Source organism: Solanum dulcamara, chromosome 2 (assembly GCF_947179165.1).
Source record: "Solanum dulcamara chromosome 2, daSolDulc1.2, whole genome shotgun sequence".
NCBI lineage: Eukaryota > Viridiplantae > Streptophyta > Magnoliopsida > Solanales > Solanaceae > Solanum > Solanum dulcamara.
This window is the reverse complement of record NC_077238.1, coordinates 76,296,598-76,357,545: the sequence shown is the minus strand read 5'-3', so window position 1 is coordinate 76,357,545 and position 60,948 is coordinate 76,296,598. Positions and strand designations below refer to the sequence as shown.

Sequence of the window (60,948 nt, the reverse complement as noted above, 5' to 3'; positions counted from 1 at the left end):
GCATTTTCGTTTGGGCCATTTACCTTGCCATGCTATGAAAAATATCAAGAAACTATCACTTAAGCCAAATGATAAACATGAATTTCCATGTGATGTCTGCCCTATGGCTAGACAAAGTAAGTTGTCTTTCCAAACAAATGCTATATCATCCAAGAAAATATTTGAACTAATTCACATAGATTCATGAGGACCTTATAATGTGCCTACCTACAAAGGAGAAAGATACTTTCTTACTATTGTAGATGATTTCTCTAGGGCCACATGGACTTATCTTTTATCCACAAAATCAAGTGCTTTTTCCACTTTGAAATCCTTTCTATCCCTTATTAAAAGACAATTTTCAGCTAAAGTCAAGATAATCAGATCTGACAATGCTTATGAACTAGGTGCGGGGATACACCTTTCAGAATTCTTTTCTTCTAGAGGTATTATACATCAAACTTCTTGTGTTGGGACCCCACAACAAAACGAGGTAGCAGAAAGAAAGCATACAGAGCCTTGTTATACCAATCGCACCTACCAAAGAAGTTCTGGGGGGATTGTCTCTTAACAGCTACGCACTTAATTAATAGATTCTCCTCTGAAGTTCTACATAATACATCTCCATATCAAGTGTTTTTTGGAAAAACACCAAATTATACTCTGCTTAAACCTTTCGGTTGCTTATGTTTTGCTTCCACGTTAACAAGAAATAGGGACAAATTAATGCCTAGAGCCTTCCCAGGAGTATTCTTAGGCTACCCTTTTCTCAGAAAGGATACAACTTCCTTAATCTTCAAACAGGTGAAGTAATAGTATCTAGAGATGTCAAATTTTCTGAACGATTTTTCCATTTTCTCACTCTGCTCCTATGTCCAGATTGTTTCCAGCTATATTCACTTCTACCCAAAGTTCACACATTTTTCCTTTACAACAGGATGTCACTAACAATTCTAAAACACTAACAAATGATACAGAAGTACACTCACCTGATTCTCATTTTTCAGATAACAGTGAACTGCCCAGGATGGAACCAAGTCCAGTACAAGTCCCACGCAGGTCTACCAGAAAACACATTGCTCCTTCTTATCTTTCTGACTATATTTGTGATGCAGCATACTCAGTTATATCCCCTAATCCACCACTAATTCCATTTCATTCTTATTCTTTTAATGCTCTTTCACCACAAAGCCAACAAGTTGTTAGTTTCATATGCAATATTTCTGAACCAAATTCTTACCAAGAGGCAGCACTGCACCCAGGTTGGAAACTTGCAATGGACAAAGAACTTGAGGCCCTAAAGTCTAACCGAACATGGGGTACTCCAATTACCTCTTGGGAAGAAAGCATTTCCCTGTAAATGGGTATATAAAGTTAAAGTTAGGTCGGATGGGACACTAGAATGACTAAAAGCGAGGTTGGTAATCAGAGGTGACATACAAAGAGAAGGTATTGATTATACCGAGACATTTTCACCAGTCGTGAAAATGACAACTATCATATGTTTATTAAGTATTGCAACAAAGAAAGGATGGAATTTGTATCAGCTTGACGTCAACAACGCCTTCCTTCACGGTGATTTGGATGAGGAGGTTTTCCTGAAATTTCCTCCAGGTGTTGTTGCCCCATCTCCGTCTCATGTTTGTAAACTTCATAAGTCCCTTTACGGGCTGAAACAAGCATCTCTCAATGGTATGCGCGACTTTCTTCTGCCTTGGGTTCTAGGGGATTCACCTCATCATTGAATGATTATTCCTTGTTTTTTATATCTACTGGAGCTTTAATCACTGTGATTGCAGTTTATGTTGATGATATCCTGATTACAGGGAACCATGAGGAAGATATTGCTGAAATTAAATCATTTCTTGATTTAGAACTTCGTATTAAGGATTTGGGTATAGTAAGTTATTTCCTGGGAATGGAAATTCTGCATGAACCTGATTGTCTTGTTGTGACCCAACAAAGTTTGCAATTGATCTTCTAGATGAATGTGACTCTACTGAACATCGATGTGTCTCCACTCTGCTCGATCCCACATTAAAGCTTTCTTCTGATTGTGGGGAACCCTAGCAGAATCCAACCATCTATCGGCGACTGTTAGGAAAATTGAATTTCCTAACCCGTACACAGCCTGATTTATCTTATGCAGTACAAACTCTGAGTCAATACATGCAAAGTCCTAAGCAAGGTCATCTGCGAGCTGCGCTCCATACCCTTCGCTATATAAGAAATGATCCCGGACTGGGGATTTTTTTATCATCACCACCTTCCTTTCAACTTTTGGGATTTTGCGATGCTGATTGGGCTTCGTGCTCAGACTCTCGATGATCAGTGAGCGGGTTCTTTCTAACTATGGAAGATTGCCCCATTTCTTGGAAATCAAAGAAACAACAAGTGATCTCATTATCATCAGCGGAGGTCGAATATCGCTTTATTCGCCGTCTGGTTGCAGAAATTTCATGGGTGATCCGTCTTCTCAATGATCTTTCTATTTCACTATCTCTTCCCATTGATGTCCACTGTGACATTCAAGCAGCAATTCACATTGCTAAGAACCCAGTATTTCATGAACAAACTAAACATATCTAATTGGATTGCCATTTTGTTAGAGAAAAAATACTCGACAGGACTGATTTCCTTATCATTTGTGCCCTCCTTTTCACAGATTGTTGATATTTTCACCAAGGCATTGGCCTGACCACTTCATCGTCATTTTCTAGTCAAGTTAGGAGTCCGAACCTCGGGCTCCCACTTGAGGGGGGGGGGGGGTGGACATTGATGAGAAATTGAGGTTGAGCTCTTTGGAGAAGAAGGCGATGTAGAGATTAAGGAAATGAATTTAGCTCATACTTAGAGCTGCATTTTTTGTCTGATCCGTCTCTTATGTTTAGTAGGAGTTGTGTTTGCATTATAATTGTATTAGAAGTTGTATTTGCACTATACTAGGTCATATGTAGTGTATTCTTTTATATTTTTGTATTAGAACTCAGTTAATAGTTGTAGAGGTCTATTTATATCTGGACTCAAGATATATATATACACGACGATTGTACAACTCACAAACACACGATTATAAAATAAGCAGTACAGAAAAATTTTCTCGGTAAAAATCCTTCTCTTCTTTCAGAACTTAAATCCTGAATCCCATAAAATTACTTCATTATTAATGGAAACAAGATCCAGTTTCACACATCTGATATTTTTAGCATTTCTTTTATTATCTTGTTTTCACAGTTACTTTTTTTACAAACTTAAATTCATTGGCAATATGCTGTCAGAGACTAAACAATATATCATTCAGGTATTTAAATTCAAAACTGATAACAATCATAATGGAATTAATTATAAATAGTTTAACATTCATATAAACTGATCAACAAGAATATATATTACCCTTCAAACTCTCAAAGGGTGCCCATATTGATTGGTGGCCTTTTTGCAGTCACTAGTTTTTTGTTTTTTTTTTGGCATTTGATATTCGTTTTGATCGCATGACTAATTTGTATTCCTAGGGTAAAATTCAAGTATAGCCGATTTCCGTACTTATAATTGAAAACATGATTACAGGTTCAAAAATCATTGAAAAATATTTTTTTTCGTTTATTTTTATTTGTCAAATATTTTCTAATTTAATTTCTATTTTTACTTGTAATTTTTGAGAAATTAAAAAAGCACAATTGTTTTCTTTCTATTATACCCTATTTATATTGAGTTAATGTCTTTGAAAAATATAGTGAGTAATTATATTTGGGACCCTATCAATTAATAGGAGTAAAATGATAAACTCACTATACTAATAATTATTTTTTAAACAGGTGTGACAAATTAAAATTTGACGAGTAAATTCAAAAGAAGAAAGTAGTTAATTTAGGAATTAATGACACTTGTCTTGAATTTTAAACTTTGAATATGAAACTTCATCAAAATATCATGGACGAAATTTAAGACACTATCACGAAATTTCACTTTTTTCAACTATGAAAATCATGACAATATATCTTTAATTTTTCACTTGCTTAGGTTTGAAAGCCATGACATTTATCATGATCAATGTTCTTTCATCAAAGTGGTTACGTTTCAATGAATTTTGCAAATGCTAACTATTTTTCAAAAACTGGTTCGATAAGTAGCTAGTCTGTACAATATTTATGATGTCGCTCTGTGTAAAGCCCATTCAAAAGGAAAAGTATTGCCTATCAAGATCTTTTCATGTCTAGAGTTTGAACATAAAATTTTATTCATCTCATCATCACCTTTGACGATGAAATTATAATATTTCCGGGTTAAATATTTGTATAGGTTTATGCATAGATAGCAACAGTGGCTGATCTAGGATTTTAAATAAGGGGGTTCAAAATCTAAATAAGTACACATACGAACTAGTCGAAGGGGGTTCGACATCTACTTTACATACATAAAAAAATATTTTAACTATATATAAATAGTATAATTTTCCGCCGATGGGGGGTTCGAAACCCCCTCGGCATAAGGTGGGTCCGCCACTGGATAGCATGTATAAATCATAAATTATAGTTAAAACTATGGAGATCGGCAAATATTACTATTATAATTATGCAATAAAAATATAGTTTCAATTAATTACACGAATTGGCTATAATTTAATGAAATTCGCTATTATACAAATCTGGGGCTCATATACAAATATGAAAGCAAATATTCAAATCTCTAAAGCAAATCTGGAAGTGAATATATAGTGAATATACAAATCTCTAAAGCAAATGTAAAAGCGAATATACAAATCTGAAAGTGAATATATACAATCTCTTTGAAAGCCCAATTTATATAATGTAGTGAGATACACAAACAGGAAAACCCAATTTATATAATGCACCGAGATATACAAACATTAATAACCATAGCAAACATAACTATAGTTAGAGAGAGTAATTAGGGAAACTATACTCATAGAAAATTATTAAACTAAATATATTGTCATTTTTTAAATTTACCCTAAATTATACTACCAGGTAAAATTGATTTATAATAACATATAATTTTTCATTGCAAACTTGATAAATAAACTGAAATATAAAGAACCAACGTGTTATAACTAATTAAATTACAAAAGGTAACATATGTTATAAATTAATTAACTTGACAATTTTATAAAGGAAGAAGAACAAGAGAATATGTATATAGAAAGTATTAATAGAGAGAGTAGTAATATAGAGAGAGTAATAGTAATTCTCTTTTTTTATGTGTTTTTTTGTGTGTATTTACATTGAAGTTTAAGGCTATATTTATAGCCATATTTACAAGTGGAGGAAAATATTAATGGGCAATTTACCCACTTAAAAAGTAAATGGACTATCCACCATTTTAAGTGGACAACCATTTTACTTGGTTGATAATACTCCCCCTCGGATGTCCACGAGAAATGTGTCTCGTTAAAACTTTTCAAAAAATAAAATAATATACATTGTTATTTTGAACATCCATAGATGTTGTACCTCGTTAAAACCTTATTAGGAAAAACCCAGTGGGAAAAAGCCTAATGAAGGAAAAAGAGTACACACATCTGATAATACGCCTTGAGTGCTGCCTCATTAAAAACCTTATTAGGAAAATCCAGTGGGACAAAACCTTGACTAAGGGAAAAAGAGTACAGCGCGTATTTTGCTCCCCCTGATGAAAATATCACTTAATATCTCGAAGACGACGCATTCCAATTTTGTATCTCATTTTTTCAAAGGTTGAAGTTGGCAATGCTTTGGTGAACATATCCGCCAAATTGTCACTTGAACGAATTTGTTGGACATCTATTTCACCCTTCTTTTGAAGATCATGAGTGAAAAAGAATTTTGGTGAAATATGTTTTGTTCTGTCTCCTTTGATGTATCCTCCCTTCAGTTGAGCTATACATGCAGCATTGTCTTCATACAATATTGTTGGAGCGTCTTTTGTCAAAGAAAGACCACATGTTTCTTGAATGTGTTGAGTTATTGATCTTAACCAAACACATTCTCGACTTGCTTCATTAATGGCTATTATCTCTGCATGATTTGAGAAAGTGGCAACCATAGTTTGCTTTGTTGAACGCCATGATATAGCTGTACCACCACATGTAAATAAATAGTCTGTTTGCGATCGACCTTTATGGGGATCAGATAAATATCCCGCATCTGCATAACCGATCAATTGTGACGTGGAATCATTTGAGTAAAACAATCTCATATCAATGGTACCTCGAAGGTATCTGAATATATGCTTAATTCCATTCCAGTGTCTGCGTGTTGGTGAAGAACTAAATCTTGCTAACAAGTTTACTGAGAAAGCTATATCTGGTCTAGAATTGTTGGCAAGATACATTAATGCACCAATTGCACTAAGGTATGGTATTTCAGCACCAATAAGTTCTTCATCATTTTCATAAGGCCGAAACGAATCTGTATTAATATCAAGAGATCTCACAACCATTGGGGTACTCAATGGGTGTGCTTTATCCATATAAAATCTCTTTAAAATATTTTCAGTATATGTTGACTGATGGACAAATATCCCATTTGTAAAATGTTCAATTTGTAGACCAAGACAAAATTTTGTCTTTCCAAGGTCTTTCATTTCAAACTCCTTTTTCAGACATTTTACTGCCTTTGAAAGTTCTTCCGGAGTTCCAATAATATTCAAATCATCAACATATACTGCTATTATGACAAATTCAGATCCAGACCTTCTCATAAAGACACAAGGGCAAATTGGGTCAGTTTTATATCCTTCTTTTAGCAAATATTCGCTAAGACGATTGTACCACATTCGCCCTGATTGTTTCAACCCGTATAAAGATTTCTGAAGCTTTATTGAGCAATTTTCTCGAGAATCCTTGTATGTTTCAAGCACTTTGAACCCTTCGGAAATTTTCATAAAAATATCGTGGTCCAATGATCCATATAAATAAGCAGTGACCACGTCCATTAAGTGCATTTCAAGCTTTTCATGAACTGCCAAATTCATTAGATACCTGAAGGTAATTACATCCACCACAGGGGAATATGTTTCCATATAGTCAATGCCAGGTCTTTGCGAAAAACCTTGGGCTACTAGTCGTGCTTTATATCTTACGACTTCACCCTTTTTATTTCGTTTACGCACAAAAACCTATTTATGCCCTACTGGCTTGACACCTTCAGGTGTTCGGATTATTGATCTGAAAACTTCACGTTTTTCAAGTGAAGTTAACTCTGCTTGAATTGCATCCTTCCATTTTGGCCAATCATTTCTCCGTCTGCATTCATCGACAGATTTTGGCTCAAGATCCTTATCTTGTTGCATTATTTCAATGGCAACATTATAAGCAAAAATATTATCGACCACAATATCATTTCGATTCCACCGTTTTCCTGTCGAGACATAACTTATTGAGATTTCTTCATTCTCATTATTTTCAGGTACTTGGACCTCCTTGGTGGTATCACCATTTGTTGTGTCTCTGGGCTCTTCTTGAGCACTCGCCTCCAAATTATGATCATCTTGATCATTTATTCCTTTCCTTTTTCGAGGATTTTTATCTTTGGAACCAAATGGTCTTCCACGTTTTAAGTGTGGTCTAGACTTATTTGCCTGAACAAGTTGTCCTATCGGGACATCAACTCGAACTTGAGCATTAGCAGTTGGGATATGCGATTTAGTAACCCGTGAAAGGTTGATAAATGCATCCGGCAGTTGATTTGCAATATTCTGCAAATAAATCATCTTTTGAACTTCTTGCTCTTGATTTGTTCGAGGATCTAAATGAGATAGTGACAATGAATTCCAATCTATCTCATTTTTCAACTGCTTATGTTTTCCCCCTAATGTTGGGTATACTGATTCATCAAAATGACAATCAGCGAATCTTGCCGTAAATAAATCTCCAGTCATAGGTTCCAGATATTTTATAATAGAAGGATATTCATACCCAACATATATTCTCAATCTTCTTTGGGGACCCATCTTTGTGCGGTGCGGTGGAGCAATTGAGACATATACCGCGCACCCAAATATTCTAAGATAGGATATATTTGGCTCCCTTCCAAACGCCAACTGTAATGGAGAAAATTCATGATAATTTGTTGGCCTTATGCGCACAAGTGCTGCTGCATGCAAAATAGCATGCCCCCATACTGAAATAGGAAGTTTTGTCCTCATTAGCAATGGTCTAGCTATCAATTGGAGGCGTTTAATCAATGATTCTGCTAGACCATTTTGAGTATGTACATGAGCGACCGGATGCTCAACTTTTATTCCAACTGACATACAATAATCATTAAATGATTGAGATGTGAATTCACCAGCATTATCAAGTCGAATTGTTTTTATTGCATAATCTGGAAATTGTGCTCTTAACCTTATAATTTGAGCTAACAATCTCGCAAAAGTCATGTTGCGAGTTGATAATAAGCACACATGTGACCATCTTGTAGATGCATCTATCAAGATCATATAATATTTAAATGGTCCACATGAAGGGTGAATTGACCCACATATATCACCCTGTATACGTTCCAGAAACGTAGGGGATTCAATCCCAACCTTAGTTGCTGATGGTTTGATAATCAGTTTTTCTTGAGAACAAGCAACACAACAGAATTCCTTAGATTGAAGAATTTTCTGATTCTTCAAAGTGTGTCCATGTGAATTCTCAATAATTCTGCGCATCATATTATAACCGGGATGGCCCAACCGGTCATGCCAAATGATAAAATCATTAGAATCAGTAAACCTTTTGTTTATAATGGCATGTGATTCAACAGTACCAATATTTGTATGGTACAACCCAGAAGAAAGTGCAGGTAATTTTTCGTGCACAATTTTCTTCTCCATATTTATTGTAGTAATATAAAGGTATTCAACATTTTTTTCATTTGCGGTCTCAATATGATAGCCATTTTGGCGAATAACCTTGAAACTTAACAAGTTTCTTTGAGACTTACTACAATATAATGCATTATTAATTACCAATATCGTTCCTCCAGGTAGTAATAAGGCTGCTTTTCCAGAGCCTTCAATTAATTTTGTACTACCAGATATTGTATTGACATAGGCCTTTTTCATAATCAAATGACAGAAATATTTCTTTTCTTTTAATATCGTATGAGTTGTGGCACTATCCAAAATGCACATATCTCCATTATTCATCTTGAATCCAATTGAAGACTGATAAAATTATTTATCTTCATAAAATAAAAATGCATTGTAAGAAATAAAATAAGTAACAATTTTGCTAGAAAAACATAAGTCCCTTTTTTTTTAAAGTTAAATTATGGTTATTTAGAATTTAAAAAATTATATGATTCAATTATGATGAATGTTACAATAATTTAGTTTATCGAATTATATACTCATTAACCTTAAATAAATATTATACATAAATATTAAAAATAAATATAAAATATTATAAAATATTAATATAATATTATTCATCATGTATAGATAATTTGTTTATTGACAAAAATAATACAATCATTATAAATTATTAATGTCTAAAACATCAACAAGAATAAACAATTAGTATAATGACATTAAATAAGACGAATATTATTTTTAGTAACAATATGATATTAAGATTAAATAATAGCACACTAATAGTAATTAATTACAACATTGTAAAATAGCATAATGTAATAAATAATATACAATTATCATAAAAATGTGGCCTTGATTTTTTTTTCTTCAAATACATAAACGTAAAAACACAATAATTCGAAGTACATGACAACATAATGAAAAACATGAAATTAAACATCAATTAAGATCCTTAAAAAAATCTTCAACCTCCAAATGAGTAATATCATTGAGGTCATTAAAATCATCATCCCTTAAATCCAGATTTGCTTCAATATTATTATTATTCAAAGGTCTTGCCTCAATATTATTTTCGAACGCCAAGTGTGACTCTATCCGAGCATTAGAAGAAGAGGCACCACCTCTATTTGCCTTTCTTTTGAAAGAATTTTGATAAAGTCTTACAAAATACTCAGGCGTCCGACATTCATTTTTCCAGTGATCTTTCATACCACAACGATGACAGTTACTTCCTGAAGGGCCATTTTGAGAACTGATATTGTTCTCCCTTTTATGTTGACCACCACCTCGACGATTATTAAATCATTTTCTGTCATTGCCACGTCCACGCACATTATTGTGGCCATAATTTTTATTTTGTCTTCTTTCAGACTGGCCATGTGCCTTTACCATATTTACCTTCAGTAACGGAGCAGTTCCAGTGGGACGGGCTTCATGATTTTTCATTAAAAGGGCATTATATTGTTCAGCCAACAGAAGGCATGATATCAATTCAGAGTATTTTTTAAAACACTTTTCACGGTATTGCTGCTGTAATATTACATTAGAGGCATGAAAAGTAGTTAGTGTCTTTTCTAACATGTCCTCATCATTTATAGTTTCCCCACATAATTTTAATTGGGAAGTTATTCTAAATACAGCAGAATTATACTCAATTACGGTTTTAAAATCTTGAAACCGTAAATGCATCCACTCATAACGAGCCCTTGGAAATACCGTTGCCCTGAGGTGGTCATACCTCCCTTTTAAGTCTTTCCACAATTCAAGTGGATCTTTCACTGTCAAGTATTCCATTTTTAGGCTTTCATCTAGATGATGACGAAGGAAAATCATAGCCTTTGCTTTATCCTGACTTGATGCTGTATTTTCTTCAATTATAGCATCACCAAGACCCTTAGCGGTAAGGTGAATTCCAGCATCAAGTACCCATGATAAATAATTCTTGCCAGAGAAATATCAAGTGCCACAAATTTCGATTTTGACAAGTTTGACATGATGAAAATTAATTTGAAAGTAACAAAGACAACTTAAAAATTAAATTTCTTTAGTAGATATACCTGATATAGAAGTTAATTTTCTGAAAAATTAGAGCTTCGTGCTGATAACGTGTTATAAATTAATTAACTTGACAATTTTATAAAGGAAGAAGAACAAGAGAATATGTATATAGAAAGTATTAATAGAGAGAGTAGTAATATAGAGAGAGTAATAGTAATTCTCTTCTTTTATGTGTTTTTTTGTGTGTATTTACATTGAAGTTTAAGGCTATATTTATAGCCATATGTACAAGTGGAGAAAAATATTAATGGGCAATTTACCCACTTAAAAAGTAAATGGACTATCCACCATTTTAAGTGGACAACCATTTTACTTGGTTGATAATAACATAAGAATTATATTTATATTGATATGATGTATATCATTGAGATCCCACAAACCAAAACAGAACTGTTAAACTTGTGACGATAATGCAAAAACGAAAACATTTTATATTATTTCTTGACCCATATTGCTTAGCTGTTGTATCTGATAAATCGACCATTTAGCTATTGAACTCTTTTCTATGTTTGTCTATACTTTGTTTACTAAGAGAGAATTTAAAACCCCTTATTTAGGATTCCATAGGACATGCGTTATAGAATCGTAATTTAAAATTAAATTAATTTGAAGTTGAAATTAAAATTTTATTTAAATATATAATTTAGATTTTTTAAGGTGTATTTTCTCTCATAAATATGAAAATCTTACAAGGTGTGAAAACTATCAAAAAAAATTCTAATTCTTATACAATCTTAATAAATGAGCAGACCATAGTTTATAAACAAATTATTGAATATCATACGACACTGCATTTTAATCTCATTTTTATCAATTCAAATAGAATACCATCATATATAACTGATAATATATGTCACATATATAAGTTCATAATAGTTCTATCATTAATTTATAGATAACACTAAAAAATTTCTAATAAAATAAAAAATATTTTTTTCCTTAATCTTTTTCCAATTGAATTATGATAATATATTCAAAGTGTCAATGATGACTTCATCAACAGTATTTTAAAGATATTTTATATTTTAAAGCAATGTTATAAATTTCATGTTTTAGTCTGTGCTTTAAAAAGTGCTTCGGCACAAAATAAAAAATGATCTCTCCAATGGATAAATGATTTTGAGTTCATGTTTTCATCATCTTGGTAAAATCAAGTCTATTGTGAAGATATTCATAAACAGTTTCACCCTAGTTTTTAGTACATTCCAACAGGGGACGACCATAAGTTGTTCAATTTCGTATTTTATGACTTTATGATCATTGTATGTTAGCTTTAAAACAAGGATTATATTAGCAAATGTTTAACCTTTTTCAATTTAAAAAAGATCAAAAAATAAAATATTTCCTATTTTGTTAGAAAAATATTTAGCATTGCCGAAATAAAGATTAATGATGATTACTATAATCTTGTATATATGACCTCTATTATCAATTAAAAAGTATATAAGATTATTTTATTTGCATTGATAAAGTGAGATTAAGAAAAAAAAATTACTTTTCATTTTTGATTAGTTAAATGGATTTTAAAAGAAAAAAATAAGAAAAGGTTCCTTAGAAATATTATTTTTACTAGGAAATGAAAGTGTTCAAAAAGAAAAAAATATAATATATTTATTTTAAAAAATAGGCATTTCTTACCTAAATTATTAGAGGATGGCATTTTTATTCAAGTTCAAAAAATTTAAAGATATTTTTAACTTTTTTTTAATAAATAAAAGTATTAGTTCCTCACATATTAAAAAATTTAGATATTGTTCACACCATATGTCCAGTTGCAGCAACACAAGGATAACTCGATATACAAAGTATTTCGTGTTTATTCAAAATGTGGAGAAGGGGCCCACTTCAAAAGGATGTGAGGCGACTATAACAAGAACGGTGAATTGATGAAGAATTTTACTAAGGGTGTTAAGATTTACTCTTAAAATTTAATATACGTTTATAATAATTAATTTTTAACCTCTATATATAGTATTATTTTCTTTACATAATAAGTGTCTTTAATTGATCATTCTTCAGCTTATATAGCTATGCCACTGTTTATTAGACACCAACATCAATAATTAATTGAACGATTCAAATTTATAGACCATAAAAAGATAATTTTTACTGTTGCTGCGAAACTCAATTTTTTTAAGTTGGATTAATATGGGCTACATTAGTAAAATATTGAAAATGAGCACCACGTGTGATAAGTTCATTTGAGAAATCATTCACATAAGCAAACAATCAAAGCATATAATGCAACACTGACACTTGCCCATGACACCAATTTTCATTGCATTCCCAAGGTTTCTTTTTATGCTTCAAAAATGCCTTGTTTATAAACTAGTCAGAGTGTTAATGAGCAATTCCAAGATTTTGACCAGTCACACTTACACTCACACTCTTACATTTCCTGTTTTCCATAATATATTAATCTATATAATATTTAATAGTTGTAAATTCATTTTTTTATTTTAGCCTATTTTGCTAATGTATTATTGTATCAAAGATATATTGAAAAGAATCTATCTCATAAAGATAGAAATAAAATCTGCGTAAATTTTATTTTTCTCAAACTCTACTTATAAAATTACTCTGAACATGTTATTATAGTTATGCATTTTATTTCGATTCAAAATTCTCTTCATTTGAAACTATGTAATAATATACTCAAGTCTTTCCTATAGAAATGTCGCTAAGGAAGTATTTAACTAACCAAAGAATTTAAGAAAAACTTTTAAACACATAGCATAAATGTTCAACATTTCAAAATACAACTAAAACTTTGATGTTGAACATGTCATGTCATTTTTAATAGAGTGTCCTTAAGAAAGAGTACAATGAGAATATTAGAATCAAAGAATTTGCAAACATAGAAAGATGTGAATGTTTTTGAAATGAAGGAAATTATATATTTATATTTGGACAAGACTTTTTGTTTGGTACAACACATTAATACCGTTATAAGCATAACAATAATTCAAGTGCAAAATGCTTTCTTGAAATAGTATTAGGATTTTATTTTTTTTGGTCGAAATAATATTAGGATTTGTCTTCTCCTTAACACCTATTTTACTTAATTCCAAGAAAAATTGGACATATGGAGCACCATGTAAATACATTTCATTTCCACTATAAATAGAACTTAATATTACTATAATCCACTTAGCCACCAACTACCTTTTATTCTCTTTTATTCCGTAAAACTTTTTTTTTTCATTGTATATGTTCTTTATTTGAAATTACAATAGTAACCCAAAAAAGGAATAAGAGCAAAAGTATTTAATAGATAGCCCTTCTCAAAATTCCATCTTTGCCCCTCCACAATCTCCTATTACTACTATTGTTGTTGACATCTCAAAATTGTTATTAACAGCTGGTGACAATCCTTCATTGTTTTTTTGTCTTCAAGGGACCTTTTTTTTTGCTAAGCCACACATTCTCCCATTTAGCCAAAATTGTTTGGATATAGAGTTTGAAGGTTGGGGGGGGGGGGGGGGATGGAACTTCAAGATTCATACTTTTCTCAAGTCCCATCCTCTAGAGATGTGTCATGTTTCCTCCTTTTATTATCTGGACTTGTATGTGATCCAACTGTGGTCTCATCACTTTTGTAGCTAAAACATGCAGCTTCTAACACTCCATTGGGACTTTTAGGTACTGAGGCAGTAGCAGTAATAGTTGTAGCAGTGGTCATAGTCTCACTAACCAATGTCAAATCTTGAATCAGTTCAAGACACTTCAACACTCTGCCCTGCAAAATCCAAGAAACTTTGTAAAAAAAAAAAAAAAAAAAAAAAGGGAACCCCACAAAAGTAAAATAAATATACAAATAAACCAAGTTGTTGTAAATTATTGCCTCAAGAATCTAGTGCAAAAGAAATGCTTGCCCTGCCTCAAGTGTTTTTAGGGTCAATAACTCTCCATAGAATAAAATTTTCATGTTATGTTATATTATATATTCGGCCAAAAAGTATTTGAACAAATAACGTTGTTATAAAGAGGTTTGACGGTATTTAAGTGGGGCGTGCCCCCACAAAATTTACCTTTTGTACATGTATGAAGAAACAAGGCATTGCCTTGTCAATGTCTTTTGCTTGCATTTCCCTTGAAACAGATATTGCCACTGCTGCTGCAATTTCAGAAGACCTGAATTCCAAGAAATCAATGCCTGCATTCAAAGCAACACTAGTAATTTAGGATCATTTAGTACAATAGAAATCAATTCATCATATCCAAAGATTCATTCAATAGTGAGGTGAGAAGACCTCTTATGGAGCTTAAGATCAATTGCATTGATTTTGAGATCAAATGCTCTGATGGGATTTGATCACCATTCATCTTTCTTACAAAATAATCTATGAATGTGCAAGGTGTATAAGCTTGCATTCTCCACTTCAATGTGCTTAGTACCGAAAGTTCCATTCTTTGTATAGTTTTGCCTTCGAATACAAACTTAGGATTCCCAACCTGTTCCATAAACGCGAGATTTTACTACATAAAATAGTTCAAGAAAATATATAAATTGTTAACATGACAAACATGTAAAGGAAATGTTGTTCAAACACTCCAAAAATTGTTGCATAACCCGTGTTAAATCCTCAAAAAATGCACTACTTTTGGAGGATCCAACACGCACCAGACGACATTTTTGAAGGGTTTGAGCAACATAGGTAAAGATTGAACGAAATTTTTCGTTACCTGCAAATCAACAATCAAAGGAACATGAATCTCTTCCATTTTGGCTGCAATTGACAGGCAGGCCACAGCTAATAATTGGACTGCCCAAGTTTTACCTCTCTATATATATCCAAGAAATGCAAATCAGAAGAATGCAGACAATCAGTTAGCATTCAAACTTCAAACATTGTGAACAAAATGCTGTAACGAACTATGTTGCTCGGACCCTTTAAAAATACTGCAGGCACCAACCGTGTCGAATCCTCGTAAATGCATAGCTTTTGGAGGATCCGACACACATCGACAGTGTTCTAAGTCCGAGCAACAAAGATTGTGAACTTACAGGCAATTCATATAGAGACAGAAACCGATCCAAGTAATTAATCGACAAACAAAAACTCAGCTTCCCATATCCATAGTGCATACAAGCCTGCAAGGCAAAAACACACAAACTTCAAATCGGAAAATCACTATAGCAGAATTCTTCCTATTTAAAACAAATTAGGACATCATATAAATAGTGAACACATAAAAAGAAATCACATTTCAGTCGATTGATCGATCGATCACCACTGATGTTATCCAAACCAACACCAAGAAAAGTACATCAAACATGGTAATCTCCATTTCAAGAAAAAAATTTAGAACTCAATGAAAATTCCAGCATTTGCCAAAATAGCATAAGAATGATAACAAATTAATGCAAACAGGAGTTGTTAAATTGAGGTGGGGTTGATCCAAGATTCTTCCTACAACCTTAATAATCAATCATCATAAATAAATATAAGTAATCAACTTACTCAAAGCAATAAAGCAAATGCCACCATTCTTGAAAGGGGAAAAAATCCCAAAAACAACACAAATAGAAGATGAATAGTATTGAATTGATTAAAAGAGTTTATTAAGACCAATAAAAACACCTGCCAAATCCAATCAACAGCCTCTCTTCTCACACTCAAATCCAAGTCCCCACTTCTCAATCTCTTCAAATAATCATCTTTAGGCAAAAAACCAATTTCCCTTTGCACCATAAAACTAAAGCTTTCTTCAGTTATCTTTGGCAAATCAATCAAACCTTCTGATCTACTACCATTTTTGCCAAAGATCAAACCTTTAATGTTAATTTCATTCTTCTGTTGACCTATAGTCAAAGAATCAAGATCATCAGAACAAAAACTTTCTGTTTCTGTACATAGAAGGTCTGAGGCTACACAATCATAACCATTCTCAGCCATTAAATCAAAAGCAAAAAACCCCTCAATGTACCCTTTCAAGAACAACAAAAAGATTACTCTTTTAGAATTTTTGGGTGTTTAGCATTTTCATTGGATGAAGAAAGAACATGGGGTGGGGGATTGGGGGGGAGGGAGAAAAGTGATGTGGGGGCTGGAGACTACTCCAAGAAGATGAGGCTTATGTAGGAAAATGAAATGAAGATTTTTGTTTAGGGTAAAGGAGAGATTTGGGGGAGAGACGACAGTGGATTCTAAGTGGAATCCTAACTACACAAGGAGGAAAAAAGAGAGCCAAAAAAGCCCAAGAAATTAAAAAAAAAAAAAAAAAAAAAAAAAAAAAAAAAAAAAAACGCACAGAGAGCACGGTATGGCCAAGAGAATTATTCACTTTTTTAAAATTAAAAAAACAATTATTAAAAATTAATATTTGACGGTGAAAATTTTAAATATTTAAAATTTAAAATTCACTCAAACTATATTTTCATCGAAATGCCTTCATAAATATCTGTTACTCGTCTTACGTTTCACGTGTTTCCCCGTCATTCTACCGTGTGTATAAGCTATTCTTTTACCCAATACAATAATTACTAGGAAAGTATTTAGTCTATTTGAAATAAAGAGCAAACAACACAAATTTCACTAATTTATGGTCTAATTATGTACCTTCATTTTAGTTTTTGAAATCACCTTTCATACCACATTAATTTCGCCAAACACATGTATCTGGCGCATTCAGATACATGTATCTCGGGTACATGCAGGTCAAATTAGGTGTAATTTATCTTAGATACACTGTATCCAAGCGTGAGTGACATTTATCTAGGATATACTGAATCTCTCTCTCCTCTTTTCCTAGTATCAAAAAATACATTTTGACTCTCTCACTTGCCTCCCTTGCTCGCCTCTCTCCATATGTAACTGTATTTCAAAGTGTATCTGATATCTTTAATATATGTATTTGACTTGAAAAGTGGTATATCTGATTTGTAATCTCGTACGAAATTATTTATTATTGAGATAATATATAATTGTTTCAAACTATAAAGTGTATTCATATTTATAGTAGGAATAATTATATAATTAGATAAATTTTCCTTCATTTTATGTAAATCTATTTGATTGTCCATGAAAATTTTAGAATAACAGAAGAATTTTTGAAATTTATGATCCTAAGTTTTATATCACATTTATGTAACTATAAAGTTATAACATTAAAGATAAAATAGAGTTCTTATACAATTTAATTACTTTTAGTTATAAAAACATAAAGGTATAGAATGGAGTGCTAATCAATCAAGAACTCTTATGTGTAGAAGATGTATACCATGAAAATGAGGATGTTGAGGTGGATGTGTGGGCATACAGGGAGCGATAAGATTAAGAATAAGGATATTCAAAATAAGGTAAGACTGGTTTCCATGGTTGACAAGATGATGGAAGCGAGATTGAGATGGTTTGGACATGCGAAGAAGAGATATGCGCATGTGCCCTAATGAGGAGGTGCATGGTAATAGTAGATACTATGGTAGAGTTAGACCAAAAAGGTATTGGAGAAAGGTAATTAGACAAGTCATAGCGCAACTTCAGGTTACCGATCGAGGACATGACCTTAGATAGGAAGAGGTATAGGACCTATATTAGGGTAGAAGATTAGTAGATAGTGAAGTGTTGTGTTGCTTTTCGGGGGGTTGGCTTGTTGATGTTTGTCGTTGTACTAGTTGAGTTCTTCTTTTGATATCTATCATCGTTTGTTATTTATTGTGTTTCGATTATTTCACTATTTTATTGTTCTTGTTCCTTTCTGGTAGGTTTTGCACTGCTTTTCTTGTTAGTTACTATATTTTCTCCAATTTTTTCTTCTTCTTTGTACTTGAATTTACTACACTTGAGCCGATGGTCTTTTGAAAACAACATATCTACCTCCACGATGTAGTGATAAGGTATGTGTATAATCTATCATTCTCAAATCACACTTGTAGAATTTCACTAGATATGTCTTTGTTGTTGTTTTGTTATAAAAATATATCAATCATTTAACATTAATTTATCCTAAGTTTTTTCTTTTCCTTGAGGCTAACCACATCAATAAAATAGAAGTACCCCAATTTTTTTTCTAACTTCCTCTTTAATGAAACCTTGCTCCTAAAATTCTTTTAATCTTTGATTACCTAGATAGAGGTATTATCACTAAATAAAACTAATGGAAATCATTAAGAGGTAATTATGATTGTATCAAGTTATATATGGATAGTATTGATCCTAAAATATAGAAGGTTAAAGTGATATATACAAAATGTTATAATGATAAATTGGTCTTACAACTTATCAAAGAGGTTAGGATCATCTTAATCTTGATGAAAATTAGATAATTGTGAATTTCCTTGATAATTTTTTTTTGTTATTATCTTTTTCATATTTTGAAATATTCTTAAGAAAATTTTGTGTATTTATATATATATATATAATTTTTTTTAATCTTATTAATGAAATTTTTTGACTTCAGTCATTCCACCTAGAGTAAATACTTAGTAGTTAGCTACATAGTGTCTAACTGTCTATATACCAAATCAATTCAGCTTATATAATTAAGTGATTTAATTAAGTAAAAAATATGTCGTAATTATTATAATTACATAAAAAAAAATACATATCACACATTTATTGATTTAATATCAACGCTTGATATTTATAAGTTTTTAACCACCCCGCCCCCTCCCACTAAGCAAACATTAGGCGTAACTTTTGCTACACTACGATAAGCACTGATTATTTTTTTTGCTTTCTTTTGGGCTAAGTTTCTTTTTTGGTGTATATATATATACTGTATAATCTCTTTATAACGGCCCCCCTCATTATACTGTATTTTAAAATAACAGTTTAATTACCTTCAAAATTAATTTTTATGTCGTATTTTATTTTATTATGAAAATATTTTACCTATAATAGTAATGACATTTATCATGTGAGTATATTATCATACTCAAATATTGTACAATAATGTTTTGTATAAAATAAAATATTACAATATTTATAGAAATCATCATTAATGTTATGTACATAGTAAATTTTAAATAGAAATATTTTTTTTAAAAAAAAATGTATTTAAATGATATCCATGTAATCCTTGTTTTTTTTTATTTTACCTTCATCTTTCTATTATTTTGGTTGAATTAATTAACAAAAACATCCCTTCTTTTTAATTGATACATAAAATCAGTAATCTAAATTTTTGCGTACTTTTATTTATAACAACTAAATGAGGTTTAAACATTAACTGTGAGTATATCTATATAGTAATACCTCATTATATAACCAATGAAATGTTCAGACAAAAATTGTCACGATTGAGAGATTTAACCATATTATATTTATTAAATATAAACATGAACTGGCAAATTTATACCCATTGGTTTGCATTCACTCTTTTTTTCTCTCTAAAGATTTGATAAGACCAATACTCTGATCTTAAATTTCTTGAAATCATTAATTTAATTTAGGAGGAATTATTAGGGGGAAAAAAAAGAACCAACATTGTATCATTGTTTTATGTGCACGGTCACGTACATATGTTACTTTTCTATACTAAGTCCGTATGGTTCAGCCTAACGAATAGCCAATACATTAGTACAATTGTTTTTCTTTCGAGGGGAAGACACATTCATGAAAATCGAAAAGATTAATTATTTACGAATATAATTTATTTTAATTTGTATCGTAGGTCTATTTGTTATAAAAGACAAAATTTTAAATTCATGAAAAGTAATTTATGATATATAAATTTCATATAATTTTCTATATATACTATATAATTTTTTGAGAAAAAGTGTTCAACTTACCATCCTTCATTATATGTGGCTACGCCATTACAAATAGGGGTGAAAAAGATAGAGGGCGGGTGGAGGGTTATATGCCCTCTTCTTGTTATTATTCCTAGACCATCCATCTCTTCCTCTCTTTTTGTTTGATCCTATGAGATGGGATTTTTAGAACAAGTAATAAAAAGAATATTGCCAGCAAGAAATTCCTATTTCTGAAAGCCCTTTATTAAGAAAATGGAGAAAAAAAATGAAAGTTATATCTTCTAAGACAGGGTAAATATGTCGAAAAAGTAAATATTCTTTGATTCCGATTTTTCCATTTGATTTAGATTTTATTTTTTCTATATGTTCGATTCTTGATTTTGGGGTCCCTATTCTTCAATTGAGTTTAATTACTATAGTGGACTGTGGAGATTCATTCAACTGAGCTTATTGTTGTGAGACGTGAGCTACCTATAATAATTTACTCTTCTATGCTCTGGTTTTGTAATTGATTTCACTCTAGTTATATCTTTTAATTTTTTATGTATCATAATTTTCACTGTAAATTTGAACCAAATCGTCTAAACTGGAAAAAAGAAAAAAAATCGAATATAACTAATTCGATTCAGTGTTCGATGCACACTTTTTTATAATTAAAAAATTAATCTAAACTGAAGAATCAAACGCCTATTACTGGTATCTTTTATTTCAAATTATTTGGTACTTGGTTGAAACTAAATCGACTAAATAATTTCATTTTAGTTGAATTAAAATTTATTATCACAATTTATATGAAATGTCGAAATTATTTTAAGTCGTAATTGTTCGCGCACTAAGATGACAATTGAAAAAAGCATACATTTTGAAAGGTCAATCAAAATTTTGCCAAGTTCTAATTAATATTTTGGGTTATGACTCTTGATTTAAAGAGGAGCATAATTTTGAAAATAAACTGACCTTTAAATTTTTTATTATTAAATTCATTATACTTCCAAAATTATGGAATATATGCATATAATTTATTTATTTTTGCAGGTTTTTACATTAAAAAATCTATACTCCACATTAAAAATATCGAGCTCAAATGAACATTGTCCTGAAACATCAAATCCACCCTAATGACACTTTTCTAGTTTTCTTTTTTTCATTACTTAATCTAATATGTCTTAAGTCTTAACTATTTAGACCTTGTTTGGATGGTTGTTACCCATTGTATTGTATTGTTAGTTTAAATACAATGATTTGTTTTGATTGTTACTTAAATTCTATTGTATCGTATCGTTTAAATACATCGTTAGATAACGAAAAAAGACCCATTTTATGTAACGATCGATTTGGTATGTTCGTGTCGTTATCTTAATATTTTCTTCTCATTTTGTATTTATTTATTATTTAATAATTATATTTCATCTTTTACCCTATTTTTTCATACTAACTCTACCCCGTACCCCACTTTTTGGTAAATTTTATCATTCAAATCATAGATGTGTGACATTATGTAACGACGGAGAATACAATCTATCCAAATATTATATTTATTAAAACAATACAGTACGATATAATACAATACATTATGAAACAATACGTAACAACTATCCAAACAAAGTGTTAATGTAAGTACATATTGCTTATTTATTTAAAAAATCATTTACTAATATGTTTTGTCGATGGATCATCCTTCAGTATACTATATATCGTGAGGGCATTATGTTAACTCACGTCCTAGCCAACTATGGAATACCTTGTCTTGATTAGTTCCCCTTTATAATGAACCTCTTTAAATTATGTTTTAATTAAAGTTCCTTTCATTATCCAATTGTTATTTTCATGTATACCGTTATCAAACATCATGAAAGGACGAGTTATTCATGTGTTTAAAATTATATACATAAAATAGAAGAAATATTGGATTAATTAAATTTTGAGTTTTATAGATAATTGTATTTTCTCAAAAAGTTGTCTCTTCACAATTATTAGGGGTATGGATTAATTCCTCCCAAGATATAAAACAAAACATTATTCTGCAATATTGAGAAGAATTTTCATAACTTCATCAAATTCAACAAACAGAGGATATCATACGACACTTTATTTTCATAAACAATGCAGAAATAAGGAGGAAAAAAAGTATTATTTTTTTATCCTTTAGTGTCTAAAATGAGGCGAAATCTCTAAATATTTACAATCAAACAGTTGGAGTCATACATGCTTATAAATAAGGTGTCTATTTGGTCGCATATTTTAAATTAAATTTGTGCGAAAATAATATCAAAAAATAGAAAATAAATTTAGTCCAAAAATTTATTAAAATCACGATGACGACACAAGGAAAAACTCTCTACTCAACTCTTTAATAGCTAAAAGAAGTACTGATTTTGTATATAAACACATTAATCTTCTTTTTCCTATCCAATGAGGTACAAAATACCTATATATAAGGAACTTTATTCAAATTTCGTTTCCCTCTATTTTTCAATTTACATTACACCTCGTCTTTAACTCCCTACGGGACTTAAAGGCGGGGAAATTGTGTAGCTTAGCTAAGAACACAAAGTAAGGTTATAATGCTGGTAAATGTATAAAAATCAGATGACTTACCATGAGTAGATAGAAGACTATTTACAGTTAAACCCTAAGGAACACCATTTGAGAATGTCACCCCTATTAAGTGTATTATCTGCACATTACTTTAGTTACGTAATGGTTGGCGAAGATCTCAAACCCTTCCACAATGGTTGGATCTTGTGCTTATCTCGATCTCATCTTGTCCAATGATAACCTGATGCTCGTTCTCGTACTTCCGGAGCTAGGTGTGCTTTGCTAATGTGAACCCTAGTTCTCTTGATTCCAGATTTTTCATGGATAGGATTACATTTGCTAGTCATGTTCTATGAAGAAAAAATTTCATAAAAGGCTATAGTATATGTGTATATTATGTCGTTCAGGGAGACTTTTTTATTTTCATAAAATCACAATTTTTTTGTATCGGAGTTTTGGGCAATTGTATCGATCACAGATACAATTCAGGATGTTGCCATTAAATGCTCAAAGCTTTAATTGACGTGAGTAATTAGTACAACAATGTAATCATTACATTAATTTATGAGATTTATGTTATTAATTTTTTGTAGAATTGTAAACGAAATACTAGTAACAATTTATCCCAAAAAAATTCAGAAACAAAATCTGACGATTTTAATTTACCTCATTGACTTCGTATTTTTGTTTGTTTATTGGGGGTTGAGGATTAAATTATCAAAGGTAGTCTATTGTTGTGGTGTATCAAATATGTCAACCATTCTATCAAGTTCTTATATGACATTTTAAGATGTGGAAAACAGAGAACTTACATAGACTATGTAATTGATGGTATCATGATACCATTCTGAATTATGATGTATCATGATATATTTTCAATACATTACATCATGATATCTTTTCGATAGATGATGTATCATGATATATTTTAGATACATTACATAGTGATATCTTTTCGATATATGATGCATCATGATACATTTTCGATATATTACATAATGATACCTTTTAGATGCATAATGTATGATGATACCTTTTCGCTAGATAATGTATCATGATACCTTTTCTATACACGATATATCATGGTACAACTGATATCTTAATGTAATGACCCTGAAGGTCATTTTTGAATTTTTTGTAAAATGACAATTTTACCCCTCCTTTTAGTTGCCCCGAGTCGTTTTTGATTGGTATCGGGTGTTGGTTTTAGAAAATCTTATGAAAAGTTGAGTCTTTAAAAATTTTGAGCCTTCATAAGCTTTAAGTGTTCAAAAATGGTATTTGAGGTCAGCCGAAGCTATGGATCTCGAAATAGAATTCTGTCGATTTCAGCAACTCCGGAATGTGGAAATTGACCTAAAAGTGTTTACTGAATTAGTTTTGGAGTTTTAACGAATATTTGAGGTTTTGAGTTGGAAATTTGAGTAATTTTAGGTCAAGGTTTGACTTTGGTCAACTTTCGAAGTTTCAATGCTCGGAATGAAATTCCAATAGATCTATTTGATTCAGGGAATGATTTTTGGTTTAGAAGAAGTGTTTGTTGAATTTTTAGAGGTCCCGAGGTCATTTTGGTATTTTGAAGACCTAAGTTGGTTTAGTTACGACTTTTCGAGTTTTGTATCAAGGAGACCTCGAATTCAAATTTTGATGGTTCCACCAGCTCCGAAATGGAAAAATTAGATTAGAAGCATGGTCGGCATTAGTATTAAGGCAATAGATACGAGTTTGGGGCAATTTGGCTCTTTTGACTTTGAAAGTTAGCTTATAGTTGACTTTGGTCAATATTATTGGAAAACGCACTCGGATGAAAATTTTGACAACGTGGTTAGTTTTGAAATGTCGAGTTTGGTTTAAAACAATCCTTGATTCGCTTTTTGAGGTTTTTGATCTAATCTCGAGGTCCGTTGTAGATTTTGACTTAAAATGACACTTGAGTGTGAGACCTACTTTTCATTAAAAACACCTCGTATGATAATTTCGAATGTGTCATTGAGTCCTGAATGTCAAATTTAGTGAGGTACATATCTGATTTATTTTTATCGGATTCTGAACGAATTCCAAGCACCCCATCGGAGATTTTAGACTATGCCAAAAAACAGGTGCGCAGTGCACTTCTGGTGCAAATTAAATACTCATTTTGTGTATTTTCTCCAATTTTAAAACCTTATAACTTGAGTTCTAGAGCTCCAAATTGGGTGAATCAAAAGACAAACTTGTGAGATTTTTTGAAGAGAGCGCATTGGATAGCTTGAAAACTGATTTGGGGCATTTGAGGTAAAATCTTGATTCTACTTGCTGCGATGTCCATTTTCACAATGAATTTTTGAAGAACTTTGAGAATTTATTTCATGGTCTATATAAATTCGAATTTGGTGATCCAAATGTATTAACTCAAGGGAATTTCTTGGGGAATCAATTGATGAGCTCGAAAACTTGTTTAGGAGCTTCGAGTGAGGTAAATTTCTATTTTAGCTGCTGTTATTGTCATTTTTCGAGTTGAAAATTTGGAGGATTGTAACTTGATTATCTTAGGTCCTTTTTTAATAATTATTCAGGCTAACTTGAGAGTTTTTCCAAAAGAAACATCGAAATGTGCTTGGTTTGGATCGTGGGGATGTCATTTTTTAGAAAATTGTTGCTTATAGAAGCCGTCTTGTTAGGTCTTTTAGCTTGAAATGTGGGAAATTCGCTACATGATCAATTCATGTTATTTTTCGACCCCATACTGTTTATCAATTTGATTTATAAGCTTGGGATTCTATCCTAGACTAGTTTTTGGGGCCAATTTCAGAATTTCGAACACGGGTCCCACATTTTCCATTTTGGACCCCAAAATTGGTCCATCTCCAAAAATTATGAATTTAGTGTCAAAACGATCGTAACAACCTTTTGATTTTGTTTTGAAAGCGTGGCAGCATTCCGAGGCCGTTCGAAAAGGAAAAGCTCAAATTTTATGAGTTGGAGCATGTATGGTCGGCCTACAGGTAGCATTTTTAGGCATTTGTATATTGAATTGTATGAGTTTGGAGGGATTTGGATTTTTAGCATGCTAAATACCTGAATTTCATGCCCTAGGTGTTATTTTTAGGGTATCTTCCAACGGTTAAAGCGTGTCTCTAATTATTGTTAATCATCTATACCTTGTGGTGTGTGCTGTTTCCTTGGGTTATATGCATTGGAAAGCATGTTTAGTCTTAGTCTAGGCTTAGACTAGTGTTGTATTAGACTTGTGCGGTTTTGGTTCCATTGGGACTTAGAACTTCTCCGACGTCGTTTCGAATAGCTTAGCTCCCTGTAGACTGATATATAGCAGACTTGAGTCTGATAGTCTGAGCTTTAGCTAGGCAGTAACACAACTTTGGGAATCTTACCTCCATAACGCCCCAGTCTTCTATCGGTCCTGTATTGCTTGGCTACAGTTATCCGATTCAAGTCTGTGGTTTAGCTTACATATGGTTTGGCTCATTGGCTACACTTACCCGATTTAAGTCTTTGGTCTATCTTACATATGGTTTGGCTCATTGGCTACAGTTATCTGGTTCAAGTCTGTGGTTTAGCTTACACATGGTTTGACTCCTTGGCTACAGTTACCCGTTTCAAGTTTGTGGTCTAGCTCAAAACCACGATTATCTATCACCTGGTTCAAGTTCGTGGTTGCTTTCAAATCTTGGTTCAGGTTATTGATTCTCTGATGAATCTTTGTTCGAGTCCTTATCTATTCTCAGCTAGGGGTCAAAGTTTTAGGCTTTTGGGATGGTTCGATTTAAGTTCAGGAAATTGGCGGCATTATTGGAATTATATTGGCTCAGTTTGTTTTTACTTCAACTATCTTTTCTACTGTCGGGCTTATGGGGGTCCATTCAGGTTATTACCTTAGACTTGTGCACGAGCATACCCGTCGGATTTATGAAAGCCCGACGGATTTAGCTAGTTTCTTTCTCTTGTGTGTTGAGTATGCTCGTGTACATACCTACATATACTTTTGCCCTGTTTTTGGTTGTGGTGGCTTTCTCGCATTTCAGTTTACTTTTGTTTATCTTGCTTGGTCGGCCTATGATGCCTACTGAGTACCTGTTGTTTTGATACTCATACTATACTATGCATTTCTTTCGTGACGCAAGTCCGAGTACTAGCTATCGACGTTGATTCGAGCCAGTTGTTGTCTTGATCGAAGGCGAGGGTGAACACATAGCGTTCTGAATTTATCCATCTCCCTTTGTACTTATATTTTGCCTGTCTTTTACTTCTGAGACAGCTTTGTTTCTGCGGTCCACTTTTGTGACTTGTACTCTTTTGTAGTAGCTTTGTACTTGTGACTTTCAAATTCTAGAGGGATCTTTTGGTTTGTATATATTTCGTTGTGTTTTTGCCATTCATTTGTGTTCCTGTTATTTCATTATTGTTTTTAATTGTAATGTTGGTCTTCTCCCCTGACATCCCATTACTCACAGTTTCAGAATATGGGTCGGCTTGCCTACTGGTGAGTCATAATAGGCATCATCATGACTTGAGAAATTAGATCATGACACTTAAAGAAATTAGATATCTCTTTGATACTTTATATTTGGACGACTTTCCTTCGTCAACAATTTTGCAAATTCGTAGATACACTTATCGTTAATTAAATTATTTACCTGATATGAATAATCACAAAGGCATGAATTTAGAAAATCTTTGATTTGAACTTAAAAAAATTAAAAGCAAATCGCTCTAAATTGGTGGAGTCACAACTGAAAGAGAAATACAAATAGGTGAGGGGAAAAAAATTAGTTAGACACAATTTTTAATTATGCGTGAATTAAGGAATTGGATATAACCGTATAAATTTTCTATTAAAATAATACTATAAATTTGTCAGATAATTATTTTAAACTGGGATTTTAAGGAGTAAATATAAGATTTATATTTGTCTAATTACGTAGATATCTCTTCTAAAAATAGCATTTGGTGTTGTCCATGCTGAGTCATTTCCCATGAAAGGCCCTTGGGCTCCACCTTATAATTCAAGCTTATAGACCAAAAAAGGAACCAAATATCCTAATACCAAATGCAGTGCACGACAAAAACATCACAATAAACATGTAATTATGTTGCCCTTTGGTCTCTCAATTATTCAATAACAATAATAGAAGATTATTGGACATATAAATATCCCTACACTGTTTTATTTCATTTTGAGACGTCATTAGATCTATCGTATCATTCGATTAATAAAATAAAATTTATATTATATACTTTTCACAAATTTTTAACCCTTCACGTTTATTTACTTAATAATAAAATTTTTAGTTTTACTATGATATTTCTCTCTCTCAAACTAATATGTTTATATCACTTTAATTCGTCCACTATTAATCATTTAATAAAAAAAATGAATTTAGTATCTTAAATTTTATATCTAATATTTTCTTGTATAATGAAACAAAAAATAATTGGTACGTGTAAGTTTACTAAATGTATGTTAAAATCACATTAGAAATTAAGATCAGTACGAAAACAAATTCAATAAATGAAGTTCCACAAGTATCGCACTGGTTGTATCCATTTCCCCCATCCCTAACCATCTACCCTTATTTTATAGTAACACAAAAATAAGTAAAATACTAATTCTTATTTTTTCTAAAAAAAATATTTTTATGAAAGCATGTTCCAAGACAAGTATTTTCCTTCAAACCGAGCACACCCTAAATTAGCATCTATCTAATAGCAATTGGATTTAGCTAGAAAAATCAGCAATTGCTTCAATTTTGATCTGCATTTCTTGTACCAAATGGAACATCATTTTATATTGAAGTGATATTATAATCATAATATATAAAATAATAGAACACAAAATCTAACTTTGGTGCTACTCATTCCAAATTTTATGGAATTAACTAATACTCGAGTTTAATTAAACTTCAACTAAATAAAAATTCTTCGTCATCATCATATCATCAATTAATTAATTAAAAGTCCTTAAGCAATTTTCGGACCTGTTCCAATGTAACAAAGAGCACAATAGTAAAGGGTCCTTGCCTTGAAATTGTAGGAATAAATCCCTTATACAAGGCCATTGGCCCCTCAGCTTTGATTGTTTTCATTGCACAATCAAGTGCCCCGTTGTAAGGTGGAGCCGCTCCAGACTCCACCTTCATGTTCATAATCCGAGTCTTGATCACGTCCACCGGATTCGTCACCACCGACGCTACGAAACCAGCGGCAAAGCTAGCCGTCACATGGGTCCCGAGCCCGTCTTTCATCAAACCCTTCCCTAAAATCAATTCCTTGAACTCGTCATAAGATGCAAGCTGCGAGGCCGTCACCAGCATGGCTCGGTTCACCGTAAGGGAAGAACCGCGCCACAGGCTAGTAATGCCCTCGTTCTTGCTCATTTGCGTTATAGCATCCACCACACTCTTGTAATTCCGCCGTTGCGCAGCTGGTAACCGACCATCGGCCTGCATCCGTACCATTGCCACGTCAGCAGGGTTACCGACGGCCGCCCCAATTCCGCCGGCGATAAGTCCGGAGACAATTTTTTTCCCCAGTGGCATATTCTTCGTATTCGGATCGGTCCATTTTTTCTTCAACATGTCGTATAACCCCATCCGGGTCGTCGAATAAAGGGTCTGACGGAGCATGGTGGCGGATATGCCGGAAAAAAGGGCGGCAGCACCCTCTTGCTGCAGGATCCGTACACCGACGGAAATGGGGCCCACACGAGGAGCAACTGGCGCATGGGCAGTATTTGCGTGATTGGGAGGATGAAAAGCATGAACAGGGCGAAGCGTCTGACCAGTTGTACTTGAACCAGACGCTTCGCCGTGAAGCTGCATACGTACCTTGATGAGATCAAGTGGATGTGTACTACATCCAGCAATAATAGAAGCAATGCCTCCTTCAACAAAGCCTTTAACCCCCATAATTATCAAGATCTACTCCAAACAATTTTTTTTTACCTTTGATGAGAAATTAAAAAGGGAATCAAGATCTTGAATTACCTTCTTTTTTTTCCTGAGTTATAGGGAAAAATTAGGATCAGTTGTAATTAGAGGATATTTCACTTGAAACCAGGAGATGGAGTGAATGGAAAAGGCTATAGATGCAAAGTGTGGGATGTTAGATCTCTGAGACATATGCTGAGAGATATGAATTTGGTTGGGTGAGAGAACGAAGGGGAAAGGGGACTTTTATAGGGAAAAGTAATAGAGAGAGAAAGGAAATGAAAGTATGAAGTGATGAGATTACAAGTTTAAAATTTTAATAGAGATAAAAATATTTCGATGATTGTTTATTGAAAAATTTATATAAATAACTATAATTATATGATTATTGAATTTAAATAGCTATAAGTATATTATTTACACAAAATAATTATATTTTTTATTTATGATTAATTATATGTGTGTATGATTTTTTTATTTATATATTAATACAATTATAATGCACTAAATAAAATAAATTTATTAGTATAACTGACTGACCTACATTTACGTCCCTAAAACTCTCAACTTTCTATTAGCCATTTTTTTATTTTTTTTACGCAATTTAAAGATTAAGGAATCGATCACTTCTTTACTTCAGACTGATGAATTTGGTAAAGGGAGGTTGTCTCTCGGGGTGGAGGTCTAATAGTAGTCACATCAAGTCCTCCCTCTCTTACTCAGAATAGCTAGCGAGAGGAATACTACTGATTATCTATGAAAGAGGGCTTTTAAGAATGAAAAAAAATATTATCTTCAGGATAGAGAGCGTCTTTCTTGCTCGGTGATCAATCAATAAAGTTATTCTGGATCCCTGACTCGTCTTATTCTGAGCCTTTGGCCAGTTGCAGTGCATAAATTGTGCATCAATATCTTTTTTAAGAAGGAAATTTAGCATAATATCTCAATCTTCCATAATCAATGAAATTATAAAATCTCACAATTTTTTTTCCATAATAAACAAAGAAACTGCACTACAAAATCTTTTTTTCTTCATTGATTTTGTTGCATCACCAATTATTACTTGTACAATATTGATACATAATTTTTTTTTGTTAGAATTTTTGTAGGTTGAATACATTGGTACGACATTAATATAATTTTGTTGATAAATACATTATAAAAATACTCAAAAATATTGATACAAATATATAATAGTGAACAAAAATACATGATACAAATATAAAACAAGGAACTAATAGACTTGAAAACATTGATACAATTGTATAACAAGTTACAATATACACAATACATTGACACAAAATGAATAACAAGGAATATATACATTTTGATACATTGATACGAATGTGTAATCAATATCAGATACAAACAAATACATTTGATATAGTAACAGTGAAATAAATACACCAAATAAATGAATACACTGCAAATACAAGTACATTGATACATGAATAGAATGCATATACGTGTGCATTTGATATCTTGAAAAGTCTTCAAATTTGCACCAAAAACTCCTCAAATTCGAGATATAAACTCCTCGTAATATATTCAATCTTTCAAAACATCACTCATTAATTTTAGTAACAATTTCATAAATTCATAATTTGAAATTAAGCTTCAAAACTCTCTCTCATGGCTGACAATAAAATTTCGTAAATCATCTCGAGCCAATAATGACGATGCTTTATTGGAGAAAGAGAGAGGAAGCGCAACGTTAAAACTATTTGAAAAAATCGTCCATGAAAGAAAAAAGAAGAAAAATAATCATTCATGAAAGAGGATGAAATGTGCTAATTTGGGATTATACACTAATTTAGAGAGAAAAGAAAAAAGATAAATAATTGAAGTAAATACATTAATTGCTAATCCTTAATTGATTAGAATTAGGAATGCATTAATTATCTTAAATTAAATAATTATTTAATTATGTATATAAAATAAGTTATTATTTATGTATAATTAACTTTGTTATTTAATATTTAATTATATTTATATAATATAACAAAAATAAACTATAGTTATTTATATTAAATATATACTGATGTTGTTATATTCAGCCGTTTTTTCTTCTTTTTATGAGGATCATTTTAGAAAAAAAGGACAGGAAATGGAAATTATACTTCCGAAGTAGGCGCAATTTCTCTTTCTAAAATAATGTAGAATGGCATGTGAAGTTGAGATTTACAGCTACGTTTAAATTTATTAATTTTATTTCGTTTCAACCAATATTTATGCGGATGTGGGTCCTTACTCATAAAACTGTTGGAACCAATGAAAAATGGACTCACGTACGTAAGAGAGAAGTATTGAAAATACTTGTAAACTTAACGTAAATTATAAGTTTAGTCTCTAAATTATTCACAAGCTTAAAAACATCTTTTTATGTGACTAATTAAACTTAGAAATAATTATGATCTGCCATATGCAGGGGCGGAGCCACAGGGGTGCGAGGGGTGGCGACCAAACCCCCTTCGTCGGAAAATTACACTATATATATACTGCGAATTTTTTTATTCATGTACAAATATTATTTTTGCATCCCCTTAACAAATGAAGATTGTGGATCAGTGGATAAGGTGCTTGTGAATGACCCCATGGTTGTGGGTTCGATTCTTAGTAATGACATGTTTTTTTCTTTTTTCATCAGTCCCTTAAAAAAAAGACACACTTTATTTATTATTATTATTATTATTATTTAAAAAAACGTGGGCCATTTGGCTTTGGGATATTTATTTTTTAAAAGTCAATTATACCCTTTGGGCTTTTTATTACTTTATAAAAAGGTAAATGTAGTAATGTAGTGTAAACAACTATACAAAAACCAAAGAAATTAATCTACTCTACACACTACTTTCCTAATTGAAGCCCTAATTACTTTGTGTCTTCTTCTTTGTTCATCTTCGTTTCTCTTGTTCAGTTGTTCTGTGAAGGTGATGAAGACTGAAGAGGCCAAATGATATTGCTTCTTGGCCCATCACCCATGGCTTCCAATTCCAAGGTATTTCTTTTTTTTTCCCTCTTTTTTTTTTAACCATACTCAAAATCACAATAAATCCATTATTGTTTCTTGTTAGTTGTTAATCAACCCATTTTGTGAAATGGGTAGCTGACGGCTGATCCATTTTCCATTCATGAACCCCAAGCCTTGATTGTTTTAATTTTTAAATGTTGTTTGTTTGCAAAATTGGTCTTCTAGATATTTATTTTTAGCTAGTAAAAAAACCAAAGTGTAGATTTTTATTTAGTAATCAATTCCCTATTTCCATTTTATGTGTGTTGGATTGTGGTTAAGTTATTTTCTTGCTTATTGAGACATTTGGTAGAGTTTTTGAAATGGGATATGCTTAAGGAGTTAAGGTTACTAATTGTTTTTTTGTTGTATTGCTATATACAAGATTGAGTTTTTATTCTCATAAGATTGAGTTTTTATTCTAACAGTTAGATGTTCTTAAATAGGCTTTATTTTATTGGCTTTTAAGATTGACATTGTGTCTTTAATTGTAACTAATTTTTTTTTTATAATTCAGTCTCAAAAGTCAGTGAAGAATTATTTTACCAAAGTTCCTAAATCAACTTTGGACTCTCATGATCAACCTAATCTAGAAGAAAATGTCAACCACTCAGAAGTACCATTGCTTTCTTCTCAGGAATTTGATTTGAATTCTTTAAAGCATGACCCGGGTGAAAGAACTCAAATCTTGGACTTTCATCCAAATCATCGTGATGTCATTCGAAGAGAATATCTTAGGAGAGGTCCTTGTCAACCTCGGCTTAAAGAGTATCCTAAAACAAAAATTTCTAGAGACATGCGTCGTTTTAATCCTCGTGGTTTAGTGAGTATTCTAATTGGTTAGAGTATAGTGAAAGTAAAGATGCAGTCTTTTGTTTGAATTGCTATCTATTTGCAAACGATAATATTCATCAAGGAGGGGGTGATGTATTTTCGACCATAGGGTTTAGGAGTTGGCAAAAAAAGAAGAGTCTTAAAAAACATGTTGGTGGCGGAAATAACATTCATAATCAGGCAAGAAAGAATTGTGAAGATCTAGTGCGACAAGAACAATCTATTCAATCTGCACTTGTGAGGCAAGATTCTCAATTTAAGCATGAGTATTGGCTCCGCTTAAATGCTTCAGTTGATGTTGTAAGGCTTCTTTTGAATCAAGAATTGACATTTCGGGGTCATGATGAATCTAAATCATCACTTAACAGAGGTAATTTTCTTGAAATTCTTTCATGGTATTTTGAAAGGTGTGATAACATTAAAGATTGTGTATTGAAACATGCTCCACAAAATGATCTGATGACTTCTCCAATGATTCAAAAAGAAATTGTGACTGCATGCAAAATTGAAACAATTAAGGCTATCATAGAAGAATTAAATGGTGATTACTTTGCCTTGTTGGTTGATGAATCTTTTGATGTATCGCGCAAGAAGCAAATAGCCGTTGTTTTACGATATGTTGATAGAATGGAATTTGTGATGGAGTGACTTATCGACATTATTCATGTTCAAGATACTTGTGCATTATCTCTAAAAGAAGCAATTGTTAATTTACTTGCTCAACATTCCTTGAGTCTTTCTTATGTACGTGGACAATGTTATGATGGGGCAAGTAATATGCAAGGTAGAATCAATGGCCTTAAAATATTGATTAAGCAAGAAAGTAGATCGGCTCATTCTGTTCATTGCTTTGCTCATCAACTTCAACTAAGTCTTGTTGCGGTTTCTAAAAAGTGTGTTGAAGTGGGGGAGCTTGTACTATTGGTTTCAAGTATTTTGAATATGTTGGGAGCTTCTTTTAAACGCATGGATGAATATCGAGAATCTCAAAAGAAAAGAGTTCAAGAGGCATTAGATATGGGTGAACTTGAAACTGGTAGAGGCTTGCATCAAGAATTTGGTCTTACTAGAGCTTGTGATACTCGTTGGGGATCCCACTACAAATCTTTTAGTAACTTTATTATTATGTTTGGTTCAATTGTTGATGTACTTAATGATATTGTTGTTGATTCACATTGTCCAGATGAAAGTGCCAAGGCAATGGGATTTCTCAGAGCATGTCAAACATTTGATGTTGCATTCATATTGCATTTGATGAGAGATATTTTAGCAATCACAGATGAGCTTAACAAATGCTTACAGAAAAAAGAGCAAGATATTGTAAATGCCATGCTACTTGTTCAAGTAGCAAAGAAAAGGTTGCAAAAGTTCAGAGAGGATGAATGGGGTTCGCTTATTGATAAAGTATCTAAATTTTGTATCAAGTATCAAATTTTGATACCTAAGTTAGATGAGCCGTACTTTACCTTTTTGAGATCACGACGTAAACTTGCTGGTTGTACTATCTCACACCATTATTACGTTGAAGTGTTTTGCAAAGTTATTGATTGGCAAATTTAAGAGCTTTCTTATCGTTTTGATGAAGTAACGACTGATTTGCTTCATGGAATTGCTTGTTTAAATCCAATTGACTCATTTTCTAGTTTTGATCTCAGGAAAATAATGAGAATGGCTGAACATTATCCTGATGACTTTGATGAATTTAGTATGGGGGTTCTTGAGAATCAACTTGCAAGTTACATTATTGATGTTCGTGATCTTGATGAAAGGTTCTCCGATCTAAAAGGACTTTGTGATCTTTCAAAAAGATTAGTTCAGACAAAGAAGCATTCAAACTACCCTCATGTATTCCTCTTAGTGAAACTTGCCTTGCTCTTGCCAGTTGCCACTGCATCCGTTGAAAGAACTTTTTCGGCAATGAAGTTTATCAAGAATGACTTGCGGAGTCGAATGAATGAGAGTTATTTTAGTGGTTGCTTGGTGCCTTATGTAGAAAAAGATGTGTTTAATAGGATCTCTAATGATGTTATTATAAAAATATTTCAAGGAATGAAACCTCGTCGTGTACAGTTGTAGTAATATACTTGCACTTTCAATAGAGAATTGTGTTTGTTTTGATTTCTTTGCGCATTTATTTTTTTAATTTTCTTGAACCCCCTTATCAAATATTCTGGTTCCGCCCCTGGCCATATGACATAACAAGTGATCTCAAACTCTTATAAGAGAATGAGACTCTTAATAAAAAGTCGAGAGAAGGGTTCAAAATACCCCTAAACTTAGGAGAATTTAGGAGAGTATATCACTCATGTTGCAAAATTGAGGATATATTTAAGTTCTGTTAGTCAGGTAAATGAGTGTTTTTAAGATTGTTAATAATACGGGGATGAAACTAATAATTTGTATCGAATTTAGGGGTGTTTTCAATACTTCTATCATTAATTAATTAAGCACGATTTAAATAAGTTATACTCGCTCGATTTTAATTTATTTATTTTATTTTGACCTGACATGAAATTTAAAAAGGTAAAAGACAAATGTTGAATCTTGTGTTTTTAAATAAATAATATGTCAAATATATACAAGTGTTCTTTAATTTTGTAAACATGTCATTTGAAAAATTGATATTAAAAAAATTGTTAAAAAGAGAGAAATATTTTGAAATGGATTAAAAAAATTATAAGACAAATAAATTAAAATAAAAAATATATTTTATTTATTTATTTTCAATTCAATCTATGTGATATTATTTTATTAGACCCTGTATCAAATAAAGATACTGAAAATTATGTTGGTTACACTTCAAAGAACATGAGACACTCATGTTTTTTTTGTCTCTCTTTGTTTACTTTAGTTGTTGGCTATATATAACATGCCATGCCAGATGTTTTGACGTTTTAGGAAGCTTCATTTTTTCCCCTCTCTTTTACTAAAATAAAAAGATAGAGTACGTTTTGTAAAATGTCTTGTAAGAAAAGCAATGGAATCAAACAAAGATGCTGACAATGAATGCCTCTTCCTCTGACTCACTTGACGATTTTTACGAAATAAAATATATATTTATAAAAAGGAACAGAAAGGTGAAAATTATAACAAAAGCATCATAAAATATTATTTACGAAAAGAGCACGTGCCTGCAATTTACTAATTAGAGACTTTGAAAAATAACAGACTCTGCTACTATTAATCTACATCTCCCATATAAAAAGCTAGAGCATTCGATTATTAACTAGTTTTCTATTCTAATTATCAAACTTCAAGCCTTTCTATTGGTAAGTGACTAAGTTTTGTTTCTGAAAAATAGTAATTAAAAAAGGAAAATAGCGATAAACAATGATATATATATTTCAATAATTTATGCGAAGGTTACAATCTTTATGAAATATAACGGAAAAAGACGTAATCCTCTGATTCTTCTCCTCACAATCTTCAACTCAAGAGCTTTACTTTGTTTTTGAATTGATGAAATACTTGTGGCTCAACACCTGGAGACAAAGACTTCTTTTCTATGCAGAAGACTTGCGGATCATCACTGAAGAGCGGAGTTTTTTCTATATATTTTTGTGTCTCTTTTTTTGGTCTTATGATCCTTTATATAGGTGTAGTTAGGGTTTAGGGGTATTTTGGTCTCTAAATAATTTTAGAGGACCTTGAGCATGAGTTGGACTCGTCTTGTCAACTTAATGGACTGACCCAAATGTAATTTAGACTTTATTTATGTCATATAATTTTAACTTAAATATTAATTTGACTTTATTAATTAATAATTTGATTTGGTCAACGTATCATGAGGTAATCCAAATTTAATAAGAATTTATTAATAAAACTTCATTGTTTTAAAATTTAATTACGTCGTGTTCTATCTAATCCCCACTAATCTTTTCGGCCTACTTATACCTCTCACACCTCTTTTGACTGACACATGCGCACATTTTCTATTCATGTACCCGAACCATCTCATTTAATACCTACCTATTGAAAATATATCTATTGATCACATAATATATGGGATTATGACCCAATTAATTGCTGAAAATTCCTGGCAGTAACTAGGCAAGTGTCTACTGCCTAGCTATCACCTAATTAAATTACCTCAACTTGCACTATATCTGAATTGACACATACATTTATATCAACTTGATTCCAATTTATGAAACAAATCTTAGGACATGTGCAAGGGAAAGATCAACTCAACTTGACTGGAATGGCACTTCATCTAAATTTGGGAAGACTTTACTTAATCGATTTCTGTAATGTTCAAACTTAACTAATAAAATATATTCCATCGATTTCAAAATAAGTGAATTGTTGGACCTCTTTTCATATTGCAAAATAAGTGAACTGTTCAAAGTTCAAGAGAGTTGTTGAATTTTTTTTTCTTTATTGCCCCTCATTTACATTTTCTATGTGATAATTTCAAGAGAGTTAATTATTCATATTTATGATTTTACTTAAAATTATTTTTATTTTCAAGAATAGTTTGAAAATAACTAAAAGGGCAAAAGTGAAAAGTGGTGTTCAATTTATGTCCTAATTTTTTTTTCTTAATGGGTATGTATTTTGTCTCAACAATTCACGTATTTTAAAATGAACGGAGTATATATGCGCCTTATCACATACTACTAATTATTATTAATACTAACAAACAATCCTATTTTTTATCAAGGATTTTATGAAATTCTTAAGTAATCAATGCACTTATAATATATGAATTCATCAAATTAAATTAGATTATACTCTAGTAATCCATAGTCGAGATCACTTTGACTCGATCAAAGTCAATTTAAGTGGTCCAATTGATACTCCATTTGAGAGATATCATTGAATGTTAAGAACTTAATAATTTTAGAAATGATCATTTTTAACTTTTATGGATAATTTTAACTGATATTTTCAAACTCAACTAAAAGTAAACAAAATATTGAGGTGAAAAGAACAATTTAAGTACTATGTTTCATATATTTTTTTATTACCCAAATATAACAGTTTAAACTTTAATGATTTTTATTAGTGGACATGATCTCATTACTACAATTAAAATAATAGGTTGAACAAGAAAATGTATTATTAGTTAATGAATATGAAAACAAGAAAAAAACTTGGGAGTCAAAAAGTACCACTTGAAAATAGTATAAGGGCAAGGTTGACAATTAGGAAGCTTAGTTAAGAGTTTGTTAAACGTCACCTTTATAAATTTATTGGGCCATTTATTAGGGGGCCAAATAATAAGATAATGCGATTGAATGCGTTATTTTGCTGGTTGACTAAGGAAAAGGCAAATGATGTTTCGGAAGAAAGACACAATTTTCATTTTTAATGAAATGTAGCTTGACTTGACTCATTCTTTCTGACCTTTCCTATGATACCAAAATAAATAAGAAATACTGTTTACTCGCTGTCTATTTTTACTTTGTCCATAATATTAATAATATAATATTTATTATTACTTATCCAATTTAAATAATTAAGTTATAATTTATTTTTATTATTATTAACTATAATTATTTTTTAAAATATTAAATTCAATATATTCAAAAGGTATCGTAACAATTTAATCATTTTCTTAATCAAGTGTAGAATTAACTATGAACAAATAAAAAATGAACAGGCGGAAATAAATGAAGAAAAGAAAGCAAAATGGAATTATAGATAACACGTGTCAATAAATAAATAATTGCCTAGAAGCTGAAAAAACCAGACCGAGTCCGCCTGAGAGAGTCGAACGCTCACGGGAAAACCCCATGTATTTACCATGGCACACGCCCTAACCACTCAGCCAAAGCGCCTTGTTGGTTATATAATGTAACAGCCAAAGTAATTTTGGTCCATAAAGTAAGAATACTCCAGTCAACTTTTCAAGTATTCAAGGGTGTGACCTAGTGATTGATAAATTAATTGAGAATCATAATGTTTCACGTTCAAATTCTAGCGATCTGAAGCAAAACATTAAATGTTTCACGTTCAAATTCTAGCGGAAGCAAAAACATTAATGTATCACGTTCAAATCCTAGTGGAAGTAAAAACATTGTGTGTTTGGTATGAAGAAAAATGATTTTCAAGGAAATATTTTATTGGAAAATAAGTGAGTCTCTTACGTATTTTCTAGTGTTTGGTAGGTAAGCGAGAAAATATTATCTCAAGAGAATTTATATATGTTATCTAGCAAAACGTTATGGAGACGGGTAAGAATGGAGAGTAGGGGGTCGGGGGTGGCAGGGGGTTGGATGGTCAAAGGGTGATGAGTGTTGGGAGGTTGGGTGGGTGGAGAGGAGATAATAAACTTGAAATGTCACTTATGCAACTTGTTTTCTCTACTTTCATCAAGGAAGTTATTTTCTTTATTTTTAAGAAATTTGTTTTCCTAGATAAAATGTTATCCAAATATTTTGATCAACCAAATATGAGAACATTGAAAGACATTTTTCGAAAAATATTTTTCTTCATACCAAACACACCCTAAAAGTAATTTCTTTTCATCTATCAAACCCTAACAGGTGGATAGTTAACTCCGATGTTTATGCTGGTGAGAAATAACTAATATCTCATAGACAATACGGAATCACAAAAGAAAATAATTCAATTTTCAATTTGTAGAAAAAAAATAGGGATCTTAATAGGAAAAGAGTAGATGTTTGTCTCTTAATTTGGTCCATTCTCCACCAACTAGCTAGATAGATGGGTGGTGATGATCGATTCTAGTCTTTGTCTTGCTTTTGACTGATTGTTCTCAGAATATAAAAGGTGTGATGATAATTCTAAGGCGATACTAGAATTTCAATTTTATGAATTTTGAATTTAAAAATGATAATAACTCGATTGAATTTATTAACAAAAATACATTATTTGAATAAAATCTATAAGGTTCGATCAAACTCGTGTACAACTATCAACTCCCCCTGGATGGCATCTAGGAAAGTTGCATTCTTAATTATTAAGACCAGAAATTAAGGGTGTCAAATGGACCGGGTGATCCGATTTTCGTCTCATTAAAGACCTCGCACGGTTGGGACCGGACCGGATACCGGCCCACCCCAAAAAAATTGAGTTGGTCCGATGTAATTTTTGGCGTGGGCCGGTTAGACCGATTTGTTAAGAAATCGGTAGCCAGCCCACCGGTCCATCGATCCGTACCGGCCCGGTATAATTAATTTTTTATTTTATTTTATTTTATTTTCTAAAATAGCCGTTGGGCCACTTTTCAGAAAATACTGTTGGGCCCAATGGCTACTTTCTGAAAATTGGCAAAAATGATATTTTATTTCTATAAATACCTACAATATTTAATCATTTTTTCCACCAACAATCATCTAATTCTCTCAATTTCTCAATTCTCTCTTAAAGTGATATCAATCTTTTATTTTTTTTGCAATTAACAACATCAAGTGGTAGTTTTCAACTTTCAATTGTTCAACATTTCATCAATTTAACAATTCTTTGTTTGATTTTGGAAATTTGGTATAATCGTTCCTTCTCTTGCTTTTATTTAGTAAATTAATTCTAATATATTTAAATATTTAATTTTTGTGTTTATAATTTTTATTAATTTAATTTGCATAATGAATAGATTAAAAAATGTAGGTAAAAATATTAAAAATTTGTGTCCCGGCGGAAGTAGTGGTAGTAAGAAAAAAAGTGCTTCTAATAGAGGTAATACAAGTAGAAATTATTTTCGTATGCCTGAAGCACCACCTAGTGAATTTGGAGAAATAGGTGTAGGTGCACATGATATGAATAAAAATGAATATCAAGAAACTTACGGTATAGAAGAACCAAATGAATTTGAAGTAGAAATAGAACAAGATAATAATGATGATGTGGATGTTACACTAACTAGTCCTGATGTAGATATAGGTAACGCTCAATCGAGAACTGTTAATCTTCCTCCACAACCTGTAAAAGAAAGAAAAAAACTAGTTTAGTATGACATTATTTTGAACGCATAGCCGAAACAACTAAAGTTCAATGTAAAGAATGTCAAAAAAAATTCGACCATAAGACCGGGAGTAATAAAGATGGAATGGGTCAATTAATTAGACATCTAGACAATGAACATCGTGATTGGTAAGAACGAATAGGGAGTGCTATTGGACTAGTTCAAGGTAGAATAAACCCACAGACCAAAAAATTAGCGGAGACGTATAATAAAATGAGTGACGGTGAAGAAATAGTGAAAATGATAGTTGTGGTTGTCTACCTTTTTCATTTGCTTCTTCTAATGCTTTTATTCGTTATATACAATCAATTTATAATTCAATGTTTAACGGTATTTCTAGAAATACATGTAGATCAGATATTTTGAGACTTTATAGACAATATGCATATTATTTACGTTGGTTATTAACAAATCTTCGATGTAGAATTTCACTTACTTCTGATTTTGGTCGTGCTATAAATAAAAATGATTATTTAACTGTTACTTGTCATTGGATATATAGTAATTTTATTATGCAAAAACGTATTTTAGTATTTCAATATGATGAAGACCGAAATCATAATGCACAGTTTATTTTTGATTCTATATCAATGGTTGCAAAATATTATGGTCTTCAACACAAAGTTTTATGTATTTCTTTTGATAATGCATCTAGCAACATTGCTGCTATTAATTTTTTGAAACTGAGCTCCCCCCTCCCTTTTAGAATATATTTTTCATATTAGATGTGGTTGTCATATATATAATTTAATTGTAAAAGATGAACTTTATTTTTTTGAGCCAACAATTGAAAAAATTAGGCATGCAGTTGGTTTTATTCAAGGAAATAATAAAAAAGGTAGACTTAAAGAATTTAAAAGAAAATGCGAGCAAAATAATCTTAGATCGAGATTAATGCCCGAAAAAATTGAGACTAGGTGGAATTCGACTTATGATTTTTTAAAAACTTGTAATATTTATAAAGCCCCTATAACTACAACTTTTAATCAATATGCATATAAATTTACCGAAATCATGTTGGAAGAATCTGATTGGACTAAAATTAATAGCAAACTCAAAAAAACACTAAAATTTAAAAGAGATAAAGGCGTAAAGAAGCCCGTGACTCACTGTATTTAAAATAGTGAAAAGAAGTCATTTTTTTGTATGGTGCGTTCATCGAAAAAAAGGTACCATAGAGATTAGAGAATAACCAATACACCGTCCGATAACCGTCCGATAATTGCTAATCAATTACCGAACCAACCGATATCTTATAAGTTAGCTAGCGAATTAGTAAATTTAAAAATCGATATCCAATAGACCAAACCGTTAAGTCAAATTATCCGTCCGATCCGTCCGATAAGCAGCTTTAGTGGGGCGCTGTTGGATGCTTCTGATCAATAGGACACGAGAGGATTGGTGAGCTAGGTGTTTCGGTAAGAGCATAGCGTGGGGTCTATATATGTTAGGCCCATGTCACGTGTTCGACCCCTTCACCGATAAAATTCTACTTTTAAGTGGAGAAAGGTAGATGAGTGACTCATTATTCCCTGAAACTCGAATCTAGCTGATTCTTGGGGATTTTTCACTTATACACAATCAAAAAATAGGGATATTGAGGATTACTATGGCTGACACCTACATGTTTGGGATAAAATCATAACAATGCTATTGTTGTTGTGCATTGTTTTTCTCTTTTTCCTGTTGCAAGTAACCATATAGCCATCTTTAGTGATGCTGTTGCTTTCAAGTTATGCTGTCTTTCCTTTCACCTTTTGGCTTCATTGAGGTCTGAATTAAAGAAAATGGTTCCTGGGGATGGGATGATAATGTGGAAAAGCATAGAAAATACCATCTTTGAAGTGAAAATTGTGAGAAAGAGTGATCCTATGGAGGATCAATTGAAGGGGTTGGATTATAATAAGCCTGGTTTGTCGTATTATCTTGAGGTGTAGAGTGGGAAGTGGAAGGAGGATTAGTGATGTTGAAACTAGAGAGTGCATGGTAGTCAATTTCTACGTTGCTCGAACTCTCCAAAAATGTTGCCGCACCTATATTGGATCCTCCAAAAATACACTATTTTTGGAGGCTCAGACTCGCACCCATTGATATTTCTGAAGAGTCCGAGCAACATATGTCAATTTTAGTAATTTTCTGGAAATGCACCATTCTAGCCAAGAGAAGAGAAAACTGTGTTTGTTATTCTTTCTACAGTTATTGACATGATTCACCAAACAAAAACTTCTTATCACTGTTCAAAGATTACTACCTTCATTCGTCTTTGTAACTATTGATGATGAAGCTAGATGATGCTATACATCAGTTGAAATATAAGTCACACGGTTTCCTTGACTGAACTCCTAATTTTCTGTAAACGATAAAGCAACTGAAAATCATAACTCCATAGAGCAAGAGACGATGTGGTTAAATTGGACTAAACAACCGATGTGAAAAGTAGATTCCCTTTTATCCTAATTCCTTATCTGCACTGAATGAACTTTAACAGAATACAGTCAATTTGTACATGCATATACAAACTTTTGGTTGTCACTTCACAATTCAGCTTGTAGCATAAATAGAAGTTTGATTCCCGAGTCATTCAATTTGCATCTGCAGGAATGGAATGGTCCAAAACCCGGACACTCACGTCTTTTAAGAAATGCTCTACAACGCCAAACTGTACGTAAGGATTCATGTGTTACTCCAAACTTTACTCATGTTTTCCAGAGACTGGTTTACTATCTTAGAATCTTATTCTTTTCTTTTCCATTTAGTCCTCTGAAAAAGAGTCTGACCTTTGGATGCCTTTGGCCTTCCAAGGATGGAAACCGTGTACTGAATCTGGCGCAACCTCTAGTGAGTGTCTATGATCCGTCTATGAATAGACGTCTACTTTTATCTGTTTCAAGTATCTATGTGCAGCAATCTTTCATTTCGTAGTACCAACATGATCTTTCGTGCACCCTATTTTCTAAGTTACTGTTACTTAAACACATGCAGCATTACCTGAAAAATCTGAGGGATACATTCAAGTGTTCCTTGATGGAGGGTTAAATCAACAAAGGATGGCGGTGCGTATCATAAATTTTCATAGTTTACGGGGACAACATATATGAATGTGTTTTATAGGAATGTTTTTACCATGGATGCCATTTCTCAAGTTACTTAACAAGCTGTTGTGAGATGATTACTGACATGTGTATTTCGTGAACAAGATCTGTGATGCAGTTGTTGTTGCCAAGATTCTGAATGCTACACTTGTGATCCCTTATTTGGAAGTGAATCCTGCTTGGCAAGATTCGAGGTCTCTGTAATATATTGCTACATTGATTATTGAGTTTCATTTTTCAGTTACATATTACAAGGTCTTTTTCAAATAACGGTGGCTTCGGGGTCAACTTGTGCATAATACAAGTTATCTGCCTCTTCTTACAGCACATTCATGGATATCTTTGATGTGGATAATTTCATCAATGCCTTGAAAGACGATATATCAATAGTTAAAGAGCTGCCAGATGAATTCTCTTGGAGCACACGAGAGTATTATGCAACTGCTATTCGACCAACCAGAATCAAGACAGCACCAGTTCATGCTTCTACAAACTGGTATTTGGACAATGTATTGTCTGTCCTGCAGAGGTAGCTCACTTTATTGATACTTCTATTAAAGTTGTTATGCTGAATTTGTTTGGTATTGGTAGCGACACTAGGATGACAGATCAAAAGGATGATATCTGATTCCTGTGAGTATTAAAGAGCTTTTAAATTTTTAGAAAAAGTTCTAAAATTCTACACCCTAGCACAAGCTGTCTAACTGCAGTTTTATTGTTAAGCTAGATATACTGACATTCGTTTATAATACCTACAAACAGATGATAGCATATTTCCTTCATGTGAGTTACTTTGATTAATTAATAGGAACTGCATTGTGACCTTATGTTAAGCTTGCATGGGCAACTTGGCAAATGGTTTGCCTATGTTTGGAGTCAGCTCGTTAAAGTAACATTCTTGTTTTTTTCAGAATGATTCAGTTATGGTATTGCTGCCATAGCACCATTTTCTCACCGGCTGACATTTGACAACTTGCTTAAGTACCTCCAACACCTTCGATGTAAAGTTAACTTTCAAGCACTAGTCTTTGTTCCTCACATAAGGCATCTTGGAGATGTCATTGTCAATCGCCTCAGAGATCCTTCTACCAAAGGCAATATGGTTGGTAGTAACTACCTTAGAGAGGTTAATGAAAAGAACGAACAAGGAGCAGGGAAGTTTGTTGTTCTTCACCTTCGCTTTGACAAGGTAAAACACTCTTTCTTTTAGCAGTTACAGGATTATAGTTAAAGTTTTGGTCTTCGCATTACAATGATTATCTGTCTGAAGCTCTCTGGAGGTTTTAACAGATCCACAATGTAACCTTGTTATCGTAACAGGATATGGCTGCACATTCAGCCTGTGAGTTTGGTGGTGGAAAGGCGGAAAAACTGGCATTAGCTAAATATAGGCAAGTGATTGGGCAGGGAAGGGTCCTAAACTCTCAATTTACTGATGAAGAGTTGAGAAGTCAAGGACGGTGCCCGTTGACCCCAGAATAAATTGGATTACTGCTAGCAGCTTTGGGATTTGACAATAGCACTCGATTATATCTTGCCTCCCATAAGGTCGCCACTCGATTATATCTTTTCAAAATCTTGCCTGGCGTTTAGGTGCAAGATTATCTTAAGCCTGTATCTTTGCCTTCTGAAGTTACTCTTTTTATGTCATTGTTCCCAGGTTTACGGTGGGGAAGCCCGGATCTCAACCCTGAGAAGTTTGTTTCCCCTGATGGATGACAAAAAGGGCGTTGCCTCTTCTGATGAAAGAGCTCTTATTAAAGGGAAGGCTTCTTTACTGGCTGCAATTGATTATTACGTCAGCATGCACAGTAATATTTTCATTTCAGCCTCCCCAGGAAATATGCACAATGCAATGGTAATCACCTGCACTTCTAGTTTTGAGTTCCAATTTAGCTTCTATATTGCACTCTAGAATTTACATCATAATATTAGGCCTAGGCATGTAGGAGAGATGGGATCACAGGATCAGGAATAAAGTTATTCGGCATAAGGCGAGAGTGGCTTGCATGGGGGACAAGATGAGAGAGGCGAAACTAAGATGGTTCGGGCGTATGAAGAGAAGATACACAGATGCCCAGGAGGAGGTGTGAGAGGTTGACTATAGTGGGTATAAGGAGGGGTAGAGGTAGGCTGAAGAAGTCTTGGGGCAAGGTGATTAGACATAACATGGAAAACCTGCAACTTACAAAGGACATGACATATGTGGAGGTCGAGGATTAGGGTAGAAGGTTATTAGGTAGTTGAGTGTTCTCGAAACCCCTTATCAATATTGCTATTATTACACTCCTATTATGGTATTCTTCAATTTTAGTATTACATGTTGCTTTCATTGCTTCAGTTATCATATTATGTTTCCCCTAGCGCTTTATTTCATTGTTGTTACTATTTTCAGTTATGTATTCTCTTTTTCAAATTGCTTTGAATGCATTACTTGAGCCGAGAGTCTATCAAAAACAACTTATCTATCTCTACGAGATAGGGGTAAGGTCTACGTACACTTTACCCTCCTCACACCCCACTTGTGGGATTATACTGGGTATGTTGTTATTGTTGTCGTAATATTAGGCCTAGGCATGTGTAGTGGTTTTCCTTTTCGTTGCAAAGACTAAAATCTGTTTGGTTATCATGTAGATCAGATCCAATTGAACTTTGTATCCAAGAACCAAATCTTGTTTCAGATTTGTTTGAATCACATATAATGCGGCTAATCAACTTGCAATCAACAGGTGGGACATCGTACATGCTATAATCTGAAGACAATAAGGCCTAACATGGCCTTCTTAGGCCAGCTTTTTCTGAATAAAACTCTGAATTGGGCAGAGTTCCAAAAGACAGTTGTGGAAGGGCACAAGAACAGACAAGGGCAGATCAGACTTCACAAACCCAAACAATCAGTGTATACGTATCCTTCTCCCGTTTGCATGTGCCAGGTTTAAAGATTACCTAATCCATAGCTGTGGGAACCCTATGGATCTTTGTTGACATTACGTTATTGTTCGTGCCTATACATTTAACATAGAAGGCTAATACTTTTTACGATACGAAAATCACTGATCTTGTGGAATGTGTTACAATCTGGTACTAGTACCATTGTACAGAAAGCATCTTAGGCCAGAGATATCTTACTTTGTTTAGCAGTTTTCTTGAACCACTGAAATGAATCACTGTAAAGAGTGTTCTTTTGGTTATATGGTAAAAATCAAATGACCAAATTACTGCCAGTGAATGAAATTTTTTTCTTGATTGACCTTTTAAAAGTTCTTAGTTAGAGTTGTCAATATGGACTGACCCATCTCAACCCGTGATTTGAGACTTGGTTACTAAGTAGCAACATCATGTATTATTGTGTTATAAATAATTATTAGCATTTTAATATTAAAATTATAAAAATATTTTTTTAAAAAAATGGGTTGGCCTGGCCCACAACTTGCTTAGGATTGGGTTGTGCTAGCTATTTCAAGGTCATTAAAATGGGTCGCCTGCCTATCCTAACCCATATTAACAACTCTAATGTTTATGGAGGCAGATCAAGAGAAATATTGTTATTAACATATGATAGATACGAACAAGTACATCATTGTAAGACATTGTGAGGATTTTCTATCATCAAACTTGCATAAGAAAAGTTGTTGTATAGGATGTGTTAGCTTTACCCTATTAACAATGTCATACACAAGATTTTTTGAGAGAGGTGGCCAGCATCGGCATTTATACATGTATAGTTAAAAAAGTCGATGAAACGGTGTCTCGTGACATAGCTTAGGGTAAGGCATATTCGTCCTTCGTGTATATAATGTAGCGCCAAAAGTTTAACAAGGGAATTTTTGAATAATCTTTGTCACTACATCTTTTCCTTGTATCAATAGGATTCATAAGTTGGATGTTTATATAAAAAATACTTTTTTCTTACTTTATAATATAATTTTTCGACTTTGAACTCCCTTGATGACTCTAGCCAATGTGTATCCAATGGCAAAAGCAAAGAAAATTTTGATTGTTGGCAGTGTGTAAAAAGAACAAAATATAATATGCAATAGTAATGATGAGAGTATTTTTGTTCACAACTTCACCCTGAAAATAAAATTTAAGTGACAGTAACAATGAGGGTATTTTTTTTCACAACTTCTTCCTAACAATAAAATTTAAGTGAAAGTAACAAGGATATTTTTGTTCGCAACAAGGGTATTGTGTTATCTTTTTTTCCTCCTATTTTATATTTATTTATTATTTAATAATTATATATTTTTTTCTTTTACCCTATCTTTCTTTATCATGTACCTTACTTTTCTTATAAATTTATCCTTGAAATTATTGATGTGCAACATCATGTAACGATCGAAAAATAATATATTATATTCAAACGTTATATTCATAAAAAAATAATACAATACGATATAAATATAACACAATATAATATAATATCATACATTATGAAACAACACGTAATAACCATATAAGTGTTATAGACTTTATTTTTACGTGACCAATGTATGCAACTTTATACATAGATTAGCAAATTGACTATATTTTTGTCGATTGAGAGAGAGGGAAGGGCCCAACACTCAATTTTGGGGGCGAAATGAGCTCTCAACCTTAAACTTATAATTAAGCATATATATCATATTCTCATTGAAGTTCCTAACGAAAAATCTTGAGTTTATTTTGTTCTATTTATTTTTTTCTTGAGTTTTTGTTTTCTCATAAGTTGAAATCATTCCTCTTCATAAGATATTGTTTATTTTTTTTGTGTGGAAAAAGAAGAAGGATCAAGATGAAATTTTGAGTTTTTGTTTTCTTGTTTAAAGCTCTTCCTCTTGTTAAAATATTTGCTTTGTGGAAAAAAGAGGAACAATCAAGAATTGACAAGATGAAATTTTGAGTTTTAATTTATTTTGCATTTTCCTTTTTTTTTTTTAAAAATAATAATAAATTAATATCTCTTCCTCTTGATAATATATTGTGGAAAAGAGGAAGGATCAAGAAATAACAAGATGTTACAAAGAGCAGCAAGTAATGCATATTCATGGTGGGCAGCTAGCCACATTAGGACCAAACAATCCAAATGGCTTGAACAAAGCCTTCAAGGTACAAAACATTTACATGAAAAGTTTTTGATCAACATTAAGGAAAAAGGCATAAATTTATTTTTTTAAAAACAGAGAAGATATGTGATGTTAAATATATTCCATATGTTCTATAGCATCTGTCAGTCAAGATTTATATAATCGACCTATCTTAATTTGTTTGTGATTGAGGTGGTCGTTGTTATTGTATATGTTATAGCATTTTGTGACAAATACAACACAATACAAAATAGGAGTCAAAGCAGAGTCACTTGGTACTTATGTTGGTGAAAGGTAACAAGTAACTAACAAAATAATATTTATGCGTGCAAACTGACTTGAACACCATCATTATAAAAAAAGTACAAAGGCATGATTTTGTTCCATTTTTGGAGGGTTTCTTAAAATGATTAGATTGCACATTCTTATGGTTTCAAAGTTTTATATGCTTTCTCTTGCTAATATAGTTTGTTATGTTATCTCCTTGCTAAAATATAGTGTGTTTCTCTTGTTGAGTATATAAAAACAATTCTGATATGTTTTTATGGCATAATAGATATGCAAGAGAAGGTAGAGAGTGTGGTTAAGCTCATTGAAGAGGATGGAGATTCATTTGCTAAAAGGGCTGAAATGTACTACAAGAAAAGGCCAGAGCTGATAAACTTTGTGGAAGAATCTTATCGTGCTTATCGATCTTTGGCTGAACGATATGATCATTTATCGAAGGAATTGCAGGCTGCCAACAACACTATTGCTGCTGTTTTCCCGGAACAAATACAACTAGCAATGGAGGAGGAGAACGAATATGGTGCCCCTAAAGCTCCAAAATATACTCCACAAATTCCCACATCAAGTGGATCAAACGTTCCGAAGGTTCCAAAAGCTCCAATAAAACAGTTGAAGGGACTTATAACATCAGCTTCAAAGAAGTTACAAAGCAAGAAATCATCCAAAAAGATAGATGCAAGTAAAAATGTTCCAAAATCCGGTTTGCAAAAAAACGAAGCTCTTGAAGAGATCGACAAGCTTCAAAAAGATATTTTGGCTTTGCAGACTGTGAAAGAGTTTGTAAAGAGTTCTTATGAATCTGGTCTTTCGAAGTACAAGGGAATTGAAAGCCAAATCATGGAAAAGCAACAAAAGATATGTAAATTAGAGGATGAATTTGGCGAGGGACGTGTGATTGATGATAATGATGCGCGTACATTGATGGCTGAAGCAGCACTAAAATCATGTCAAGAAACATTAGCTCAGCTCCAGGAGAAACAAGAAAGATCGACAAGAGACGCGATGAAAGAAGTCGAAAAAATTGAAGATGCTAGTAAGAAACTGAAGTCTTTCAAGCATAAGCACCTTGGTGATCAAATTGATGAAACAAAGCCAGATGAAAAAGATAATGCAGCTACAGCAGCAGCTGATTCTCAGAGCTTAAGCCAAGAATTGAGCAAAGAGATTGAATCATTGCAGGACAAGATTAAGGAGCAATTTGATGCGAGCTCGATGGCATCACTAACGGTGACACAACTAGCAGAGAAAATCGATGAGCTCGTGAGTGAAGTAGTCAGCCTAGAAACAGCTGTTTCAGCTCAAACTGTTCTAATTGACAGATTAAGATCAGAAGGCGATGACCTCCAATCACAAATTCATGTTTTGGAAGATGACAAGGAACCGTTGACAGGCGACAATAAACAGAATCTCAAAATAAGTGTGATGGATATGGAGGACAAGTTGCATTGTATCCAAAACCTTAACAAAGATGTTGAGTATCAAAACAGTAGCTTTCAGACTTACTTTACCACAGCTCGTACGAGTCTCAACTGTTTAGCTGAGAAATTGAGTAGTGTGAAACCGGATGAGGTTGTCCAAGACGAAGAGGAAACCGTTGTTATAGTCAAGTCTCAAGAAGAGCCAAGAAAACAGGAAGTTCATCAAAATGCAAGTGAAGGTCCCAAAAACTTAAATATCTCGAAAACAGAAGATCAAGAAGTTGGAAAAGAAGAATCTCCTAGCAAAATTGTTAGTAATAAAGAAAGGGAAGTTATAGAAACCACAAATAGTCGTTCCAATTCCAAACTTTTGGAACCAACACAAGTTGAAGAAGTTGATGAGAAAGTCTCAAATCATGAGGTACTATCACACGAAGATGAGGAGAAGGGCGATGAGCCTAACTGGCAGGAGCTGTTGTCAAGTAGGTTAGAAGATAGGGAAAAAACTCTCTTAGCAGAATATACCACAGTTCTAAGGAATTATAAGGATGTCAAGAAGAAGCTAAGTGACAAGGAGAAGAAGGATAGGGACACCGAATTCGAAGTCACATTGCAAATGAGAGAGCTTAGAAGTGCTATTGCAAAGAGAGACGAAGAGATAAACAGTCTACGTGGGAAATTAATCGTTCTTCAAAGAGATAATATTGCTGAAAGCAAAGCATTGGAGTTAGAGAAACAGCAAGCATCCGATCCTTCAGATGATCAAAGCTTTAAAAAATCCGAGGATGTGGCTGATACAGAGGACAAAAATAATCGTACGGATCAAGATAATACTATGATCGATGAACATACATCTCCCTCGCCAATTGAGGAAAAGTTTCGGATGGAAATTGATGCAATACTAGACGAAAACTTGGGGTTCTGGTTAAGATTCAGCTCAATATTTCATCAGATCCAAAAATTTAAGACAACAGTCCAAGATTTACAGAATGAAATATCGAAATTAAGAGAAAAAGAAGTCGCAGAAAGCAATAGTACTAAAGAAGACATGAAATCAGAAATCAGGCCTATATATAAACACATGAGGGAAATCCAGAATGAGCTAGCAGTATGGTTAGAACAAAGTATCCCTTTCAAAGATGAAATGAAACGTAGGTCCTCGACATTGTGCAGAATTCAAGAGGAGATCACGAAAGCTTTAAAGGAAGGAGTTGAAGAAGACGAGATAAGATTCAGTAGTCATCAAGCTGCAAAATTCCAAGGTGAAGTCTTGAACATGAACCAAGAGAACAAAAAGGTTAAAAAGGAACTTGAAGCCGGTGTTGATCATATAACTACACTTCAAGTAGATGTCGAAAAAACAGTAACAAAGTTAGAGAAAAAGTATGGACTTGCTGCTGTAAATCAACAAGTTAATAACTCAGCGGGCGGAACAATTCCATTAAGATCATTCATTTTTGGAACTAAACCGAAGAAGCAGAGGCGTTCGGTCTTTTCCTCCTTCCAAAATAATAGGAAAGCACTGTAGGCTTTGTAGAATCTTGTTTTTTCAGCTTTCCCTTTTTGGTCTCCTTCTTCTCCAGGTGTATACACAATGTATCTTCACTTGATGTATTTTTGTTCTTCCTTTAATTGTTTGTTCAAATTCGGAAAACAAATTTCGAGATTGTATGTATGTCATGTTGTCTTGATAGTGTAGGCAGGTAGCTCTTTCCCAGGTAGCCAGTATAGAGTTAGGTTCCCAGGCGCCCCGTGGCTGGCTGTGCGCTAGACATTGCTAGCCCTGAGCAAACACTGCAATACCTATAGTTTCACAATTTTAGAAACACATTAACATTTCAATTTTAAGTGCATGTTTATATTGTTGGCTTGTGTGAACCCACCAATAGTCAAAGGACCAGGTCCTTGACTGAGAACTACCAAGAACAGAAAGCAAACAACAACGAAACATAAAGTAAAGAACACATGATGGTTACATGGAAACCTTCTTGCTCAAGAATTAAACTCGTAATTCATCCGCTTTGTAATAACTCTATTACAAGACAACGAAGCAATAACTCTGTTGCCCACTACACCAACTAACTCTAGATGATATAGACTTCAACTAAGCAATAACTCTATTGTTCACTGCACCAACTAATTCTAACTGATATAGACTTCAACTAAGCAATAACTCTACTGTCCACTGCACCAACTAACTCTAGCTAATATAGACTTCAACAATACAACATGACTAATTCTAGCCACCAACTCAAATCTAGAAGATAAGAGAGGAAATAGAATACCTACACAGGCTTCTCAAAAGAGGAGTCTGTTTACAATATTAGCACAAGATACAAGACCTAACAACAAGGAACTAAAAGACAACTTCCATTGATAAGACCAGGTTTCTTGCAGTAGAGGTCTTCACTTTTATGAAAGCTGAGACAACTTATATCTTTGAGACAGTGCAAAATTTTCAAATTGCAAAAGCTAGGTTTTGCTTCTAGGTCACTTCCCTTAAATATGAGAAAAGTTAAAACCTTAATTGTTTGCCATTGTTTGACTTTACGAAAGAGCAAACTCAAGTTTTCATCTCTTGGTATGTTGAATATGTATAAAAAGGATGAGAGAAGTGAAAACTTTGACCATTTGACTAGAGAGGGACACACAATAACTTTTATGCAGTACTGCATTTGTACAACAATGGCAATAGCTTTATAGTTGTGGACACTCATACAGATCGTCCTTGTGCGTACCTGGTCCCTCATTCGGTCCTCTATGAAATACGATCCCTATGAGATACAGTTCCCCTGAATGAGTATTCTCTCTTGAATGAGCATTTTTTTTAAACCACCAAAGGTGGGACGTAGGCATTGCCTATTCAATATATTAATATTAGCAAAAATACAGAGTCGGTGTGTTGAATTTTTGTCCAAACCACCTTCAGAAATAAGAAGGATGAACAATTCATACTTGAACAAAAAAAGTCCCAATACAGTGAGTGGTACATGGGATTGGTCATGAGAGTAGGATAACTTCTAGGGTGCATAAATACAAAGTGTGAAATACATAGTTCTCATGGCCCAAAAAATACAAAAGTAATTAACCATTATCAAAAATAAAAGACTTTCTTTGTGCTCAGATTCTGAAATTTGGCGTTCCTTCAATGTCATTTTTCAGTCAATTTTTGACTTCATTGGGAAGAGTCAAATTCTGTGTGAAGAAGGAATACTTCCTTTGTTTTTCACCCATATTAGCTAGATAATCTGCCAAGTAATTTACTTCTCTATAGCAATGCCAGAATTTATGACTTCAGAGAATTAATTTGGCTAATGAGATGAATGATATAACAGTTGACATTGGAGTGATCATTGATCATGTTAATAATGATCATGGAGTCAGATTATTCTATGTCAACATTCTTGTATTCATTAGTGATGCACCATTGCATTCCCTAAAGAATAGTGTTGGATTCAACAACATTTTAGAACAGTTTCCATGGTAGTATGAGTAAGCCATGATCAAAAGACCACTCTCGTCCCTGAGAATGCCTCCTCCACTTGCACTGTCTGAGTTTCCTTTGCTGCATTCGTCAGTGTTCAATTTGAATCTGCCTGGACTTGGTTTACTCCACCTAAGACATTTGATGTTAATCCTAGGTTTGAGTCTTTCATTTTGTATTACAGTGTTGCTCCATTGCTGATTGTAATGTATTTTTGGGAACTAACAAATGAGTAGCATTCTGATCTGACGGGATAACATGATTGATAATACTGCTTGAAAAGCTTTTAATATCCTCATGACTACATCTGGCTTTCCAAATTTCCCAATAAATGAATAGAGGAAGGCAGTGTACACTGAGTGAATTCTATTCTTTGTACTGCTTAGCCACCAAGTAATAATAGTGTCTCTTATTCTGTCTTGTTTATTGTTAATGCCGCAAGAATTTGTGAAGAAATTTCATACTGCATTAGCAAGTTCTCCTTGTTTAAAGAGGTGATCCGCTTCTCTATGCATCCTTGCTGACAACAAATGCACTTTGAAGGTCCATGAACTTTGAATCTATGTAGAGCTTCATCAGTTGGTAGTTTGTTGGAAGCAACCTGAGCATAAAAAAGGAAATTTTGTGAGGGACCTATTTTTTTCCCAAGTTCTGGCATCAATAAGAGTAGTAGTATTACTCCTTCTCAGTACTTGCCAGGCAGATTTAGTGGTAAAAAAACATTTCGATTTGGAGTACAAATAGGCATGTCATCATTGTGTCTCATAATTTCCATGGTAGCAATATGGCTAACAAAATAAGTGGGCAGAATACTATTAAGCTTAGCAAAATTCCAACCATTATTAGTGATAAAATCAAGCACCTTGACCTTTTTAGGATGGTAAGTGTCGGAAAAATGATGAGCAATATTAGGTCCTGAGCCAATCCAATTATCCCCACCAAAAATATACATTACCGTTATCAATTTTCCAAAAAATATGTTTTTCACAAAGGGTTCTTGAGTCAAGAAGCCTTCTTCAAATATGAGATTGTCCTGAAATCCACTTTCTGAAAACAGGATGCCCTCTTGAACAATTTTTTTTTTCAAGAAAATCTCTCCAAATAGTCTTTTGTTCTGAAATTCCACCAGATTTTGGCTCCAAAAGCATAACTAATGTTCAAGATGATCTAAATCCCATCCCACCTTCCTATTTAGGAAGGAAAAGATTTTTCCAAGCAATCCAATGCATCGCGATCTTGCATACAATATGATTCGATTTGGATGATTGTAGATCAAATGATTAAATCAGTCCACTTCTTGCCAGTTAAGACTACTGATTCAGCAGAGGACTATGCCAGATTGTTCATCCGTGAGATAGTCAGGCTTTATGGAGTCCCTTTGTCTATCATTTCAGATAGAGGTGCTCAGTTCACTGCCCAGTTTTTCTTTTTTCCTTCTCCATCACTCCCCCCAAAAAAATTAGCCATTAGCTGCTTAATTTGCTTAATGGTAGTTTTAACATACCAGATATGTAAATGAATAGAATAAAGGACAGAGTTAATAAAAAATGGATCTACCACCATGAGAAATCATCTTACATTGTCATCCTCGCATTCTATTAGCCACCTTAGAAACTAAGTTACCAAAATAAATAACTTTTTTTCCTACCATTATAAATAGGAGCTCCTAAGTTATTAAAAGGAAAGTTCTGCTGATCATAACCAGTAACCTTCTTGATATCATTAATGATAGATTGAGAGTTAACTAAAAAGCAAAATTTACTCTTGTCAATAAGCTGTTCAGAGCAGTTTTCATACAGGGAAAGCTTATGCATATCATAGATATAAGAGATAGAGGATTACCTTTGGAGAATAAGATAGTATCATCTGCAAAACTAAGATGAGTACGTAATGATGGGACAACCTCTATCAACAGTATAAGGAGTAAAATTTTCCCTTCTTTAATTAGTTCATAAGAATGGTAAGTAATTTTGAGCCAATTATAAATAGGGAAGAAGAGATAGGGTCACCTTGGTTGATTCCTCTACTGGATTTGAAAAAACCATGTCTTCCTCCATTTATGTTAATGGAGTAACAGTTATTAGAGAGAAATCTCCAGATCATGTCAGTTCAATCATACAACAGATCGGGTATCTGGTTCCTAATCTTGTTCCTTGGCGAGTTTGTCAGATCATTAACTATATATGAATGAAACGATCAATCTTAGCTTTCTAAGTAAGATAAATGATAGACATGTACGCTCCGTAAACAATAACAAATGTTATTCAATTGATATATTTTTGATAATTACACAATATTTAATCAGTACATATAATAATATATGAAATACTAATTTACTATCTAGAAAATTGCTAATTCTGAACGGACATCTCATCCAAATTTGACTCATCAATAAAATTAATGTTCACGACTAGCCAAATTATGCCAACTTCATTAAAAATTAGCAATTTTCTAAAGGTACTTTCAGCTTTGCGTTTCATCACAAAGTTGATCATCAACAATAGTGGTTTTCACACTCAAATTCTGGATAACTTGGTAATACGCATTGTGTGCAGCCCTATTTTTTGCAGTTATTTTTTTTCCACATGATTTTCCTTTCCCTACAAATTTCCCATCGACGAAAACTTCAACCTCTCCTGTTTTCTCCCATTGATCAACAAATTTTGTCTTCAGTCCGTTCTTCTGACATAACTCATAAAGTTTTGTAACTGGATTAGCCTCTAATTTTTCTGGAGTAATTAGAGGTTGCAACAAATTTTTTACCACCTATCATGAAAACATACATAGTTTTATTTCATTATTGGAAATCTCCAAGAATAAATAAATAAATATATACTATATAAGTTTTAAAATTAAACCATACCTGCCTAGTTGTATCCATGCAGTTGGAGTCAAGAGTGATGGCACCAATCAAAGATTCAACTATATCTGCAAGAACCTTTGGAGGATCAATGAGACCTAATGAATGCAATGGATATTCCAAAATAGCTTCTCTGAATTCTTCTACCTGTGAAAAAACAACAAGTTCATATACTATGTTTTATGTATTATTGATTCGTTTTTATGTATTATCGATTTGGTTTATTAGTTTTTGGTTTTTAAGACACTAAATCAATAAGATATTTTTTATCAGTTTACGGTTTAGTGATTTTTGATCGTTAACAATTCGATTTTCGGCTTACCCAATAAGAAAATAGTCATAAAATAAATATATGACCTCTCACTTCTCTAAACAATTTGGCGCGATGCAGTGAAACAAGCAAATCAACTGTAAATGCTTTGATATAGTGAAACAAGAAAGATAATGAAAAATTGCATCAATAAAAACAGATGTAGTACGAAGGCTACATCAATTACATGCATCCAAAACATAATATGAAATTTTTGACGGTAATCAAATTACAGATGTTTACAAATTTGCAAAAGCTACAATTACAAATCAATCTTTAGGTTTTGAGAAAAGAGTAAAGACTAAAGCGGTGTGAAGTAGTAATGTAATATGGGTAGACTGTGTAAAATAGTGATATAGACATATAATGGGTTACCGGTTTACCAAATAATCCAATACTAAAAATCGAAACCGAATTGTTAACCCGATAATATTTTTGGGAAACTTACGCGGTATCAAACCTTACTACTATATTACGCGTTATGAGTATAGTTTAAAATAATTACGACTCATAACAAACATATATACGCGGTATGACAAATCTCGCTGCCAGATATACAATATATATGTATATCAGTTACCATTATATAATTTTTCTGACAGATATACATATACAATTCGCTTCTCTCCTCCGTCTCTCGATCTCTTTCGCCACTCTCTTCCGCTCTCTCAATCTCGCTAGTCAGATATACAAATGCATATGTATACTAGTTACATATATATAATTGTTTGACAAATATACATATACAATTCGACAGATATACATATACAATTTATCTCTCGTTCGCCTTTCTCCTCTCTCTCTCAATCTCGCTCGCCTCTCTCCTTCTCTCTCTCAATCTCTCTTGCCAGATATACAAATACATATGTATATCATTATTTATGTATTTTGGTATACAAATAATTAGTGGTTATATCATTTGTATAATTCGCTACATCTTTTGTATAATTTGCGACAACATTTGTATAATGGCAAAATTTATGTTTGCCATTAGAAATAATTAGGGAAACTATACCCATATGGAGTAATTATGCTTAAAAGGTTTGTCATATTTGAAAATTTCCCAATATTTTTTTATAAAACCATTAAAAATCTGCTAACCCAAAAATCCACTAGCAATAACCTAATAATATTTTTTTCGGTTATGTTTATCTGTCATTTGCACACCCCTATAAAAAGTAAATTCATATATATGTTTTTTTTTTTTCAAATTTAGTTATATAAAAATAAATAAAGAAGGTAGAAATGAATTGAGTCAATTGTAATATACTTACTTGTCCTTTAAGTAAAGGCTTCTTGTGACGTAAATAATTATGTAAATTATATTTGATGGCGACTCTAGCAAGTTTCTCATTATCTACATTTGCTGCTCTCAACTTTGTTAGCTTCCCAGGAGACAAATCAGGGTAATCAATAAATTGCTCCTTTGTTATTAACATATTCAGAATAGAATCACCTGCATAATACATGTTTGAGTGAGCACAAAGTTTAAAGCGTGTGATCTAAAATATGTTAAGAGAAAAAAACAATGAGATAGGTTGGACCAAAGACTTAATAGACGATTAACTTGCTCTAGATCCTCTTCTACTTACCTAACAACTCCAATCTTTCATATGATTTACAATTTTCTTGGAAGGAAGAGTGAGTAAAAGCTTCACGTAACAAGTTTGGATTCTTGAATTTGTATCGAGTTATTTTCTCTAATTCCTCCACTAATCTCCTTCCTTGCTCATCATCATCATCATCATGTGTTAATTGATTTATAATATATTCTTCAGTGAAATGAAGGTTTTGTGATGATGGAATATTAAGAGAGACTTTTTTTACTTCCATGGCTATATATTAGAACAAGTAATAAGAAAATTGAATGAAGGTCTCTTAATTTATAGAGTGAATTTATATAGAATAATGACGATGGGAATTAGTAGGTTTATATAGAATAATGATGATGGAAATTACTAGAAATGAGATGGATTTATTTTTTTTGCAATTTAATCACTAAGTGAAATCATGATATTAAGGTTTTTCCCATTAATAGAGATGAGAACACATGGATTTTATTTCTTTTATAAGCATGGTAAAACTTGTACCATTATCCTATTCATGCATGTATCTTGTATCCGAATTCAACAAATGTTATTGTCCTAGTAAATTTGTAAATTGATGATATGCTTATTAATTCTGTGTATGATTAATTTCTTTCCATCAAAAAATTTTCCCATTTCATAAATTCTTAATTTATATTTTATTTCTTTTGTAAGAATGCTAAAACTTGTACCATTATTCATTTCATGCATGTATCTCATATCCGAATTCAATAATTGTTATTGTCCTAGTAAATTTGTAATTTGATCATATGCTTATTAATTCTAAGTATGATTTCTTTCCAAAAATTTACTTTATTTATGCATGACTAATTATATTAAAGGAAATAATATATTATTCTTTATATTTTGTTTATTGAAATTCCTAATATTATCTCATCGCAAGTTTTAGGTATTCAATCGTAATTAAAATTTATCCAATAAAAAAATTACTTTTGAAAGGTACAAATTTATCTCATTTTTGTATATTTTGTGTGTCTCTTGCCAACCACACTTCTGTCACGACCTTAAACTGCCGTGAGTAGCACACCTATACTAACCCTTGGAAT

The 60,948-nt window shown here is 32.6% G+C and overlaps 6 protein-coding genes and 1 pseudogene across 6 annotated transcripts; 4 read left to right on the top strand and 3 right to left on the bottom strand.

Moving 5' to 3' along the window:
* Positions 1–13,989: 13,989 nt before the first annotated feature.
* Positions 13,990–17,043, bottom strand: LOC129880791 (cyclin-D4-1-like). Its single transcript, XM_055954987.1, has 6 exons — positions 16,425–17,043; positions 15,848–15,934; positions 15,526–15,624; positions 15,093–15,294; positions 14,871–14,995; positions 13,990–14,578 (listed from the first exon to the last, which is right to left on the bottom strand). Exons 1-6 carry the CDS (start codon positions 16,737–16,739, stop codon positions 14,351–14,353), a joined length of 1,056 nt encoding a protein of 351 aa, XP_055810962.1. The 5' UTR covers positions 16,740–17,043; the 3' UTR covers positions 13,990–14,350.
* An 11,896-nt stretch (positions 17,044–28,939) lies between these two features.
* Positions 28,940–30,287, bottom strand: LOC129880790 (mitochondrial uncoupling protein 5-like). Its single transcript, XM_055954986.1, has one exon. The coding sequence runs from the start codon at positions 29,980–29,982 to the stop codon at positions 29,026–29,028; it is 957 nt and encodes a 318-aa protein (XP_055810961.1). The 5' UTR covers positions 29,983–30,287; the 3' UTR covers positions 28,940–29,025.
* Positions 30,288–32,983: 2,696 nt separating this feature from the next.
* LOC129873219 (uncharacterized) lies at positions 32,984–34,495 on the top strand. Its single transcript, XM_055948269.1, has 3 exons — positions 32,984–33,001; positions 33,531–33,836; positions 34,028–34,495. The coding sequence occupies exons 1-3, from the start codon at positions 32,984–32,986 to the stop codon at positions 34,493–34,495; spliced, it is 792 nt and encodes a 263-aa protein (XP_055804244.1).
* A 318-nt stretch (positions 34,496–34,813) lies between these two features.
* On the top strand, positions 34,814–35,923 carry LOC129873210 (uncharacterized). The gene is made up of 2 exons (XM_055948257.1): positions 34,814–35,234; positions 35,409–35,923. The coding sequence occupies exons 1-2, from the start codon at positions 34,814–34,816 to the stop codon at positions 35,921–35,923; spliced, it is 936 nt and encodes a 311-aa protein (XP_055804232.1).
* Positions 35,924–43,564: 7,641 nt separating this feature from the next.
* LOC129873201 (O-fucosyltransferase 39-like) lies at positions 43,565–47,808 on the top strand (annotated as a pseudogene).
* Positions 47,809–49,863: 2,055 nt separating this feature from the next.
* Positions 49,864–53,526, top strand: LOC129877352 (kinase-interacting protein 1-like). The gene is made up of 2 exons (XM_055952851.1): positions 49,864–49,957; positions 50,492–53,526. The coding sequence occupies exons 1-2, from the start codon at positions 49,864–49,866 to the stop codon at positions 53,167–53,169; spliced, it is 2,772 nt and encodes a 923-aa protein (XP_055808826.1). The 3' UTR covers positions 53,170–53,526.
* Positions 53,527–57,588: 4,062 nt separating this feature from the next.
* On the bottom strand, positions 57,589–60,128 carry LOC129873190 (ribonuclease 3-like protein 3). Its single transcript, XM_055948239.1, has 4 exons — positions 59,888–60,128; positions 59,570–59,751; positions 57,989–58,132; positions 57,589–57,891 (listed from the first exon to the last, which is right to left on the bottom strand). The coding sequence occupies exons 1-4, from the start codon at positions 60,126–60,128 to the stop codon at positions 57,589–57,591; spliced, it is 870 nt and encodes a 289-aa protein (XP_055804214.1).
* Positions 60,129–60,948: the final 820 nt, after the last annotated feature.

Bases quoted from the DNA above. Each gene is read 5' to 3' on its own strand.
- LOC129880791 (XM_055954987.1), bottom strand. From the start codon at position 16,739: ATGGCTGAGAATGGTTATGATTGTGTAGCCTCAGACCTTCTATGTACA. The intron at 14,996-15,092 runs GTCTTCTCACCT...CTTTGAATGCAG, and splicing joins GATCTTAAGCTCCATAAGAG to GCATTGATTTCTTGGAATTC. The intron at 14,579-14,870 runs GTAAATTTTGTG...TGGATTTTGCAG, and splicing joins TCTTCATACATGTACAAAAG to GGCAGAGTGTTGAAGTGTCT.
- LOC129880790 (XM_055954986.1), bottom strand. From the start codon at position 29,982: ATGGGGGTTAAAGGCTTTGTTGAAGGAGGCATTGCTTCTATTATTGCT.
- LOC129873219 (XM_055948269.1), top strand. The intron at 33,837-34,027 runs GTGAGTATTCTA...ATTCATAATCAG, and splicing joins GTTTTAATCCTCGTGGTTTA to GCAAGAAAGAATTGTGAAGA.
- LOC129873210 (XM_055948257.1), top strand. From the start codon at position 34,814: ATGGATGAATATCGAGAATCTCAAAAGAAAAGAGTTCAAGAGGCATTA. The intron at 35,235-35,408 runs GTTCGCTTATTG...GGCAAATTTAAG, and splicing joins GTTCAGAGAGGATGAATGGG to AGCTTTCTTATCGTTTTGAT.
- LOC129877352 (XM_055952851.1), top strand. From the start codon at position 49,864: ATGTTACAAAGAGCAGCAAGTAATGCATATTCATGGTGGGCAGCTAGC. The intron at 49,958-50,491 runs GTACAAAACATT...ATGGCATAATAG, and splicing joins GCTTGAACAAAGCCTTCAAG to ATATGCAAGAGAAGGTAGAG.
- LOC129873190 (XM_055948239.1), bottom strand. From the start codon at position 60,128: ATGGAAGTAAAAAAAGTCTCTCTTAATATTCCATCATCACAAAACCTT. The intron at 59,752-59,887 runs GTAAGTAGAAGA...TGTATTATGCAG, and splicing joins TGAAAGATTGGAGTTGTTAG to GTGATTCTATTCTGAATATG. The intron at 57,892-57,988 runs GTATGGTTTAAT...TTTTCATGATAG, and splicing joins GCATGGATACAACTAGGCAG to GTGGTAAAAAATTTGTTGCA.